The sequence below is a fragment of the Cynocephalus volans genome, chromosome X (assembly GCF_027409185.1).
Source record: "Cynocephalus volans isolate mCynVol1 chromosome X, mCynVol1.pri, whole genome shotgun sequence".
Taxonomy (NCBI): Eukaryota; Metazoa; Chordata; class Mammalia; order Dermoptera; family Cynocephalidae; genus Cynocephalus; species Cynocephalus volans.
This window is the reverse complement of record NC_084478.1, coordinates 77,589,869-77,661,957: the sequence shown is the minus strand read 5'-3', so window position 1 is coordinate 77,661,957 and position 72,089 is coordinate 77,589,869. Positions and strand designations below refer to the sequence as shown.

Genomic DNA, 72,089 nt, shown 5'->3' with positions numbered 1-72,089 from the left:
CCACACACTTACTGCCATCTGATCTTTGACAAAGACACCAAGCCTATTCACTGGGGAAGGGACTGCCTCTTCAGCAAGTGGTGCTGGGATAACTGGATATCGATATGCAGGAGAATGAAACTAGATCCATACCTCTCACCGTATACTAAAATCAACTCAAAATGGATTAAGGATTTAAATATACACCCAGAGACAATAAAACTTCTTAAAGAAAACATAGGAGAAACACTTCAGGAAATAGGACTGGGCACAGACTTCATGAATACGACCCCAAAAGCACGGGCAACCAAAGGAAAAATAAACAAATGGGATTATATCAAACTAAAAAGCTTCTGCACAGCAAAAGAAACAATTAAAAGAGTTAAAAGACAACCAACAGAGTGGGAGAAAATATTTGCAAAATATACATCTGACAAAGGATTAATATCCAGAATATATAAGGAACTCAAACAACTTTACAAGAAGAAAACAAGCAACCCAATTAAAAAATGGGCAAAAGAGCTAAGTAGGCATTTCTCTAAGGAAGATATACAAATGGCCAACAGACATATGAAAAAATGCTCAACATCACTCAGCATCCGGGAAATGCAAATCAAAACCACACTGAGATACCACCTAACCCCAGTTAGGATGGCTAAAATCCAAAAGACTATGAACGATAAATGCTGGCGAGGCTGCGGAGAAAAAGGAACTCTCATACATTGTTGGTGGGACTGCAAAATGGTGCAGCCTCTATGGAAAATGGTATGGAGGTTCCTTAAACAATTGCAAATAGATCTGGCTGGTTAATTTCAACTGGCATGTCTTTGAGTTCTGCTTGATCAAGTCTCCCATTGAACCCCTCCAGTGAATTTTTCAATTTAGTTATATTCTTCAGCTTCAAAACTTCTATTTTATTTTCTTTATATTTTCCATCTTTTGGTTGATATTCTCATTTTGTTCATGGATACTTTATCTGAGTTTTTTGAGCATCTTTATGACAGTTACTTTAAATTTTTTGTCAGGTTATTTATATATAACTCTCTTTAAGGTCAGTTTCTGAACATTTATTTTGTTCTTTTGATTGAGCCATATTTCCTGTTTTATGTGTGGTCTGTAACTTTGTGCTGTTATCTGTGCATTAGAAAAAACAGCTACCTCTCTCAGTCTTTAGAAACTGGCTTCATACAGGGAAACACCTTCACCAATCAGCCTGGCTAGAGATTCTGGGGGCTTGTCAATTCTTTCCTTTGGATACATCTTCTCTGAACTTCTGTGTGTAAATTCCCAATCAGAGGAAAATGCTAGTTTCTTTTTTAGGAACTCATAATCTCTTGGTCCCTCTGGTGTCTCTCTATGGTACTACAGGTTCTCTGGAACTTCCATAAGCTGTTCAATTCTCTTTTGTTCTCAGCAGTTCCCATGTTTCTAGAAATATGTATACTGGGTTAAGTCAGCACTCTGAGTTGGGTAAGACAGTAACCAGTCCCTCAGGCAGCCTCTCAAAAAGCTTGCACATTAAATGCATGTTTCATTCCATGCACTCTTTTATTTCCCCCTGAGGGAGAGGCCACCAAGTTGTTTGGCCTGTCTGCTGTGTCATGGGCCCTTTAGAGCAGCAACCAGATGCCCTGCTCTCTTTTATTTTCAGATGCCCCCAGGTATCTACTGTATGTTGAGTTCTGTCAGTGTTCCAAGACAGACAAGACAGAAACCAGTCCTTTGTGCAGCGCCTCACAAAGTAGAAATGTTTGACATGCATTTCAACTTTTTTCCTCTCCAGGGAGAAGCTGGAAGTTAAAGGTTTTCTCCCACTTGTTCAACTCTAAGCCTGGGGGAAAGAACATGGTGAGTGAGTGTATGTTATCTAAACCATTCCCTTTGTTCTCAGTGATACCCAACCCTGGCACCCTGTTCTGTCAGCACTTAGATTTAGGCAAAACAGAAACCAGTCTCCCAGGCAGTCCCCCTAAAAGTCTAAGTGTTGAATATACATTTGTCTTCTCTTTCTCTCCCCAGAAAGAAGCTGGGACTTGGGAGTTTTCTCCTGGTTGTGCCATACTGAGCCAGAGGGAGGGACTATGGTGAGTGTTCCTGGTTTTCTAACTGTCTTCAATGCAGCTGGTGTCATGCTTGCCTTGGGTGCAGGAGTCTCTTTATACAAGAAGTTCTCAGGAGAAGCTTGTGTTCTCCACAGTGGAGATCCACAAGGACATAAGGTCCCTCAATACTAGAGGGTAGTGCCAGTGTTGGGAGCCAAGCCAACACTTGATTTGTGAGTATTCAGATAAGCAGCTAACAGAGTACAACTTGTCACAGCCTAAGCTGCACGTCCATCATTCACTCATTCACTCATTCATTCATTTATTCCTTCATTCAGTTGTTGCCTCACAGAACCCAGAGCACAGAATTCTGGAACCACAGGTTTCTCCTCTGGGGTTGCTCTCCAACTCCTGGGACATTCTCAGATCGTGGGAAGACAATTACAGTCAAGGTGATGGGCACTGGAAGGTGTTTAGAAAAAGAGCCCTAAGGCTTCCAGGAGGAGGTGACTTTCAGGGTAGAACTCTAGGTCAAAAAGCAGCAGCAAGAGACCTTGTGGGGAAGGCTAGACCTAGGGGCAGTCTGATGAGGCTGGAGTTACAAAGGTAACTGGGGACCTCATGGGTCCCAGCATCTAGTATCTTCATGCAAGTCTCCAGAGCAGAGGGTACTGGCATCTAAGTGTATGTCCTTCTCATTGCAGATTTAAAAGAGAAAGTTCATGTAGTGTCAGGTATGTGTTCATCCACCTCTGTCTGAATGCTGAATGCAGGCAGCCTTAAACTATGGGCATTGATTCTCCCTGGCAGGTCAGAACTCTGCTACCCTGGCCACTCCTCCTGGACCTGGCCAGCCTCCCCAAGGGCCTTGGTGGGTTCTGCAGGAGCATGCCTGTTGACTTGGTATCCTTGAGTTAAAGTGCTAGTATACTGTACAGGCTTTGCTGGATTTAGTGACTTTAGTGGAGGTCACCTGGTGTCTTAGTCTGTTTTCTACTGCTATAACAGAATACTGCAGATTGGATATTTATAAAAAATACAAGTTTATTTGGCTCACAGTTCTGGAAGCTAGGTAGTCCAAAAGCACGGTGCCCGCATCTGGCAAGGGTCATCCCATGGTGGAAGGCTGGAAGGTGGAAACGAGTGCTTTACCAGAGATCTTTATTTCTTCATACAGCTTGGAATTCCTGTCTAGTGTCCTTTCTTTTCAGCCTGAATAACTCCCTTCATCCAAGGTAAAGTTGACCCAAAACATTTTGACTGGAACTGTGGTAGCTGTGAAAGTCATTTGTAAAGGTCAGAAGAGCTCCTTCAGCCTTCAGAGACTATTCTGTAAAGTTAATATCATGAAGGTCATGAATCACCCCAATATCACCAACCTTTTTCAAGTGTTCCACACCTCAGAAACACTGTACTTAATGATGAAGTACACCAACAGAGGAGAGCTCTTAGACTACACCTTAGAGCATGGCCACATGAAGGAGGAAGAGACCCAAGGCAAGTTCTAGCAAATAGAACCCATTCAGTACTTCCACCAGGAGGGAATAGTCCACAGGGACCTGAAATCCAAGAACATCCTTCTGAATGTTGCCCTCAACATAAAAATAGCCGACTTTGGCAGCTAGTTCACTGCCGACCAGAAGCTGGGCACCTTCTGTGGCAAGTCCCTTTTATGTGGCACTGGAACTCTTCCAAGGGCCAAAGTTACAAAGCTCCACAGTGGACATGTGGAGCCTGGGAGTCATTCTCTACACCGTAGTAACAGGGGCCTTGCCATTTTTTGGAAAAACTTTTGTGAAGCTGCAGGAAAGGATACTATGCAGAACATATAAGATGCCAGTCTTCATTTCCTTCAAACCAGAAAGCCTCCTGAGCCAATTTCTCTCCCTCGACCCCAGGCAGAGGTCCATACTAGAACACATCATGGGGCACCCATGGATCAACATGGGCCAGAAGGAGACACTAAGAAGACACTCCCTGATCACCAGAGCTCATGATATGCATGGGATATCAGCCAGATGATATTCAGGGATCTTTGTTGGGCAAGAAATTTGATAATGCTGATGCCATGTACCTGATCCCAGGCTACAAAAAACCAAGGTGGAGGGCTCTCACATCATTGTGAAGCCCCTGCCTTCAGCAGATCCCACCAATATCTGCTGTTCTTTTTCATCCCCCAAAGTTCAATCTATGGTCTCTGTCTACCCAAAGAGGAAAAGTTTTAGTGAGACTGCCTTTCTTACCCTTATCTTGTTTCCCTCTGCAAGTCAGCAGCCTGAGGAGAACCAGGAGTCAGTTCAAAAAGACCAGCAGAACAGCCAAGTGCCTGCAAGTCCCCTATCTGGCCTGCAGACAAGGACCTCTAATCCTAGCACAGACCCCATCAGGGCCCTATGGCCTCCTCCTCCACACCCAGCACCAACAGCAGTGGTGAAAACCCAAACGGAGACACCTGCACCCCAGGGTACATCCTCAGAAAGAGACTCCCTCCACGCTTGGCAGCCCCATGGTGTGACCTCAGCCTCTCCCCGTGGCAAGAGCTGGGGCAGCAGGGGGCCACTAGAAGTTTTTCAACTTTTTTCGAAGAACGCTTTGCTTCCTGCTGGCCTGAAAGACTCACTATGAAGCTATAAATAAGCTGGTGGACAGCTGAGGCAGAGACACAAATTAAGTATGTACGGTGGTATATTAGTCCATTTCTGTTACTTAGAATACCTGAAAATGGGTAATTTATTTAAAAATGAGATTTCTTTCTTAGTCTGGAGGCTGGGAAATCCAAGGTCCTGGGAACACATCTGGCAAGGACTTTTTTTGGTGCAGAGTCCCATAGGGATGAGAGGTATCACATGACAAGAATGGGCTAAGCAAGAGAAACTAACCCTGCCACTTGATCTCCATTTAAAGCCATCAGAACCACTCCCATTACTCCATGAATAGATTAATCCATTCAAAAGTATACACTCCTCACAATCTGATCAGCTCTTAAAGGCCCAACCTTTAAAACACCATAATTGGATTTCCCACCCTCTTAACACTGTTAAAATGAAGATCAAGTTTCCAATACATGAATTTTGGGGGACACATTTGGCTCATAGTATGCAGTCAAGCCACACTCTTATTTTGTTTTTATTTTATTTATGTCATTGTGGTAAAATATATATAACATAAATATATATGACATTGCTGCTTTAACCATTTTTAAACATTTAATTCCATTGAATTAATAACATTCACAATGCAGTGTGAACATCACTTCTATTTTCAAAACTTTTCATCATCCTAAACATAAACTCTGTACCCATTAAGCAATAACTTCCCATTATTACTTCCCCCCAGTTTCTGATAACCTCTAATCTATTTCTGTCTTTGAAATTGAAGCCACACTCTTAAATGGAGAGCAAGAAGACCCTGATCTCTATGAATTTTGACAACATAGTGTGGGAGATCTCAACAGTTGCGGGTGGGAGCCATGCAAGAAGTCCATGCTGCTGTGTACCCAGCACTCCCAGTGGACAATGGAATTGTGCAAACTGCTATGGGGTTCTCTGCATGGGATTCAAGCCAGGAGGGTATTTGGCACTGCCATGCCTTCAAACACATCATTTCTAGAGGGTGAAAAGTCCAAGGTCAAGGGGCTGGCCTCTGGTGAAGGCATTCTTGCTGTGTCATCCATGGTAGAAGATGGAAGAGCAGGAGAGTGCAAGCTTTCTTTGAATGTCTTGTGATTTTTACTTGACATTGGAAATTTTGATTATTATGTGGCAACTCTGAAAATCAAATTCTTTCCTCCTGTCAGGATTTGTTGCTGATCATTGAAGCACTGTTCTTATTTAGTGACTTTTATGAGTGAATTCTGTAAAGTACATATTCCTTATTCTGTGTGACCTCTGAATTTGTGTGTCATCAGCTTAGTATTCAGCTTGTGATTAGACTGAGATTTACTTAAACTCCTGAAACCAAAAATATTACCATCTTTGCTGAGAAATCTGTGCATGTGTCAGTGCACATCTTTAACACTTAACCAGGCAGTTTACAACTCTGCCTTAGCCTTCACTTCCTGCTATGCAGACACTCAAGGTCAGCCAGAGGTGAGGTCTTAAGGCCTTCTCAGGTCTTTCTTAAGCATGCACATAAACTTGAGCATGCACATGGCCTTCTAGTTTCCCAGAAGTATATTGGAGTTTCTCAAAGCTTTTATGGACATGTCATTGCCCAGTCTTTCTTCCCAATCTTCTTGGTTAATTTATTGTTCATCCCAACTGTTATCTATTGCCTCAGGCAGCAGCAAGTGAAATATTTAGCCTGTAAATATTTTCACCAAATGCTTTCCAAGAAGCAGCTTTAATACTGGACCAGTTCCAGGTTAGGTAAAAACTTTTCTGTGTTGGTCTTTCAGGGAGCCACCAGAGAGATCAGAATTCTTTGTGAATGAGATCCATTCTGTTCCTTCTGGCACCAGTTACCCCAGTCCAGAAATGTGACTGTTATTTTAATGGCTACCACTGAGGATAAGACTGGGGTAAGCTAAAATACTACAAAGTTCACTATTCTTAACAAAGATATTAGCTGGGTTTTTTTCTTTAATTTTAAATAAGAATTTCCTTAGTTACTGTTGTTTTTATTTCCAGGGATTCAAAAACATTGTTTATGAACACTTTTGACATTTTTTTCTTTGCTTTTATGGAGGGGTGAAATTTAGGGTTTCTTACTCTACCATTTTCACTGATGTCGCTCTTATTGTGGTTTTAATTTGCATTTTCCTGAAGAATCATGATTCTGAGCACTTTTTCACATGCATAATGGCCATTCTATGTCTTCTTTTACGAAGTGCTTATTTTGCCCATTTTTCTTTGATTTTTATACTTTTTTTACTGGGCTATAACAGTATTTTAAAATAATCCTCAATACCAGTCTTCCATCATAAATATGTTTTATAAATATATTTTTCAGTCTGGCTTGTCTATTCACTTTTGTAATAATACTTTTTGATGAGCAGATTTTTTTTTAAGTTTTTAGTTTATTTTTTTATTAGCATATTCATTGTTACAAATCATACTTATTCTTTATGCCCCTTATCCAATCTCTCCCCTTCCTTCTCTCCCTGCCTTCCCCCTCCCTCCTCATCCCCCCTCTAGTAAACATAGATTTGTTCTCTCCATCTGATAGATTAACTGTGCCTCTGTTGGTTTGTTGCCTAGATGATCTGTCCAGTACTGAGACAGGTGTGATCAAGTCCTCCCCTACTATCGTAAAGCAGATGCTTCTATTATTCTGGAGTGTGCTTCTTTGTGGAGAGAGAGGACCTCTTCCTTTTTTCTTTTTTTTGGTCTCCACGGGTGCCTCTCCTTGTGTTGATGCAGTAATGCAGTTGAAAGTCTGGTGTGCCATCTGCATGGTGGCTGTGACTGCTGCTATAGAGACTAACCACTTTTGTGGCATCCATGGCAACTGCGGTGGCTATGGTGGACTACCTGCATGGAAATGGTGTTTCTGGTGTGCTCTTTACCTGGTTGTGGCTGGGTTTGGCTTCCCCCAGCTCTATGACTCAGGCCCCTGGCAAGGACCTGGGGCAGTGGCAACACCTTGCCTAGTTGTGGCTGGGTTCAGCTTCCCCTGGCTCCATGCCTTATTCTAAGATATTGCTATAGAGCAATTGGGGTGGGGGGAGAGTAGAAGGAGGAGGGAAATAGGATGGGAGGAAGAAGAAGGAGGGGGCATGGTCAAGGTCTGTGGCACCCCCCTCATTCTGGCAGGGGATCAAGGGGGCTTCCAGCCACAGCTCGGTTGCTGGACTGCTTGCAGATGTTGGGGGACCTGGCTGAGGCCCTCGGCCCCACACTGCCCCAGCTCAGGAGCCCAGGGCACTACCAGAGGTGGCTCAGTGGTCCTCACTGGGCTGGCCGCAGATGTCAGGGGGTATGGCTGAGGCTGTCAGCCCCCCACTGCCCTGGGTCAGGAGCCCAGGGTGCTTTCTGTGGCAGCTTGGTGGTTGCCACCAGGCTGGTTGCAGATGTTGGGGGGGAATGGCTGAGGCCCTCAGTCCCCCTTCATCCTGGCTCGGGAGCCCTGGACATTTCCTGCAGTGGCTCAGCAGTCATTGCTGGGCCAGTTGCAGATGTCAGGGGGCGTAGCTAAGGCCCTCTGCCCTCCTCCCTCCCTGGCTTAGGAGCCCAGGGGGCTTCCAGTCCTTCTAAGTTTTATATGTGTTCTTTGGTGGTGTTAGACCTTTACTAGTTAATATCAAACTTTATCTCTGGTCTGTGGGTATTTTGTTTTCTCTTTCAATTTTGTGTTGGATTATTTGCTGTTCCCACCACTTAAATTCTGCACTGCAACTAATTTGTTGTCCTTTGCCTACTTCTAAAATGGAGGAACTTCCAGTGGGAACCAGCACTTGAGCCCTGCAGTTGAGCTAAATTGCTTCATTGCTGCTGATTCCCTGGGGAAAGCTTTTTGTGCAGCTCAGGTTTTAATTGTTGACCTTCTATGTACTTCCAGGTCTTGTGAGGTCTGGTGCACCTGGGTTGTGTGGAAACTCTGGTCTGGGCCTGAGTCTTTTCAGCAAACTGCCCCCACTCCAGTTCTATATTTCTAACCAGTCTCCACTGAGTGGTCCTGTGCTGATTGGAGGGCAGATCTGCTGTCCATGCTGTGCCCCAGTATTCCCCTGGTGGCCCATCTCTCCCCACTGCCCACACTCCAAACACTTCCCATGGGATGGGCCATGCACCATTCCCTTGCAATGACTCATTGGCCTCTGACTGGCTCTTTTTTTCTGTTGTCTGTGGCTCCTCACTCCAATGTGAGTCCACAAGAACCCTGTTAGTGGTCTTGCTGGCCTGGGGGCCACCAAGGCCCTCTTCTCCCCTGCCACTTCCAAGCAACTTCATATGAAGGGCACAGCTGCAGCTTTTGCCAGCTCTTGCTCTGTGTGCTCACTAGCTCCAGCCTTGAAGTGTCCACGACTTGCAATGGTGGGAGTGATCCTTGCTCTCACCGTGGCTTCTCCTGCCTTCGTGAACTCCATGGGTCTCTCCTCCTCTTCCTCTGAGCTCCACCAGACCCAGCTTGGATGTCATTGATTTTTAAAAGTTGTAAATTGGTTGATTTGTGGGAGAGAGTGATGCTGGGGACCATCTATTCCACCATCTTAACCAGAAGCATAGGGTCTTGACGGGTAGATGTTTGTAACTGTCATAAAGTCTATTTAATCATTCTTAAATGATTATTACTTTCTGTAACCTGTCTAAGAAACTTTTGCCAAACCCCTTGTCACAAAGATATTTTCTTAAGTCTTCTAAATGTTTTATAGTTTTAGCTTTCATGTCTATGTATTATAACTTTGATTGAAATCGGTATTTATGGAGGGGTTGAAGTACATTTTTTCCTCATGGATAATCATTTGTTCCAGAAAAAATTGTTAAAAATACCATTTCTGAGCTCTCAGTTTCATTTCATTAATCTATTTGTCTATCCTTATGCCAGAGCTACCCTTTCTTAAGTACTGTAGCTTTTTAGTAAGTCTTGATGCCAGGTTGTTTACATCCTCCAACTTCGTTCTTTTTCCATTGCCTTGGATACTCTAGGGCTTTTGAATTTACATATGATTTGTAGAACCTTTCTGTCATTTTCTACTCCCCCTCAACAAAAGCCTGCTTGGGTTATATTAGGTATTGAGTTGAATCTATAGATCAGTTTGAGGATAACCAACATCTTAACAATGCTGAGTCTTCTAGTCCTTGAACATGGTATATATCTCCATTTATTTAGGTCTTCTTTAAGTTTCTCAGCCATGTTTTGTAGTTTTTAATATAGAGGTCTTAAATGTCTCTTGTTAATTTTATTCCTTAGGATTTCATGGGGTTTTCCTATGCTATTGTAAATAAAATGGTTTTGTATTTAATTTTCAGAGTTTATGCTATTAGTATACAAAAATATATTTGACATTTGTACATTAATTTCACGTCCTCCAATTTTGCAAAAATCACTTAACAGTTCTAGTAGTTCTTTTGTAGATTTTGTAGGTTTTCCTATGAAAACAATCTTATAATCTGCAATTAGAGACAGTTTAACTTCTTTCTTTCTAATCTTTATTCCCTTTATTTTTTCCTGCACTGTCTGGGATCTCTAATGAAATGTTTAAAGGTATGGTAGAGTGAGCTTCATTGCTTTTTTCTCAATAATAGGAGGAAAGTACTCAATATTTCACTATTAAGTATCATGTTCACTGTAGATTTTTCACAGATGCCTTTTATCAGCTTGAAGAAGTTCACTGCTATTAATAGCTTGCTAGATATTTTTATTGCATATGGATGATGAATTCTATAAAATGCTTTAACTGAATTTACTGAAGTGATCATATACTTTTTCTCCTTTATTCTGTTAATATGTTAAATTAAAATGGTTGATTTTCTAATGTTCAGCCAACATTATATTCCGTGGTAAATACTACCTGGTCACAATGTAAATACTTTTAACATATTGTTGAATTTAACTTGGTAGTACTTTAAGAATTTTTGCATCTATGATCATAAGTGGGGACTGGCATCTAATTTTCTTGCAATATTTTTGCCTGATTTTGGTATCAGAGTTATGCTGGCCCTGTAAAACAAGTTGAGAAGTGCTCCTTCCTCTATTTGTTGAAAGAGTTTATGTAGAATTGGTGTTATTTCTTTATTAAATATTTTATAGAATTCAAAATCATATGGGCCTGGAGTTTTCTTTTGGGTAGAATTGTTGCTCTTTTTTTCATTCAAATTATTCTGAATTTTTCAAGTTCTTTTAATTTAAGTATTTATGTCTTACTTCACTTCTGAGAAATTATCTTCCTTTAAAAAGTTATTGCCTCACCTCCACTTTATCTGTCTTCACTTTTAGGAATCACTATTAAACCAAAGTTGGACCTACTGGACTGATTTGCCATGTCTCAACTTTTCTTGTTTTTTAGCGTTTTGTGTTTTTGTTCCATGTTCCTTGACTTCATATTACAAATTTATAAGATAAAACAATAAATATTTGTTTATGTAATTATTTTTTAATTTCCAAGAAGTATTTTTATTCATGATTACTCTTTTGTTGTGGCAGCCTGTTCTTGCTTTGTTAATTTAATACATTCCTAAATCTCTGAATATATGAATTAGAAGGTCATAAAAGTTATGCTCTTTGAATTTGCATTCTCTCTCTCCCTCTCTCTCGCCCTCCCTCTTTCACCCTCCCCCCGTCAATCTCTCTTTCCATTTGTTCTGTTTTCTCATTTGGGATCTTCTATTTTGTTCTGTTTGTTCACTACTCGTCCTAGTCACTCAGAGACCCAGCCTGAGGAAGCAACGATTACCTCAAATAATGCTAGTTACCATACAAGAAAGAAAGTTTTGTAGATTCTCAGACCTTTGGCTTGAAAGTAATACATGTCACATCCATTTTCAAATCTCTGGCTAGAAATAGTCATATGGTCCAACCCAATCCTACCAGGGCTGCTCATTCAAGCACCAAGGTCATATAGGATTAAGGAAATTCATTCCACTTTCCTCAATCCATAATTGCCTCTAAGTGCTAACCAAGACAACTCAAGATGTTAGGGAGAGCTCCCACTCCCCAAAGTAAGTTGCTATAGCTCTTTCTTTTAATTTTGTATTATAGAAAGTTTTAAACATATATAAACATAGAATAGTGTAATGAAACATCCATGTGACCATTGCCCAGCTTTAACAATGATCAATTCATGCTCATTTTTGTTTATTCTATGCCCCCATTCTCCACTCTGGATTATTTTGAAGCAAATCCAAAACATAATAGAATTTCACCCATACTTATTAAGATTTTAAAATCACAATACCTTTTTCACAACTTAAAACTTAGCAATAATGTTAATATCATCAAATACCTTGCCCGTCTTCAAAATTTTTGAAATTCTCAAAATATTATACACACACTCAAGTGTGTGTGAATATATATATATATTCAGTTTGTTTGAAACTGGATCAAAATAAATGCCATACATTGCAATTTACTTACATATCTCTTAAGTCTCTTTCAATCTACAGATTTCCCCCTGCATCTCTCTCTTCCCTTTCTTTGAAGTTTATTTACTGAAGAAATTCAGTCAGTTGTCTGGTACAGTTTCCTGCATCCTGGATTTTGCTTATTACCTCCTTGTGGTGTCATTTAAAATATTTATCTGACTCTGTATTTCTTGTAAATTGGTAGCTGATCTAAAAGCTTGATTATATTCCAGCTGCTTTTTTTTTTTTTTTTTTTTGGTCAAGAATACTTCATTGATAGTGTTGGGTTCTTCAGCAAGAGACACATAATGTCTAGTGCCTTGTTTTTGATGTTATCAAGTAGTGACGTTCAATGCCTAAATCCATTAATTTATTAGGGTTTACATTAGAATGGTTATACTCTAATTCTATCATTACCCTTTTATCTCATAGTTAAAATAAGAAGGAAGTTCCCCCACATTTATTATTTGGTCAGCTTTTCTATATTAAGAAAAGCAGGACAGATGCCTGAATCTTTCCCTTTAGTTTACAGTTTTCAAAATGATAATTTGGTTTCACTAGCATTCTCTAATGGTGACTAACTATTGTCATTATATGATCTCATGTATTTAAATGTATTTTCATGCCCTATTCTTTTAAGTCCCTCCTTTGCTTATGCTGCTTGTGCCACATCTGTGTCTATTCTCCTCTCCTCCAGGTGACCTGCCAGCTGGTTTCCGCATTTTACTTGGTCTGGCCTGTTCCTCTTGAGGTTAACTAGCCCAGCCAGTAGGTGATCTCTTCTTATTTCTTCTCTTTCTTTCTCCTTTTGCCTCTCACTCTTGCCTTCTCTCTCTCTTTTTTGAACATGACTCACAAGCCATCAGCACCTAAAAAGCATGACAGTGCAAGATTGAGGAAAGAAGCTTCTGCTTTTCTTCAATCGGAAAGGACAAAAACTTCTATGAGTTACTGTCATCAACCTATGTCCCTGTTGTTTATTGTCAAAGAACATGGTAATATCAGAGCTTCTTTTGGGTTTGCGAATTGTGCGTAAGCTTCAAGCACCCATGGAAAGAGGCTGAAACAGAGGAGTTGAAAACATGGCTGAAGTCAACTAGAAGAGAAAGGAGACAGTTTATTGAGCTACTGTTTTCTGGGTTATGTCACTACTTTGTGTGCATTATCTAACTTACTCCTTACAGAAACTCTCAGAAGTGGAGATTACAATTCACATTTTACAAATGAAGAAACTGAAATTTAGAGTTCCCCATAGCTATGTAAGAGTAAACACCCAAATTGGAGAGCAGTCATCGTTGAAACAAAAAAACCCAAGAGAGGTAAAATGAGAGACTCATCGGGTTTGATACTATTCTCCCAACCAGTGGAGTGTTGCCAGCAAGCACTGTGAAGTAAAAGAACTCTGGCTGGGCAATCCCACTACTGGATATATATCCAAAGGAATAGAGATCATCATGTCGAAGGTATACTTGCACTCCCATATTTGTCACAGCTCTATTTACAATAGCAAGGCTATGGAACCAACCTAAATATCCATCAATGGATTACTAGATAAGGAAAATGTCATATATATACACACAATGGAATGCTATTCAGCCATAAGAAAAAATGAAATTCTGCCATTCGCAGCCTTGAAAAAATTGTGTTAAGTGAAATAAGCCAGGCACAGAAAGAGAAATACCACATGTCCTCACTTATAAGTGGGAGCTGAATTCATAAATAAATGAGAGAGACAGAGAAACAACAATCACAATAATACATTGAACTTTTAGAAGGAGAGAACAGAACTGGGGTTACTAGAGGTGGAAAGGGGGAGAGAAGGGGGAGAGGAAGGGGGGCTAATGAGAAAAGGGTTAATGAACACAAAGAATGATTATGTATTGTAACGATGAATAAGCTAACTATCCAGATTTGACCATCACACATTGTCCACAACTATTGATAGTCAACTTTGTACCCCACAAATATATATAATAAATTATCTTTCAATTAAAAGAAAAAGAACTCTGGCTGGTATCTTCACAGCCTGACACCTCAAATTCATAATCTAGAAGTTGGACCTACTGCCATCCCTTGCTCCTATCCAAGTCTATTTTTGAAGTTATCAATGAACACCCAAATGTCTGTGAACTGTTTCACTTTTCTCCTGCAGCCAGTAAGAGGGGAGTGACTCCATACACCAAGACTCTTCCCCACATATCCATGGACTTGAAAAGGGTGGAGTTTTCTTCCATGTCTGAGAGCAGAGGGGCCTCAGACTTCCTCAAGGCTATAGGTTGACCATCTGTTTCCTGATCATGGGGTCAGAGTGAGTGCAGTGGAGGCATTTTCCAAAGTGGCCAGAGGCAATGCAGCTAAAGCAGATAACCACAAACAGTCTAGAAGAGTCAATGTCATTTCTGGGAAAAACAAGTCTGAAGTATGACATGAAGAGAAAATGAAGGGATTGGAAAGCCTGAAAAGTCAGTCAGAAATGGGATGATATCAAGTTTAAGCAAGCTGAGGAGAGTGGTCCAGAGCTAACACTGTTAATGGTTAGTATGTGCTAATATTCTTTTATATGGTGCATAGGACATGTTGTAAAAATAGGTATGAGAGTTTAAATGAGCCACCCAGCTCAAATACCTTCTAGAATAAGATGGAGTCTAGAAAATAAGGAGAAGCCACTTAAATACACTCATTTCTCCACCTTCAAGCTTTTGCTAGGCAGACAGGTTGGAGCTAGTTTGCAAGGCATTGTGAGAGGTACTGAAGGGGAGACTCGGGCTCTTATGAGCATACCTCTGGCCCATACATCTCCTGCAAGAGTCTATTTGATGGGCCTGGGAGTCCAGAGCCCCCTGTAACCATATAATTTGGCTCTCAGTTCCTGAGGGTGTGGAGTGTGCAGGGGTCTAAGTGGACTGGGCCTAGTAAGGAGTGGTGAAAGACTAGATGGTTTTGCACAGATTGAGAGATGAAGGCAGAAAATGATGGGGTTTATTCAGCCATTCAACAAATATTGAGTACCTTCTGTGTGCCCTGTTCCAGGTGTTAGGGATATAGTAGTTAACAAGACAGATGATGTCTCTGCACTCAGGAGCTTAAGTTTTATTGGGAAAGAGGTAAAATAAACAGACAAATAGACAAATATATAAAGTCTAGTCCTGACCCCCTCCACCAAGCTCCAGACTTGTATACCTTGGTGGAAGGGGTCAGGGCTAAAAATATAACTTTGGAGTCATCAGTGTGTAGATATTATTTAAAGCCATGGGATTGGGTGCAATCATCCAGGGAGTGAATGTAGAGAGAAGAAGTCTGAGGACTGAATCTTGAGTCACTGTAACATTCTGAGATCAAGAAGAGGAGCTGAGCAATCAAAGAAGATAGAGAAAGGGGAAAGGGTAGGCAGTGAGAAGGGAGGGAAAACAGAAGAATGTGGTTTACTGGAAGCCAAGCAAAGAAAGTGTTTCGGGGGGGCAGAGTCAAGTGAACTGTGTCAAATGTTTCTAAATCAATTGGATTTAGCAAGAAGGTGGTCTTGGGGACCTTAACAAAATCCTGAGAGGAAAGAATTGAAGAAAGAATAGGGATGAGAAAGTTGGGCCAGAGGGTACAGGCAACTGTTTGTAGAGCTTCACCATAGATAATATTTGGGGAGTAGTTGGCAGTGGACATGAGGTATAGAGAAGCATATTGGTAAGGTGATAGAACTGATACAACAGTAAAATACTGATGATTGTGTTTTACTGTTGTATCAGTAAAAGAAAGAGAGAGAGGGTTTGTTCACAGGAGCAAAGTCCTTGAATCATCAAGAGAGTGTGAAGTCCAGTACACAAGTGGAGAGATGGGCCCATTTCAGGGGCATAGTCAGTTCATCCTTTGTGTCAAGAGGAAAGGTGGAGCAGATGAGGATAGATGCTGGTAGATTGACAGATTTGGTTACTGAAAGATGAGCTACTTCTCTCCTGATTGCTTCTCTCTGGCCAAAAAAAACAAGAAGTGAGCTTATCGCTAAGAGTGGGGAGAGGGAAGATGGATTAGGAAATGTATAGAGCCAAGCAAAGTCCAGGCGATAATGGGAGGCTTGAACTTCCTTCTTATGGTAACCCAGATAAACGGGAATGTAAGGCATGAGGGCTAAGTAGCTCTGATGGTCTTTTAAAGAGAAAGTGACCCTGGCAACTCAGGCCTTCTTTGTGTTCCTCAAACATATCATGCATATTTATATCTCAGACTGTTTGGATCTTGTCCCCTCTCTCAGAACACTCTTCCCCCATGGCTTACTACCTCACTGCATTCAGGACTTCATTCAAATGTCAGCATCTCAGAGAAGCTGTCCTTGGCCACTCTGTCCAAAACAGCAAACTCTCTTCTGGTCATTCTCCATCTCCTTACTCTGCTTTATTTTTTTAAAAAACAGCTTTATTTAGGCATAATTGATATGCAAAGAACTGCACATATTTAATGTTTGCAATTTGATGAGTTTGCACTTATGCAAACACGCATGATACCATTACCACAGCCAAGGTAACAGACATATCCAACACCGCTCAAAGTTTCTTTGTGTCTTTTTGGGTTTTCTTTTGTTTTAATTGTGAATGTGATAATGAGATTTACCCTCTTAACAATTTTTGAAGTGCACAATATCATATTAACTATAGGTAGTATGCTGTACAGCAGATCTCTAGAACTTATTCATCTGGTATAACTGAAACTTAATACCCATTGAACAACAATTTCCCATTTCCCCCATCCCCTAACCCCTGGCAACCACCATTCTATTCTCTGTTTCTATGCATTTTACTATTATAGATAGCTTATATAAGTAGAATCATGCAGTATTTGTGCTTCTATGAGTGGTTTATTTCACTTAGGATAACGTCCTCACTTGTGCCCATTGGACATATCTTTATTTAGTTATATGTTTATTGTATCTATTACATCACCAGAGTGTCAGCTACATGAGGGAGGGACTTTGTTTTGTTGACTGTTGTATCCCTAGTGCCTAGCATAACATCTGCCACATATTTGGTGCTCAATAAACATTTGTTGAATAAATAAGTGAATGATTGGTTCTTATTATAGCTTCCCTCTTTGGATTGGTCTTTTGGCAGTTTTTAGTGATGAGGTAGATGGTATTGTGACAGCAGATAGCCAGGTGCCTACCAGGAGCTAGGGAAACCCTAACATCCTGCCGTGGTGGGGTTGAGGCAGCACTGAGGGTGGTTAATGATCTTAGAGATCTGGAATGGGGCCAAAAACAGGTCCTCTAGTTCGCAACAAAGTTGCTTTGAGGAAGGTGAAATAGAACATGAGGCAGGAGGAAAGCCAGATCAGGTTCTCACACATATAGCAACCTGTCCTCCTCCCCTATTCTCGAAGGTATTGACCTATAAGTATTGGGTTCTAGGTAAAGGTGTAAAAGATTTCAAACTTGGCTATCAAGAAGGTCAGAGGGTTCAAGAGTTCTATCTGTGGCAGGCAGAATGCCAGGGCTGCTATTTGAGGGTCTGGTTCAACACACTTCATCTGACCATTTATGTGAAGGAACTAAGCAGTGGAAAGGTAGAATGGTAGCTGGAGATCCTGGAAAAAACACAAGATAGGTGGGTTCTTGATTTAACAGAGTATGGCCATGCAAGTCAAGGAATTGGAGCATCTCCTGTAGGTAAGCATCAGACAGTGGGGCAGCAGATAATGAAACTGGTCACAGAGCAGGAAGTGCCCCACAACAAATGTGACATTGTAGCCCTGGGAGTGGAGGGATAAAAATATGAGACAAAGACTCAGGTTACCATCCTCCAGAGATTTGCCCAGTCTATCCTTGGTCCTACATGTTTTTTGTGTTCCTGAGAACTCTAGCCCAGATGAAGCCCTATCAAAAGCCTCAACAAGCAGATTGATTGTCAGGCTGTCTTCTAGAGTGGTAGTGAGGCCTAAGCAGAAGACCTGGGTTCATACTTCCCTTGCTGGGGATCCCCTGAAGGCTGTACTGATGCAAGTACGCTCCATGAAATGTGCCAAGGCAGGGTGATGGTGATTCTGAAGCTCTGCCAGAACTGATCACCTGGGTGTTGTACCTGTTGCTGCCTCCTGACAGTTCCTGTCAACTCAATATGGGGCAGAGGGCTTAAAATATCACCAAATGAACAATTTCCTAAGGTGGAAAGACAGTATTTGATTTCCCTTAGTTTTTGATTGGTTCCAGGATTACTCAGACCGGGGCTCATTGAAAGCCAGGTTCTAAGTGAAACAATATCTTAGAGACAGAGACACACAACACTCTTTGGTCCAGAAGGTAACAGACAATACCAGCAACAAGGCCTTAGAATTTACTTGGAGTATTGCACAGGCCAGATAACATGTATTAATCAGAGTAACACTAGCTGCTATTAAAAAAAAAAAAAGAAACTCCTGCAAGACACTGGTTTAGCATAATAGAAGTTTCTTTTTTCTCAAGTTGGTCTGTTGGAGAGTCTGTGACCTTCCTGCAAGTGGTGACTCAAGGACCCAGCTGTTTCCTCGAGTCTGTTTCCTTGAGATCTGTGGCTCTGCCATCTTGTGGCTTCAAGGATACCTTAGTGTTTCCACAGCAGATGGAGACATGAGACTGTGGAGAATCACATGCCCATTATTCAACCACCTTGACCTGAAATGACACACATCATGTCCACTGATTTTACTGGCAAGACCTAGTCAAATGACCCTGCCTAGAAGTGGGTGGGACTGGGAAATGGCTGGGAAGCCTCATCACAACAACAACTCTATCCTATGAAAGGGCAGCCTGAACTTTTGGCCATCAATTGGTGCTCTCTGCAGCAGGACAGCCCCCGTTATATATACTATCCCAGTCCAATTTGAAATGATGTCTTTCACTAATCTTTCTCTTGCATACAAAGATAAATAGCCTACTGAATTCATATTTTATGAATTCCTGGATATGTTGGAACTATGCAGTAGGATGCAATTGAGCAGGAGTAGGTAGTGATCCCATCCTGCCACTGAATCAAAGTCCCATTTGTCTTCTTTTTCATAAGTAATGGAATGCCAATAGGATAATCTGAATGCTGGATGACCCCACACACAAGTTCTAGTTGAGGCACCCCCTGAATCTTAAGATTCTGCCTTTGAAATGGTACCTCCTTTTGCAAGGGCCTAGGACCCTAGGGTGAGATTAACGATGTAGTTGTGGTTACTATATGGAGCACTACTCCCCATCCTTCTCAAACAATTCTTTTCTAGGATGTCTATTTGGTTGGTGAGGCAGTCTGGACAGTCACTGATATGACCCAAAAGTTGCCCTAAAGGAATGACACATCAGGGTTGCTCTGAGTCATGAATGCATGAGTGACTGACAGCACCCATGGCTCTGAATGGTTCCTATCCTGACCTGCAAGGGTAGGCAGGATTTCATGGCCTCCTTTCAGCAGGAGATGATGTTAATCTCATCCATTCAGATTTGCTGTAGTTTCAAGAAGTTTGCCTAGCTGAGTCTCTTGAAACAAGATTCAGCTTAAAAAGTTATAACATGTCATGGAGTCTACCTTTGTCTGAGTCTGCAGCCAGTGGTTTGCTGGTAAATGCATAACAACCAGCTCTCCTGAAAAAAAAAAAAGCCTTGATCTGTAGCATTTTCTGATTTCCACTATGGCTGATTTCAAGATACCAATGTTATGTTACTGAATGCAGACTTGAGGAGAGATGTACAACAACACACCGTTATATATGCTCAATATTTCCACCATATAGATAGAATGGACGTAAATAACTTCAAGAATGTAGGTAAGAGTAAAATAAGTAGAAGGTGATTAGAGCACTTACTACCTATGTTTTAATACAATGTATTTAATAGTAAATTTAAATAATTTAATCTTTAATAATGGCTGTGATTAATAACTAGCAAGTAAAATTTATGAAAATTTAGCAATCAGCTCTTGTAAGCTGATACAAGCTGCCTTAGCACACCACTGGTCTCAACCCTCTCACACCAGTACCATGGTTAGCCAATCAGGGTAGAGAGAGGAGAGAAAGCATGAGCCTGGAAATAGACAGTTTTCTCTTCCCAGTGGACTGAGATATTATTCAGCAGTGTTAACAGGGTACCCAAGACAAAGCACACAACCTGTCCCTAGGAGAGGCACAATTGTACATGCTGGTGACATGTGTGCCTAAAAGCAAACTTTAGGGAGACACAGTCTTTCTAGCCTTGTGAGCTCATTATCAGCCTTGGGAATGACTCATGCACAGCCTGAGTCATGAGATATACTGTGTAGCTCCCCGGCACACACTGAATAGTCACCAGTTTAATCAGGTTTCCACGCTAATGGTGGAGGGGCTTGGAAACTCCTCCTAGAATTTTCCTTGCTTGGTGTCATCATTGTAAGACAGAACCTGTGCTAGTTAACCCACCCTCCCCCTGGAAAAGGTAGAAAGTAGATTTGTTGGTGCCCTCTGTCCAGGGAGGCAAAAGTTTGGCCAGCTCCTCCCGGCTCCTCTCTCCCCTCACACGCATAGAGCTGCCAGAAACCACATGGAATCTTTTCAGAAAAGGGTGGCCAGACTGCCTAGAGAGACGGCCAATCTATCAAATCTGCCACTTGGAGGGGTCAAGATGGTGGAGTAGGCGGTTCCTGGTGTCACTCTCTCCCACAGAGCGACCAATTTGCAGCCTTTGAGGAGCAGCGACAGAAGATCTGAAATCTGTGCTGGAACAGACAGGAGCCCCCTGCCACGGGACCCCAGTTCAGGTTGCTCCCCATTCCGTAGAGAGTTTTTAGAGCTTTTGGGCTCACACACCCTGAGCCTGCCGGCCAGAGAAGGCAGGCAGGCGGGGCCCGGGTGGGACTTCCGGCGCAGGCTGTCCTGTCTCCGTGAGTGATCTGAGAGGCACGGGTTCCCAAGCCCCAAGCCAGACGAGCCGGTGAAGGCTGATGGGGTGGGAATTTCGGCCTAGGCTGTCCCATCTCCGTGAGCAGCCTGAGAGGCTCCGGGATCCTAAGCCCCAAGCCAGACAAGCTGGTGAACACAGGCGGGTGGGACTTCCGGCCCAGGCCATCTGTCTCCATGAGCGACTTGAGAGGCTCTGGACTCCCATGCCACCCGACCAGCCGGTGAAGGCAGGTGGGGCAGGACTTCCAGTCCAGGCTAGTTTCTGCTGTCCAGAAGCAGCAGACCCTTCAGAATCCAAGCCAGACATCAGGGTGTAATGAGTGAACTGTGATACCCCCCAGCCACAATGACAAAACACCAAAGGAAAGAAACCAGAAATATGAAAAATCAAGAAAGTATATCACCATCAAAGGGAATTAATAACTTAATCCTATAGTGCTAGATCCTATAGAACAGGAAGTCTTTGAAATGACAGACAAGGAATTTAGAGTAAGTATTCTAAGGAAACTAAATGAGATAAAAGAAAACTCAGTGAAACAACACAATGAAATGAGAAAAAACATATAGGATCTGAAAGAAGAAATGTACAAAGAAATCAATACCTTGAAAAAGTATGTAGCTGAGCTTGTGGAGCTGAAGGATTCATTCAATGAAATAAAAAATACAACAGAGAGTTTAACTAGCAGACTTGAACAAGCAGAAGAGAATTTCTGACCTCAAAGACAGGCTGTTTGAATTATCACAGGAAGACCAGAAAAAAGAAAAAAGAATCAAAAAAATTGAAGAAAATTTAAGAGAGACAATAGACAACCTCAAGCACTCAAATATCTGAATCATGGGTATTCCAGAAGGGGAGAAAAAAGGAAATGGCATTGAAAACATAGTCAACGAGATAATAGCAGAAAACTTCCCAGGAAGCCCAAAGATCACCAAACACATTCAACCCGAAAAGGTCCTCTCCAAGACATGTGATGATCAAACTGACAAAAATCAAAGACAAAGAGAGAATCTTAAAAGCTGCAAGAGAGAAGTGGCAAGTCACTTGTAAGGGAGCCACAATCAGAATAACATCAGACTTTTCATCAGAAACTCTAAAGCCCAGAAAAGAATGGGATGATATATTCAGAACACTAAAGGACAAAAATTGGCAGCCAAGAATACTTTACCCAGCAAGGCTATCCTTCTGAAATGAAGGACAAATAGTATATTTCTCAGACAAACAAAAACTGCAGGAGTTCACTACCACATGACTAGCCCTACAAGAAATTCTCAAGAAAGTACTGGGTTTGATACCACAAAAACAACCATCACTACCATGAATACACAAGAAAGAACAATACCTACCAGCAAAACAAAAATGCTAACAAAAGAGAGAAAAAATAGTTTATCTATCACCCCAAGAAACCAACAAACACAGAAGACAAACAGAAAATTTTAAAGAAAGGAACAAAAGATACTTAAGACACCTAAACAAAAATCAGTATAATGCTAGGAGTAAATCAACACCTTTCAATAATAACTCTGAATGTAAAGAGACTAAATTCCCCATTCAAAAGACACAGACTGACTGGCTGGATTAAAAAGATGGACCCAACAATATGCTGTCTCCAAGAGACTCACTTGACCTGTAAACATACACACATAGACTAAGAGTGAAAGGATGGAAAAAGATATATCATGCAAGTAGAAATGAAAAACGAGCTGAAGTAGCTATTCTTATATCAGATAAAATAGACTTTAAAGCAAAAACCATTAAAAGAGATAAAGATGGGCTATATATAATGATAAAAGGATCTACCCATCAAGAAGACATAACAATCATAAATATGTACGCACCTAATGTTGGAACAGCCAGATTTACAAAGCAAACACTATTAGATCTAAAAAAGAAATAGACACTAACACCATAATAGTGGGGGACCTGAACACCCCACTCTCATCATTGGAGAGATCATCTAGGCAAAAAATTAACAGAGAAACAATACTTTAGACCAACTAGATTTGGCAGATATCTACAGAACATTCCAGCCAACAATCTCAGAATATTCATTCTTCTCATCAGCACATGGAACATTCTCCAGGAGAGACCACATGTTAGGTCACAAAGCAAGTCTTAACAAATTCAAAAAAATTGGAATTATTCCATGTATTTTTTCGGATCACAATGGATTAAAATTAGAAGTCAATAATAAATGAAACTCTGAAAACTATACAAACTCATGGAAATTAAACAACATTCTACTTAATGACATGTGGGTCCAAGAAGAAATTAAACAGGAAATCAAAAAATTTATTGAAAATAATGACACATCATACCAAAACCTGTGAGATACTGCAAAAGCAATTTTCAGGGGGAAATTTATTGCATTAAATGCTTACTTCAGAAGAATGGAAAGATGGCAAATAAATAACCTGACACTTCATCTTAAAGATCTAGAAAAACAAGAACAATCCAAACTTAAAGTTTGTAGATGGAAAGAAATAATTAAGATCAGAACAGAACTAAACGAAATAGACACACAAAAAGCAATGCAAAAGATCAATGAAACAAAAAGTTGGTTCTTTGAAAAGATTAATAAAATTGACAAACCTTTAGCATGACTAACTAAGAAAAGAAGAGAGAAGACCCAAATAACAAAAATTAGAAATGAAAAAGGTGATATTACAACTGATACCTCAGAAATACAAGGAATCATTAGAGACTACTATAAACATCTATATGCCAACAAATTTGAAAATCTGGAGGAAATGGATAAATTTCTGGATGCATACAAATTACCAAAACTGAGCCAAGACGATATAGAAAATCTGAACAGACCAATAACAATAAGAGAGATTGAAGCTATTATCAGAAGGCTCCCAACAAAGAAAAGCCCAGGACTGGACAGGTTGACTGCAGAGTTCTACCAAATCTTCAAAGAGAAACTGATACCAGTTCTCTACAAACTGTTCCAAAAGATTGAAACAGAGGCCATTCTCCCAAACTCATTCTATGAGGCAAATATCACCCTGATACCAAAACCAGACAAAGATGCATCAAAAATAGAAAACTACAGGCCAATACCCTTGATGAATATAGATGCAAAAATCCTCAATAAAATACTAGCTAACAGAATACAGCAACACATACAGAAAATTATACACCATGATCAAGTGGGATTCATCCCAGGGATGCAAGGTTGGTTCAACATACACTAATCAATAAATGTGGTACACCACGTTAATAAAAGCAAAGACAAAAACCACATTATCATGTCTATTGGCACGGATAAAGCATTTGACAAAATTCAACATCCTTTCCTGATAAAGACTCTCTACAAGTTAGGCATAGATGGAAAGTATCTCAACATAATTAAAGCCATATACAATAAGCCCATTGCCAATATCATCCTAAATGGGGAAAAGCTAAAAGCTTTTCCCTTAAAAACAGGAACTAGACAAAGATGCCCACTCTCACCACTCCTATTCTACAGTGTTGGAAGTACTAGCCAGAGCAATCAGAGAAGAGAAGGATATAAAGGGCATCCAGATTGGAAAGGATGAAGTCAAGCTGTCCCCTTTTGCAGATGATATGATCCTAAATATTGAACAGCCTAAAGCTTCTATTAAAAAAAACTCCTAGAGTTGATAAATGATTTCAGCAAATTTGCAGGGTACAAAATCAACACACAAAAATCAGTAGTATTTCTATACTCCAACAGTGAACATGCAGAAAAAGAAATCAAGAAAGCTAGCCCATTTACAATAGCCACCAAAAAAATAAAATATTTTGGAATAAAGCTGACCAAGGATAGAAAAATCTCTACAAAGAGAACTACAAACAACTGTTGAGAGAAATTAAAGAGGACACAAGAAGATTGAAAGATATCCTATGCTCTTGGTTTGGAAGAATTAACATTGTGAAAATGTCCATATTATCATCCAAAGTGATCTACAAATTCAATGTAATCTCCATCAAACTTCCAACAACATTTTTCTCTGAGATGGGAAAAGCTATCCAGACATTTACATGGAACAACAAAAGACCACGCATAGCCAAAGCAGTCCTGAGCAAAAATATAAAGCTGGTGGCATAACACTACCTGACTTTAAACTATGTTACAAAGCTATAATAACCAAAACAGCATGGTACTGGCATAAAAACAAACACATGGATCAATGGAACAGAACAGAGAACCCGGAAATTAACCCATATGCCTACAGCCATCTGATCTTTGAAAAAGGCAGCAAGTCTACATACTGGGGAAGAGACTGCCTTTTCAACAAATGGTGCTTGGAAAACTGGATAATCATATGTAGGAGAATGAGACTAGACCTGTATCTTTCACTATATACCAAAATCAACTCAAAATGGATTAAAGAATTAAATTACACCCTGAAACAATAAAACTCCTTAAAGTAAACATAGGGGAAACACTCCAGGAAATAGGAGTGGGCACAGAATTCATGAATAGGACCCAAAAAGCACAGGCAACTAAAGGTAAAATAAGCAAATGGGATTATTTCAAACTAAAAAGCTTCTGCACAGCACAAGAAACAATCAACAGAGTAAAAAAACAACCAATAGAGTGGGAGAAAATATTTTCTAAATATATATCTGACAAAGGATTAATATTCAGAATATACAAGGAACTCAAACAACTTTGCAAGAAAAAAACAAATAACCCAATTAAAAAATGGGCCAAGGAGCTGAACAGACATTTCTCAAAGGAAGATATAAGAATGGCCAACAGACACATAAAAAAGTGCTCAATATCACTCAGCATCCAGGAAATGCAAATCAAAACTACACTGAGATACCATCTCACTCCAGTTAGGATGGCTAACATCCAAAAGACTGAGAACAATAAGTGCTGGAGAGGTTGCAGAGAAAAAGGAACTCTTATCCACTATTGGTGGGGCTACAAAATGGTGCAGCCTTTATGGAAAATGATATGGAGGTTCCTCAAACAATTGCAGATAGATCTACCATATGACCCAGCAATCCTACTGCTGGGAATATACCCAGAAGAATGGTAATCATCATGCCAAAGGAATACTTGTACTCTAATGTTTATTGCAGCTCTATATACAATAGCCAAGAGCTGGAACCAGCCAAAATGTCCATCATCTGATGAGTGTATAAGGAAACTGTGGCACATCTACACAATGGAATACTACTCTGCTATAAAAAAGAATGAAATACTACCATTCACAACGACATGGATGGACCTAGAGAAAATTATATTAAGTGAAACAAGTTAGTCACAGAAGGAGAAATACCACATGTTCTCACTTATTTGTGGGAGCTGAAAATTAATAAATAAATAAACATACAAACAAAGAAAGGGTAGGGGGAAGAAGACAGAATAACCACAAAAATTCCTTGAACTACTTAAGCCAAGTGCACAGATACGATGTGGGGGTGTGGGGGAGAGGAACTGGTAAAGGGGCCTGAAAATCAAATACAATGTATTTTGAGAAGTAAAATTAAATTAAATCAAATTAAAAAACAAAAAACAAATCTGCCACTTGTTCATTCTCTCAGAGAACTATGAGGCCTGGGTATCCATGAAGCTTTTCAAATGCATGAGGAAGTCTGCTTCACCTAAAGCCATTTGGGTAGAAGCAGTAAGGGTACTACAGTACTTGGAGGAGGAGCCTTGGGGGGTCCTGCCAGAGGAGGCACAGCAGGGTATAAGAGCTCACCAATACTGCAAGTTACTCAGTGGTTGTATAGAAGGTACCCCTGGGATCAAGAGCTCATGACTTAGCATTTACTTCCTGCTTCCGGACATTCTTGATAGTCTCCCACTATCTCCCACTACCTCAACTCACTAAATTATCCCCCTCAACATAGTGCCTTAAAACAACAAATGTATATTATCTCATAGTTTCTGTGGGTCAGAAATCTAGGAGCAGCTTAGCTGGGAGATTCTGACTCAGGCCTCTAATATGGTTGCAGTCAGGATATTGGCAGGGACTGCAGTCATCTGAAGCCTTTCATGAGGCTGAAGGATCTGCTTCCATGATGCCTCAGTCACGTGGCTGTTGGCAGGAAACCTCAGTTCCTCATGATGTTGGCCTCTCCGTAGGCTACTGAGTGCCATCATGACATGGCAACTAACTTATCCCGGCGTGAACGATTCAATACAGAGGGAGCATACAGGAAGTTGCACTGACTTTTTAATGACCTAGTCTCTGAAATCACAGTCACTTCTGCTTTATTCTATTCATTAGAAACAAGACATCACAAGCAGCTCACCGTCAAGGGAAGGGGAATTAGGTTCTGCCTTAGAAATGGAGGAATGGCAAACAATTTGTGAACATATTTCAAAACTACTATAGTTCTCCCTCTGTTTACAAATTATTGATATTCCACCCACATGCAAAACACACTCACCTCTCCCAAGGCTTGCAAAAGTCTCGTCCCATTAAAGTATCATTTTGAAGTCCAGTTTCTCAACATCTAAATCAGGTCCAGGTGTACATGAGGCCCCTCAGATGTAATTCTTTAAGTACAGTTTATTGAGTACAGTTCCTTTCAACCTGAGAGCCTATGAACCAGAGAAAAGTTATTTGTCACCCACCCACCCAACATACAGTAGTGGGAAAGTGTAGGATAACCACTACAGATGCTACTATACAAAAAAGGGGGAAATGTGAGGCACAAAAGAGTCACTATTTCATAAACAGTTCTGAAATCTACCTGGGAAAATGCTGAGAGTTCCTTGATGAGGATTCAGTCCTATTCCTGCCTGGGAATAACTCTCCATGGCTCTTGGCTCTCCCGCCCTGGACTCTTCGTTCCACCCTGTGGGTCATCTTTCAATTACCATGAATGATAGATAGTCTGTGTTTGCAGCTGCATGGTTTTCTCAGCTTTCTTCCTGCCAGTAGCATTTTGGGGGTCCAAAATCTCTTCTCATTTTGTACTCTTTCTGTTCCTTACAGTCCACGCTGGAAGGGTTTCTGCAAGTATAACTCTCTTCAAAAGCTTGTGAATCTTATTAAGCTTTACTCCATTACACCGAAGCCCCATTTAAAAATACCTTTGAGATGAGCCTTTCCTAATATCAGGCTTCTGCTGAGACTACTAAAGGACAGTGCACTCAAGCTTCTTAAAAGCCCTGTTACTTGACGAACAACTCTCTGAGGCATGACCTTGGATCTTTCTGAAGCCTTAACAAAGGATTTTACAGTCATACCTTCAGCTTTATTTTTAGACCATGCTTTCTTGACAGTGCCCTGGATTTGATCTTTGTTCCAAAGCCATTTCTTAATTTTAGCATTGTTTACCATTTAAAGGATCTAGAAATCTTCAAAACTAGCAAATCCAGATTCCTTTCTGTTTAACAGTCTTTAGCTTATCTCTTTCCTTTCACTTTTTACTAGAAGCAGCAAGAAGAAACCAAGCACCACTTTCCAAACTTTAGCTGGAAGTTACTTTAGCTAGATCATCCAGTTCACTGGGTATATTTTCTACTTTCCAAATAATTTCAAGTGACATTATAGTTAAACTTTCTGCCACTATGTTAAAAGCATCTCCTTTTTTTCATTTCCCAATAACATATTCCTTACTTCTATTTAAACCTTCACTGGCAGCCTCAGCAGAGCTCAGACTCCTACTAATAGTTTGTTCAAGAAATTATACCTTTTCATGAGTCCTTTTCCAAAGTCCTTCCAGCTTTTGCAAAACTGATTAATTTCCAACCTACCCCAACATTTTTAGATGTCTGTTGTGATAGCACCCAACTTCTGGGTACCAAAATCTGCATTAGTTTTCTATTACTGCATAATAAATTACTCTAAAATGCAATGGCTTAAAACAATAAGCATTTGCTATCTCATAGTTTCTGCCAGTCAGGAATTTAGAAGTGGCTTATCTGGGAGGGGGCAGAGCAAGATGGCTGACTAGAAGGATACATCATTCATCTCTCCCACAAAGGCAGAGAATCCATCGAATACACAACTACAGTTGGAAGAAAAAAACAAAAGGAGAGAGTTGGAACACATCAAAGAAGCAATGGATACGCTGGTTAGTGCAGAAACTCCGGATAGAGAACAGAAGAAAATTCCTAGCCACCATCACTCCATCCCCCAACCAGGAGCATCAAGGATCCAGGAGGAGTCTCTGACTGCAGGAAAGAGGTGAATCGGTACAGCTCCGTGGGCCAGCAGCCCAATCCACAGGGGAATTTGTGCCACTCCTGTGGCCATGCACCTGATGGTGGGAACTACTCATGGATCCCACGCAACTACACTGACCTGGGGAGGGATATACGTGAAGCCACTCCCACCCCCCAGGCCCTAGGCTGCTACAGCAATAGCAGTTTGGAATGAGTCCCAACACCAAAGGCATTTTGATTCAGCCCCAGAGGTGGTTCCACACCACTAAGGCCACATCACTGCACCGGGTTGCCTACTCCATGCAGTGTCCTGCACCTTGGGAGCAGGCAGTCCAGTGCAGAGAGTGTGCTACCCCCATGACAGAGGGGTTAGTGTGCACACTTTACAGAGCCACTGCTGGTGATCCCGCATTCTTTGGTGAAGTGCCCTTGCAATTCTTACAGCTACAAGGAGGTGGTGGAAGACTCGTATGCCATCTCAGGCACAGACCCACGCCTGCAGCACCAGTGAGCCCACTCAGGACTGCTTGACCCAGCAAGGGGGTTTCAGAGGCACCCAGCATCTCTTACCTCTCTTTGGGGCATAGCAGCTCACCCACAGCCCCAATGATCTCAGCTGGGCTAAGGAGCTCCAGAGTATCCCAGTACCTCTGAGAATCACAGGGGCCTACCAACAACTGCAAAGGCCTCACCCAAAGTGGCCACTCCAGCTGAACAGCTAACAAAGGACCCCAGCATTACTCTCAGGGGTGAAAGGTCCCAACCAAAATTCCGGATACCTTTCCCAGAGTAGCCCACTTCAACTGTAGTGCTGCAGAGCAACCCAGTACTCCTCCTACATACAGGGCCCCTCACACAAATCCAGTGACCTCATTCACAGTTGCCCACTTCAACAGTGAAGCTACAGACTACCCCAACACTTCCTCTGGGGTACAGAGCTCTTCCCAGAGCCCCAGTGACACCCCTTTGAGTCACTCAGTCTAGCTGAGGTGTTGCTGAGGACCTTATTGTCTCCCTGAAAGCCTAAGGTACTAATCCCGACCCCCTAAAACCCCACCCTGGGTCATCCATTCAAGCTGAGGTGCACCAGGCCACCCCAGTGCACCTATCAGGGGAAAAGGACACCATCCAGGGTGCCAGCAAGTCCAGACATGGCCATTTACCTCAGCCAAGTAGCAACAGGGCACCCAGCTGCTTCTCCCAAGAGCTTGAAATCTCACTCACAATCTCAATGATCCAACACAGTGTCATTCACTTCAGCAAGGAACTACTGAGTGCTCCAGTGCCTAGGCCACAGAGGCATTCACAGACAACTCCAATACTGAGCACAGTCAAGGTAACCACATGGAGACTACACTACTGCATCTATCTGGAACCAAAACTAAAACACCCTACCCAACAGTCAATATAAGACACACCTACAGGAGGGAGTCTCTCCCCTCAAATGCCACTCCAGAGTACTAGCAGAAACACTGCCCAAAATAATAATATGACATCCCAAAAGGAATATAATAATTCTCTAGTACCAGACTCCAAATAACAAGAAACTTTTGAAATGACTGAAAAGGAAATCCAAGTGACAATCTCAAGAAAATTCAATGAGATACAGGAAAACTCAGACAGAAGACACATGAATTGAGAAAAACAATCCAGGATCTGAAGGAGGAATTTTAAAAAGAGATAGATCCCTTTAAAAAGAACATAGCAGAATTCTTGGAACTGAAGGGTTCATTCAATGAAATAAAAAATGCAACCAAGAGCTTAAGCAACAGGCTAGAGAAAGCAAAAGAAAGAATTTCTGATTTTGAAAACGGGCTTTTTGAAATAACTCAGGCAGACAAAAAAAGAAAAAAGATTTTTAAAAGTGAAGAAAACCTACGAGAGCAATCATACAACCTTAAGTATACAAACACCCAAATTATGGATGTTACAGAGGGGGAGGAGAAAGGAAAAGGCTTTGGAAACCTATTCAATGAAATAATAGCAGAAAATTTCCCAGGAATTGAGAGAGAGATGGACTTCCAAATCTAAGAGGCTCAAAGATACACAAACAGATTCAATCCAAAAAGGTCTTCTCTGAGACATATTATAGTTAAACTGTTGAAAATCAAAGACAAAGAGAGAATCCCAAAACAATGAAGAAAAAAGATGACATGATCCTATATAGAGAAAAATCTAAAGATTCCATCAAAAAAACTCCTAGAGCTGATAAGCAATTCAGTAAAGCTGCAGGACATAAAATGAATATACAAAAATCAGTAGTGTTTGTATACATCAACAAGAAACTAAAAATTTTACTGTTCTTTATTGAAGATGCTACATAAGCTGGAATTCAAAGCCATGTCTTTGAAAACTAATACTTGGGTGTCTCCTATGTATATATGAAATGTACACATTCATATTACCCAAAACAATCTACAGATTCAATGCAATCCCCATCAAAATACCAATGACATTCTTCACAGATAGAAAAACAATCCTAACATTCATATGGAACAACAAAATACCCCAAATAGCCAAACCAATCCTGAGCAAAAATAAATAAATAAAGCCAGAGGCATTACACTAACTGACTCCAAATTACACTACAAATCTATAGTAACCAAAACAGCATGGTACTGGCATAAAAGCACACACAAAGATCAATGGAACAGAACAGAGAACCCAGAAATCAATACACATACTTACAGCCAACTGATCATCAACAAAGGCACCAAGAACATACACTGGGGAAAGGACAGCCTCTTTAGTAAATGTTCCTGGGAATAATGGATATCTACATAAAGGAGAATGAAACTAGAACCTTACTTCTCGCCATATATCAAAACCAACTCAAAATGGATTAAAGACTTAGATATAAGTCTTAAACTATAAAACTCCTGAAAGAAAATATAGGGGAAACACTTTAGGATGTGGGACTGGGCAAAGACTTTATGAATAAGACCTCAAAAGCACAGGCAACAAAAGAAAAAAATAAATAAATGGGATTATGTCAAACTAAAAAGCTTCTGCACAGCAAAGGAAACAATCAACAGAGTGAAAAGACAACCTGAAGTATGGGAGAAAATATTTTCAAACTACACATCCAACAAGGGATTAATACCCAGAATATACAAGGAACTCAAACAACTTAATAGTAAAAAAACAAATAATCTGATTTAAAAATGGGCAAAGAAGCTGAATAGACAATTCTCAAAAAGAAACATACAAAATGGCCAACAAGTATATGAAAAAATGCTCAACATCAGTAATCATCAGGGAAATGCAAATCAAAACCACATTAGATATCATCGCACCCCATTTAGACTGGCTGTTACCAAAAAGACAGAAAATAACAAATGACAGTGAGGATGAGGAGAAAGGGGAACCCTTCTACACTGTTGGTGGGACTGTAAATTAGTACAGCCTCTATGGAAAAGAGTATGGAAGTTTCTCAAACAACTACAGTAGAACTGCCATAAGATCCAGCAATCCTGCTGCTGGATATATACCCAGAGTAATGGAAATCATCAGGTCAAAGCAATACCTACACTCCCATGTTTACCACAGCTCTATTTCCTTTTTTTTTTTTTTTTAAAAGATGACCGGTAAGGGGATCTTAACCCTTGACTTGGTGTGGTCAGCACCACGCTCACCCAGTGAGCGAACCGGCCATCCGTATATGGGATCCGAACCCGGGGCCTTGGTGTTATTAGCACCGCACTCTCCCGAGTGAGCCACGGGCCGGCCCCACACAGCTCTATTTCCAATAGCCAAGAAATGGAACCAACCTAAATGTTACTGATGGACAACTGGATAAGGAAAATGTGGTATATATACATAATGGAATACTACTCAGCCATTAAAAAGAATGAAATTCTGCCATTCACAGCAGCATGGATGAGCTTAGAGAAAATGATGTTAAGTGAAATAAGCCAGGCACAGAAAGAGTAACACCACATGACCTCACTCATAAGTGAGAGCTAATAAATAAATAGAAAAAAAGAAACAAACAAATAACAATCATAATAATATTTTGAACTTTCAGAAGGAGAGAACAGAACTGTGGTTACTAGAGGTGGGAAAGGGGGAGGGGGTAGGAGGATAGCAAGGAATGGGTCAGTAGACACAAAACAGCTTGTTGTGAAAAATAAGTTCTGTTGATGTGCAGTCAAGCTAGGTATCTATAATTAACATTAATTTACAGCATATTATCAAATGACTAGGAGAAAGGAAGTTGAATGCCCTCAACACAAAGAAATGATTACGTTTTATAATGATGAATATACTAATTATCTTAACTTGATCATCAAACATTGTACATAGGTATTGATATTCAACTCTATACCCCACAAATATATATGATCAGTTACATTTCAATAAAAAAAGAAGTGGCTTATGTGGAAATTTTGGCTTAGGGTTTGTCACATGGTTGCTTATAGGATATAATCAACTCTGCTATCATCTGAAGGCTTGAATGGCGATGGAGGATCTGCTTCCAGAATGGCTCACTCACATAGCTGTTAGCAGGAGGCCTCTGTTCCTCACTACACAGGCCTCTTCTTAGGCTGCTGGAATGTTCTCAGGATGTGGCAACTAACTTCCTTCAGAGTGACTGATTCATAAAAGAAAGTTCAGAAGAAGCCACAATGTCTTTTATGACCTAGTCTCTGAAATTGCACACTGTCATTTCTGCTTTGTGCTATTCAATAGGAGCAAGTCCTAAAGGGAAGGAGATTTAGGTTCCACTTTTTGAAGGAAAGAATGTCAAAGAGTTTGTGGACATATTTTTAAATCATCATATTCCTTTTTCTTCTCCCAGTGTGTCATGGCTGGGGCAGGCAGGAAGAGTTCTCCAACCTAAGCAGGACAAAAGGCAGGCTCAGAGGAATTAGGTGACTTGACTGATACTCCACAATAGTTTTCATGGATCAGCAGGGCTTTCAACCCAGGTGCTGTGGTTTGAATATCCCTCCAAGCTCATGTTGGAACTTAACCCCCAATATGGTGGTGGAAGGTGGGGTCTTTAAGAGGTAATTGGACCTCGAGGACTGTGCCCTCATGAATGGATTGATCCATTCATGAAGTAATGGATTGATGGTTTAATGGGTTATCATGGATATGGTTCTAATGGCTTTATAAGGAGAGCAAGTGAGAAGGTTAGCTCTCTTGCTCTTGCCATCCTCGCCATGTGATTGCCTGCATTGCCATGGGACCCTGTAGAGAGTTTCCACCCAGAAGAAGGCCCTCACCAGATGTGCCCCCTGGTCCATGGACTTCCCAGCCTCCAAAATTGTATGAAATAAATTTTGTTTCTTTATAAATTTTCCAGTTTCAGATGTTCTGTTATAAGCAACAGAAAACGGACTAATACATCAGGTATGGCTAGAGATAACTAGAATAGAGATAGGGTCACAGGAGGCAGACAAACTGCCATCTTCTGAGAATGATGCTGTACAACATCATCTGTTTTCTCACCCAGAAAGTAACTCAACTTTACTATATGCCAATTTTTACTATACATCGGTCACCATGCTAATTGTTTTACATGCATTAGCTTAGTTAAGATTCACACATCTTTTGAAGTAAATGCTTTTATTATATCCAGTTTGCAGGTATGATTCAGAAGAAGGAAGAAGAAAGTAATATGGTCACAGATCTACTGGAAGGAAAACAGGGATTCAAACCCAGGTTTGTCTAACATTAGACTGCTTTAAACAACACAGGATGAAAGTTTCCATCGTGAAGATCCAAGAGAAGTTTGAGTGAAGACGTAGAATATCTGTGATTAGTCTGACTAGCAGTAGTATTATCAATGTATCTTAAGAAAATATGGCTTTAAAAGAGCAAAAACTACCATTTATTGAGCACCTGCTATTTTCTAGATGCTTAACTCACGAAAGCTCATTTGACCTTCATAGCAGATGTGTGTTGTAAGTATAATTAGACCATTTCACAGATGAGGAAACCCATTTTACAGATGAGGAAGCACGAGAGGTGAAGTGACTTGCTCAAAATGGCACAATATAGTCATATATGTTTCCTAAGCCTGGGTCCATGCCAGTGACTTTTTGATGAACTCCATATAGCCCTAGGGCCTATTGAGGCACTGGAAGGAGCTCAACCTCACTTTAGAGCTGGTCCTCCTCTTTTGATTTAGTTGATACAGTGAGCTTCTATACAATATTTTGTGTGAATCAAGGATATCTTGGCTTAAAGAGAGGAAAAAAACACAAAGCTATTGTCAAATACACCATAAGTCTTTCTTTGAGTCCTCAGGCATATGGGAAACTTGCATTTATAGCTCATCCACTCTGTTCGCTTCTAACATCATCTTCAGGTAGAACCGTCACAAAGATTCCAAGGGAAAGTAAACATGAGTCTAAGAAAATCTGGGTTTTCAGGCAGTAATCCAGATGGCACTTTGTCAGTAATTTAAGAATTTTTAGTCTGTGCTTATGACACTGGGATAACTATTATTGTGTTTATTTCTGAAATAATATTAATAACTTTAAGTATTAATCCTTTTTAAAAATAATAGTAATTATTATTTCTATTATTTTGGTTCTGGGTAAGCACATTTTCCACTCTCTCCCACTGAATGCAGCTATAAAGCCTGGTCGAATTGAGAACTCTGAAAAGTAAACAGTAGCAGTAGGATTGGGAAAGAAGACTGGAGCTCAAAGTATGACTACCACTGACAGTGAGTTTACTATTTTCTTCCCTCCAGTATCCCCCAACCTGAATTCAATATGGCCCAAACGCAGAAGTGGGCCATTAGTACAGACAGAGTTCCAGGAGAAGCCCTCTAAGTTTTGGTGCAAGGAGCTGAAAAGGGGTCTCTTAATGCTCAGAGACAGTGCAAAAATTGTTCATTTTTCTTTTTTTCCTTTTGTTCTTTCTTCTCCTTTCCCTTGTACCCCAGCCCCCAAGCAATCCTGTGCAGTAGTGGAAGTTGTGGCAACTACAGCCCATAGAAACACTGAGGAAGGGAAATATTCTTCTCCAGTTAGAGCTGTGGTGGTTCCAAGTGGGTGAGGTGAACCCCTTTACATTTTTCCTCTCTCTGTCTGCCTGCCAGTAGGCCCAAATGAGGGCACAGTTACAGGAAGTACACGGCAGAGCAGAGTTCCTAAAGTCCCAACTTTCTGGCTAGAAAAGCAGAAGATATCAGGAATATCATGGAGAGGGAGGAATTCAGAAAAGTGATCTTTAAAGCTGTTTATGAACTCCTGGGCCTATACCTCTATTAAAGTGCCTTCCACATTGTAGTTAGATTATCTCTTTACCTATCTCTCTTCTCCTGTCCCCAGACATTAGACATAGCCCTACTCCTGTTTCCCTTCTACCTAGTCTTTTGGAATGACATTTCTGGGTCTAATCCATTCAACAAATACTGAGTGCCTACTAAGTACCAAGTTCCAGGCTAGGTTTTAAGGACAAAGAGGTAAATAGACATGGTTCCTGTCCTTTTATATCTCATGGTTTAGTAAGTGACATGAACAAGTAAATAGGTAAGTATAATTCAACTTAATCAGTGTAGTTCAGTGCAATGACGGATGTGTACTTAACCACAAGACAAGAAAATGTCAGCTCCATAAAGGCAGAGACTCTGTCTTGTTCACTACTAATAGGCATTCGATAAATAGCTGTTTACTAAATGGATGAACGAATGAATGAATGGTATTACTGTAGCACAGAAGAGAATATCTAAACCAGGTGGAATAGGGCAGGAGGGTGGATGGGGGAAGGGCAGTTGGCTTCTTGGATGAGGTGAGGCCTGGCTGACTTTTTAAAGGAAAAGGAGGGTATGGAGGGCAATGAAGAGGAGACAGCATGAGCAATGGCACAAAGATGAGGAGCAGCACAGCATGTGTTTGGGAACAAGCAGTTCATTGTTGCTAGACTACAGAATTCAAGGCCAGGAGTGGGAGATGAAGCACAGCAGAAAAGCTAGGGCCAGATTACAGAAGGCCTTGTAATCCACTTTATAAGAAGCTTCAGAGAGGGGAAGGAGGATTAGCAAGATAGTAGTAAAGGGCCATAAAAAATGACTACATTGTGTAATGTTGACTATACCAATTATCCTGATTTGAGCATCACATATTGCACACAGGTATCGATATCCAAGTCTGTACCCCACAGATATGTACAATCAATTATGTTTCAATTTAAAAAAATGAAGCAACGAGCTTTGTCCTAAAGGAGACAAGGCAGTAGAGAGATTTAAGTTAAGAGATTTAAGGAACATAGAAGGAGGAGCAAGATTTGGGGGAATCTCCGACTCCAGTTGAGACATGATGAGTTCAAAAAGCATATGGGATATTCAAGTACTTATTTCTGTATCATTCTAGCCCTTATTTCTGTATCATTCTAGAAATTATATATCAGAGTTCTGGACTGGATATTTCAGAGTTATCAGAATTCCTCAAACTGATTTATTGGCTCATCCATTCAGGGAGAAGCTTGCTGCCTTCAGGTACAGCTAGATTCAGGGCTCAAACCTCATGAATTTCCCTCAGTGTCAGCTTCACTTTCTGTGATACACTGATTCTCTTCTGCTATCTCCTTCTGGGTGATGGAAAAGTTGGCCACTGACCACTCCAGGCCTGCATCTTTACAACTCATGACCCAAAAGGAAGACAGTCCTGCTTGTTAGCTCTAGCAGAAAAGGCGTAGGGAAGCCTGATTGGCCCAACTTGGCTCAAGTATTCATTGCTTAATCAATCACTGTGTTCAAGGAAGGGAGATAAAATAATTGGCTCAGTGTAGGTCAGTCTAGTAAGGGAGGATTCTCCAGAGGAACCAGAAAGAGGATGAAAATGCATGCTGGGCAGACTAAAACAATAGTTGGAATAGCTTGAATGGTAGTTGAAATATGACGGTGGATTTCATCATCTAGGAAGAATTTGTAGATTAAGAAAACAAGAGGCAGAGAAAGCAACCACTTTCTAGGAGCAGGTGGAGGAAGAGGAATCCAGTTAGAAAAAGCAGACTATTATGAGAACTAGGAGAGTTTGACGTCATGGAAGACCAGAGTGGAAAAAGTTTCCAGAAGGAATAGGAGTGATCAATAGTGTCAGTGCAGCAGAGTAGGATAAGGACTTAGCAATTAGGAGATCACTAGTGTTCTTAGTAAGAGCAGTGTCACTGAAGTTTGGGCACAGAATCCAGACTGCAGTTGGTTAAGGAGTGAACATGAGTATATACAAGCTTTTTCTGAGAAGTTTAGATGAGAGCAGAGTAGCATCTGGATGACAGCTAGAGGAGAACACACTCCCACCCTTGGTTCCGAAGCTATGTCACCATTCCACTACCCTGCAAGTTTCTTCCTGGACTCTGGATACCTGCCTGGACTAGATTAGCTGAGTTCTTGATTTCAATTTTCAGTCGCCCTTCCACCCCTTCCTACTCCAACCACTCAACATATTACCCATGCCCATGGCTACCACTGCTGCCTGTTAGCTTCCCATTATTTCCTTGGCTTGACTGCCCTTCATTCTCAGCATGCCACATGGTTGGAACTATAAAAGCTGTATTTATGGGGAGATAGTACAGACAGCAGAGACCAGTGTCTTAGCCATTTTTGAATCCTCAATATCCAGCATAGTGGAATGTTCAACTAGCTGGCTGAATTTGTGAACACTTCATCATCCATGTATCTAGACACCCATTCTCCCCTTCCACCTCACAAGGTTTCTCTCCTTTCTCTAAAGCTAAATCTACCAACTGAATTCTGAATTCCAGTCCTTTTCACCTCCATTAGGGTGTTGCTCCCTCAATAAACCCTTTTCCTTGGAGCGCATCACTCTTCTCATAAGCTCCTTCCTTTTTCACTGTTAAATATGCTCATATCTATTGACTAAAAAAAAAACGTGGTTTGGTTTTGTTTTGTTGGGTTTTGGTATTAGATTATTGTCCTTTTACCTACTCTGCTCTCCTGTGGTAAAAAGAGCAGTGGACCAGAAATGAAGAAAACTAAGTTTTAGTCTGGTTCCTTCCAACAACATTGGGTAAGTGACTTTCCCTCCCCAAGCCTCAGTTTTTCATTGGCAAAATGAGCAAACTGAATCAATTATCCCTAAAATTCCTTTAATCTCTAATGTTCTGTGGCTGATATGACTCTACAAATAAGGAACCAATATTCAGTGCCTCCATCTCCTATCTATCAATACTTTTGCAACCTTGCCTCCTCAAAAATAAGTTTTTAAAAGGCATTAGTATCCAGTTATCTATTGCCACTGCATATCAGAGCACTTAAAATTCAGTATCTTAAAACAACAAGCATTGATTTAATTCTTGAATCTGTGGGTCAGCAATTTAGGCTAGGTACAGCTGAAAAGTTCTTCTGGTCAAGGAAGGCCCACTCAGATGTCTGGCAGTCCTTCAGTTATGGGCTGATCTAGGATGGCTATGGCTGGGGTGACTGGGCTCTCTGTTCCATATGTCTAACAGGCTAACTTAGGCATGCTCCCACAGATCTGGCAGAGAAACAAGAGAGACAAATGGAAACACACAAAGCCTCCAGTCTCAGGGTCACAACTGGCACAACCAGCACACTTCTGCCACTTTAGGCAAAAGCAAGCCATTAAGAGCCAGCTAGATGCAAGGGGTGGAGGAATAGGTTCTGCCTTTTACTGAGAGGAACTGCAAAGTCACAGGGCAAAGGGCATGGATTCAGAGAGCGGTAAAATATTGGGACCACAATTGCAGTCAATTTACCACAGCCTTCTAACCAAATACATTTTCTCAATTCTCATTTTTTATCACATCCCCCAATGAGCTTGTAATAGCTATTACTACCCACTTTTTTTTTAACTAATTCAACATATTTCCTGAACACCTACTTTGCAAGGCAAAAAACTTTCTGAAAGAGTAAGACAGCTTAGCAGAAAGTGCAAAGGCTTTGGAGTCAAGACAGACCTATGTTCATATTCCATCTCTGCCACTTACTGTGGGCAATAAATTGAATCCAAACTTTTTCCTCCTCTGAAGAAATGACGGTAACAACCTCATAGGGTTAGTGTTAGACGAAGCTACCAGGTGAAAATCCATGGCAGATAGGTAAGTTTTACCTTCTTCACTTCCTTCTACTCATCTTTCTGGTTCCTTTTCAGTCTTGCCCTGTAGAAACTATGGTTGTCATCAAGATTGTCTGGGACACCATGTCCTCTCAACATTCATTGCATATGTAAGCTCAAATTTACATTTCTAGGTATGACTTCTACTACCCTCCACACATACTTCCAGTTGTCTGTAGGATATCAACACTTTGATAGCCAGAGTCAGCACCTCCACAAGTGTTCTCAGAAGCACACCATTCTTCCAGGCTTCAGGCTTACAGATTAAAAATATATTGGCACCCCCTTCCTACCTTCACTTTCTTCCCAATCCAATTTCCCACCATGTCCTCATTTATTCCTTTGAAGTCACTTTCATCAAGATATTCCCCTGAAGGCACCCTATTTCCCACCACAGTAAGACTTATCTTCACAATTCCCTGGTTTTCAATACCCACCCTCAATAATTTGCTCTCATCTTAGACAACTCACTTTAATTTCCCAATTCAGTTGAATTCATTTCAATATCTGAGTTCTCATTAGAAAAGGCAGGATTATACTCATATGAAGAACAACTTTCCAATTGCATTTTTGAGACTGGCTTTGTAACCCAGGGCATATTACTTCACTACTTCACTTCTCTGAGCCTATTTCCTTAGCTATAAAACATGCTCATCAGCTCTACCTACTTCTCAAAGTGAAATAAAATATATAAAGGTAGCTGGAAAATGAAGTGTCACAAAGCATTGTGATTATGTGCAGGACAATGTGCCACAGTCTCACACATGTGCATGGACAGCTTTACAGACCTGCTTGCTCACTCTTACCTTTGCCCATAAATACTCTCTACCATTTGGAGCGTCCTGCCTCATCTCCTCTTGGATGACACAAATTCTCTCACTACTTCAAAGACTTCCTCCTGTTTTCACTGATCACTCTGATATTTTACGTAGTACCAAATATAAAAACCATGACATTTTTCAACTATTATGTATGTAGGGTGGCAGGAAATTTGGTTTCTCCGAGTATAATAAACTAAGAGCGGGAACAGGTATAGTCCCCAGCAGAAGGCTGAAAGCTCATTTCCTCACCAAGCTCCTACCTTGCCTGACTGACCTGGCTTAGTTTCATTTAAATGGGCAGGTATGGTTTTAATTTGGCAAGGAACTGTTGTAGGAAAAAGAGGCTTTGGAATCATAAAACCCAAGTTTGAATTCTGGTTGTACCATTCATTATGTGACTCTGGGCAATTTATCTAACCTCTCTAAGCCCCAGATTTTTCAAATTTAAGATAAGGATAATGCCACTGATCTGAAAAGGCTACCGTGTGATTAAAGGAGATACTGTTTAAAAAGCAGCTAGTAAAATGCCTGGCATATACGAGGGTACTTCAGAAAGTTCACGGAAGGATTCATATTATATTTTAATTCTACTTTTCCACAAAGGTTTTTAAGTAACCTCTTAGTATTTGCTCAATAAATGTGAATTCCCTTTTTAACATGCTCCCTGTGCAATCCTACACAGCATTCAATATTATCTGATGACAATGTACTGTATCTGAAATCGGTATGCAGCAAATATCTCTGTGCCTTCAGCACAAGGATAGGCACACACAAATTCTCCTTTTCCAGTGTTTTTTATTTTTACATTTAACATTCACAAATCATTTTACAGACTTCTTTTCACGGGTTTATAATTTATAGGAAAGATCAGGATTAAAATGGAGCGCTGAAGAGGACCAAGAAATTACCAGCAGTGACAGCACAGAGTACAAAGGCTCTGAAAGGAGAAAAAAGTGAACAAAAGCAGCATGTGGTCACTTCCTACCAGGCAGGAACACTGACTTCATTAAGGCAAAGCCTACTCTGTTATTTCTTCCTGCCACCTAGTTTAACCCAAACAGAAAGGTGCTCTATTCTTGCACTACTGTTGAGGTCTTAGGAATATAACTGGTACTATAAGCTACCAGATACAACCCTTGACTATAAAACCTGAAAAGACAAGTTAAATTTGGATGTATTAACCATCCCTCTGGGAGAATTAGAAAGAAAGAGGCAAAGTTTGTTTTATTCTTAAGACTTAGAGAAAAAGGGATATATGTGTGTGGTGGAAGGGGAAAGGAGAGAAAAGGGGCTCAAGGAGGGTTAAGGGCAGCAAACCTCTCTTCCCAATGTACGACTGCTCTTGTGTTCTCAGATTCTGCTGATAGAGTGTCCCATTACTCAGGTAAAAGAACACGAGTTATCTACCTCCAGTCAATTTTAGGGTACAAAGGCTAATAACAGAAAATATACACTGGGGAAGGAGTATATTCATTTCATGTAGATAACAATGTAATTCAAAATTGTGTCTTACTATGCTCTCATCTAATGTGGTATTCCTATTGTAAATCAATTCACTGTGGGACCTTGGGCAATTTACTTAACCCTTCCGTGCCTAAATTTCCTACTTATAAAATGAGAACTGCAGCACTCTATGTCAAGGATTAGGGGAGATGCATGAAAAGCACTGAAAAATAGTACCTGGCCAAATCAGTAGAGACAGAAAGCAGATTGTGGTTGTCAGGGGCTGAGGTTAAGGGGGAATGTGAGTGACTGCTAATGTATACCCCGTTTCTTTGTGGAGTGATGAAAATGTTCTAAAATTAGATAGTGGTAATAATGATTGTGCAACTTTGTGAATATACTAAAAACCACTGAATTGTACACTTTAAAAGAGTGAATTTCATGGTAAAGCATATCTCAATAAAGCTGTTATAAAAAATTATTAAAAATATAGAATAGTGTCTGGCACACAATAAGTGCCCAATAAATGTTAGCTATTATTATTTGTAATATCATTGTCATTATTACTATTTGGCCATCCTATGGCCTAAGTAAATACCTAGAAATTCTCTGCTTTTAATAAAAGATGACAGAATCTAGAAAATTGTTTCTAATTTACATACATGGATTAACATTCATACATTTATTTCCATCCAAATGTCTCAGAAACTAGTCTAAGAATCACAATTTCAATGTTTTACACTGGACTAAAACAGCTGCATGCAATGGATGTCTTATCAAATCACTATAAGCTTTAGATAAATTCTAGTGACTTGATGTTACCCAAGAATTTGAACTGACAGGAGATTTTCATTTTCATCTCCAGGAATAAACAGACAGTCCAAATACAGTAAGTAATTAGATTATATAAAGTACACAATTAAATCTCCAAATAAATGCTTGCTAGCCCTCTAATCACATTTTGAGTGATACTGCTCATAAAAAGACAAATACAGTAAACAGTAAAATGCTTAACAGTCCCATGCACCTCACCTCGTCAAACAACAGAAAAACCTCACCACAATGAAAAGATCAAATTCAATTCCCGTAATACACCTCTTAAGAGGTAAAGGACTAATGGTTGACGTTTAAGACCATACTGCACATTCAAATATGTTGGTATCAACTGAGTTTTTATAATCTGAACAGCAATTAAATCCAGTCTTCACCCTTCCTATTGCTAAAGAATATGACAATGGAGTCTCAGCCTTAGAAGTAGGAGCAGTAAGTGATCATTCATGACAGCAGTGATACACCACATTCTAAAGTGATGCTCACATGCTTGAATTTCATCTGAAGCATGAAACTTCCCAATTCCTGCAACAGGGTTTCCTTTGTTGGAGTCCCCTACCCTTCTAGTCCTCGTTTCTATAATCAGCCATGCGCCTTTGCAGCAAATCAGAAAAAGCTGTGTTGAGGATTACAACTTTCAGACATTCAAATCTTCTGGCACAGAAAGCAATGCACTCTTTTTTCATATATTAAGAAAATATTTATTTATATCTTCAAACTGACCACGTACTTTCATAAATAGATAATTAAACCTCCATTTTATTCACCTTCATTTAAATCACATAAAACCATTCCCTAAATCACCCAAGGGCAACAGATTAATACATAGAACAAGCTGCCTTAATACCCAATATGTATACCCCACCTTCCATTGCACACACAAAGAAAACCCCCAAACTGGTCACCTTAGGCATCTCTAACCAAATGTTTAGCTTGAGTAAAATTAAGTAAAGACTTAATTTCCTTTGAGCAGCATGGTTACTTCTCTAATTGTGCATTATAATCACTGGGACAGATTATAAAACAACATTGGGAAAGAGATATTTTTAGTGGGAAGTCAGAAAATGGAAGTTCAGACAATGGAAATGGATGATAACTTAAGACCAATTTCAAAATTAGGATCAGTTTCAAAATATTTTCTTTACCAATTCAAGACTGAAACATGGGCTTTGTCTTACAATTTAAAAGGTAAATTGCAATAAATGCAAATATATAACCAAAAAATCTGGACAAAGCAGGAACAGAGGGGACCAACTTTGTCATGCTTTGTAATTGAGTATCATTCCAAGAACCCTTTGGCTTAGTACTGTTCACTTGGTTAATCTGCGGATGGAGAAAATTAATTTTTAGAATCGTATGTCTATGTGTAGGTAGTCTTTCAATACAAAATGAATATTTAAATTCTATGATAAAGAAAAAAATGTGGACTAAGAAATTCCTATCTTTATAAGTAACTGTATATTTGCAATGACTGTTTTCTGCCTGATTTTGAATCTCTGTCTAATTATTAGAGTTCTTCAATGTGCAATTTATAGACGGCAACAGCTCATATTACCTTAAAGGAGCCCTTTTTAGCTAAGAATCAGCCTGTCCCAGACACTCTGCTCCCTGAAAAACCTTCACACTTGTGTGCATAAATACCTGTGAGTACAAGTAGGTGCACATGTGTAAAATGTACTTGTCTAAAGGGCTAAATTAGCTTTATGAAAAAAGTCTAAAACCAAAAAAATAAATTATTTCCCAACCCCCAAAACAGGTCTAATGAAAAAACTCCTAAGCCCACTACGAAAAGGCAGCAGCTGTAAATGCAACTCATCCTACATCATTCTCTAAGCATCTAGCTGTTCTGTTAATCAGTCATCAGAACACTAAATCCCTCCATGTTCACATAGTTGAATGCAGGCATCTGATTTACCTTTACTTTCTAGTTAGAGGCCAGACTACACAGAATAATAAAGAATTCCTTATAGCTATGCTGTATACAAACTGTCTCATTCCACCCTTAAGAGAAGCTGCCCACATGACAACATGCATTAGAGACCTACCAATCTAAATTTCTGAGGTCTTCTATTTGGATTAGCTCCAACATTAGACCACTGAAAATTTCAGTCAAAGGAAAATTACATGTTGACTGCTAACATTTTAGGTTGCATATTCAGAGCTAGGGAGCAAGATTAAAAACTGGAGTGCCAACTGAAGTGCTGTTAAGCAGGGCAGAAAGGTGACTATACAAAAAGACCAAAGAGACTGATTCTTTAAATGTCCTTTGCTTTTTTTTTTTTTTTTTTTAAAGCAACAAGTGTAGAATTTCCTCTGATCAAAATCTGAATATTGGTTAATGCACATTTTATCCTCTCACATCTATGAGCCTCCCCTCTTAACCTGTCATTGCCTTTTTGAGCTTAAGAGAAGTAAAAGAAAATAGATGGACTATCCATTCTTATTTATGAAAGTGAGGCATATTCTAATAGTCATAAGGCAATGTGTTTAAGAGCTGCACCTGAATTGGTATTCTCAAAACTGAAAATAGTTACCAATTCCATTCAACTTGGAGGATGTATCCATGTGCTTTCTCAGTCACTGGTTGTCACCCAAATAGACCACAGTGACTCCATCATGCCTTAAGGAGGCATTATACTGTGTGTAGTATGCACATGTATTTAAAAAAATAATAATAACATTAAGCGGAAAAGGACAGCCTTTCAAATATCAGCTCCTTACATAAGTGGCAACAGTGCTGTACGGCTCCCTTTTATTCTCCTCATCTACCCAGTTACCAAATACCTCCATAATTAGACAAAAGAGGACCAGAGACAAAGCTCCATGGTGAATTGCATCTTTCAGATGAGTTTTCAATTCACTGGTTTTTAATTTCCATTTCTTCATTTACTGAGGAGTAAATGTGAGAATCATCCAACTGATGACAAAATAGAACAGGAAAACAGGATAAACGGCAAGGGCCTTACGGTTTGGAGGCTGGCTATCAGCAAGAAAAGCTGTAGAGGCTGAACAAAACAAGACAAAACAAAAAGGAATATTTAATACAGTAATATTGTCACAACTACTAACATTTATTAAACTTTAATGTGATTGGCATAATCATATTTATAATCCTCAGAGAAAAAGGCATTCTGCAGCATAGTTTTCCAGACAGCTAAGGACTTCTTGTTTCAAGTACTAAATAAGTACCATTTTGGATGGAAACCTTTCTAAATGGGGTTTCTTACCCTTTTCTGAAAAGTTATTGCACTGTGATGAACAGGCTTATAAAGATGTATAAGGATATTTGCTCCTATGGTAAATGTCTTCATTTTTCAGTTAATTGTTCTTCTTATCAGCTCTTTTAAAATGCCATCCCTCTTATCCACCCAAGAAAAACCTACTCATCTTTTTACTCAAAGATCACCTCTTCAGGAAATCTCTCATGAACAATCATCTGGTATCCTGTCACCCCAGAAAGAACTGCCCACTTCCCTCTTCTGTGTCTCCACTATACCCTGCACAGACTTCCGTCTTCCACTGGAACACTATTGCCCTTAAATGTTTTCATGTCTGGATGCTCTACTACATGTAAACTCCAAGGACAGAGACCATGCCTAGCACAGTGCCTGACACATAGTTTGTGATTAATAAACATTTGCTGAATTAAAGCCTCTCTCTCTCAAGAGTTTACTTTCTGATCTGGTCTGGGCCTGGACACTGGATAACTAAGCTAGTGAGAACTACATGTATGGTAATTATCAGACTCTAAGTGAGGGAATGAGGGTCTCTCCCATGGGTAAAGCACTCAAGCTTAACATACAGTCTTTGGAACATCAATTCTGGCTCTCTCAGACCTTTTTTGATTATTTCTTAGCTTTCAACCATGTTCCAGAGCAATGAGATGTCACTGCACTTAAAAATATCAGGCAGTGTCTCTATCCCATTAAATCAGAAGCTAGTGAACATTTCTAGTTTAAGCTGGAACTTTAAGAGAATTTTAGAAATGTAAAAACAATGAACACATAGCATTCATTGCTACTGCTATAGACCCTTCCTAATCTTTAGCAAAATTTTCTATCGAAGAAGAAAAGTATAATGATACTTACAACGTACACTGGAAAGTGGTATAGTATGGTCCTTAAGGGTGCATGATCCCCCTGGGTTTGAAATTTGACCCCCCTACTCACTAGTTATGTGTCCTAGGGCAAGGTGCTTATCCTCTCTGTGACTGTTTCTCATCTATAAAATAGGACTAATAATATTATTTATCTATTAGGGTTGCCATGAGGGTTAAATGAGATTATATATATATATATAAAGCATTTACAACAGTGCCTGGCCCATAATAAACAATTCCTAAATGCTACCTATTATTTTTATTATGATTAGTTTGTCAGGAAAAGGCCCAAGTCATTTCACAAGTCACCTATGCCTCGTATATACCAGGACTGAGCTGAATCTAGTGTAATCTACTTTCCCAATCCTGTCCATTATTTAAGGGAAAAAAAAAAAAAGATATAACTCTCCACATCTCATAAGTCCAGAAACCTAACTTATATAAGATGGACACCAACCCATCCCCATCAATGCCCTACTTAGAGCAGAGGGTTCTATGGATGATACTGGGAGAAATATCACCCACATCTGACTTTGGAGTTACACTGCCTCTCATCTGGTCTTCATCTTTAACTTCTGTTCTTCTACTGTAGAGATAAGTACATACTTACCAGCTATAGACCAGGCAAACATCACGATCACCACAAAAAGCCGAACCATGAAGTTTATGGGTCCTGGCTCAGCCAAAAGTACCAGCCGGCAAACCAGCATTGCCACTGTCAAGGGAAGTATACAGTAACCCAGCACACAGAGGCTCTGAAAAAAAGATCTAAAAACAACATACATCCACAAGGATCATAAATACAGCTTATGGATATCAGGACACAGCTTATTACACAGATTTGTGGATCATGGATTGTTGCCTCCCTCCTGATACATAAAACCTACACCCTAACATTAATTTTATGAGAACAGTCCTCTGTATTAAGCACATGCTTTTTTTTTTTTTTTTAAGCAGCTGACCGGTATGGGGATCTGAACCCTTGACCTTAGTGCTACAACACCGCACTCTAACCAAATGAGCTAACCAGCCAGCCTCAATTTTCTCTCCCCACATGCTTCTTCCTTTGCTCTTAAACCCCTTAAGAGTCAATCATCTAATACCAGATGACCTACTCTAATTCCTAGAGACCTCCTCTTCTCTCTGAACTTCTAAAATGGTGGTTCTTAATCCTTTCTAGTTTACATACCTATTTGAGAATTTGTTGAAAGCAATGGGCCATCTGTCCCCTGAAATGTACATAATCTTCTAGTACAAAAAATTCTGCCTGTGATTTCAGGGACTGGAGAAAGTATCTGAAGCTTATCAAAAATTCCCAGATAATTTAAGATAATTTAATTCACCTAGGCTACCTCTGTCCAGTGATTTTAAGAGAACTTTCTCTTTGGCCCTCAGTTATTTTGATTTTTCTTTTAAAAAAAATATCTAACTTGCCTGGTTTCCTTAAAATCGAAGATATGCCACCTGGCAAGAGAAAAAAGGGTACATTTTAATGATACTCACATATTTCCTCCAAGAAGTTTTGAGTTGAGGGTGATAGTAACTGCACCAAACCAGACAATGACAAACACTTCTGCAAACTGGGGCCCTCCATCTTTTTCACTATCTGCAGAGCCTCTTTGCAGCATTCTGAGACATGGAAACAGCAGGAGAATTGCCTAATATTTTCCTTACAGCAACAAAGTTCATGCCTAATTCTCAAAACTTTAATCAGATTGCTGCCCTATACCTCACCTGAAGATTTGTAATATGTAGGTTGTGCTGAAAGCAAAATGTCAGAAGCATTTGGCAAGGCTCCCTTACCTCAAATTCCAAATGCCTCAGGACTACAAGGTGTGCTCCATTTGATCTTGTTGGAATGTTTAAATGGATTACCGAGCACATTTTTTTGGTTAAGCAGAGGTTATAAACTGAAGGGCCAAATGTGGCTCACAGATATGAGGTTTCTGGTTCATATCACATTTAAAATGGTTTTAAATTTAAGTTGACCTTATTTTAAAATCGGGAAGTTTCACATAAGAATATGTATTTCTAGATTTTCTTGAAAAACCAGATTTCTAGATTTTCTTTCTAACACTGGGCCTGCATTCCAACATGGCAACGATCAGGTGAAACAAATAGCAGCAAAGGGCTTACAGTTACCAAGTCACTACTGCATGTATTTACTTTACTTCTATAGCATTTAGACACATCTGAATTTGTAATTCTTGGGTTATGGTTTTAGTTCAGATATTTAAAAATGGAAACAGTCTATAAACCCATTTGGTTGTTGATTTTTTTTTTTTTAATTAAAGCACACAGATTATTACTAAAAGACTTTGCTTTGAAATTGAGTAGTTGAACAGTCACTTAAAAATCCTCTCTTTGTCTAAGAATTTTACAGATGTACACTGTTTTGGATTTTGGACTTAGAATACTTGCACTTGGTGTTATTTTTTCCAGAAAAACAGTAAGTAACAATAAGCTCACAACCTCTTCTTATTATATAGTATAGAGAAGTTACATAGTAAGTCTTGCCCCACTACGCTGCTTGCCAGCATGTGCAGGCTTTTGTATTCTACAGCTGTGCAAGAAGTCCTGACAATCAGATGCAAAGAATGTGCCAGCACTCATCACTTGTTCGGAATTCCCATTGTTTCAGCACAGTATGTATGATGGAAAGAATATTAACTAGCCTGGAAGGCAAGAGACAGATACTGATCCTACTTCTGTCACTAGATATTTCACTTAATGCCTTGGAATTTCAGTCTTCTCTGCAAATAACTGGGGTTAAACTACATAATCTCTAAGGTAAATCTTTTAAAAGTTAAAAAAAAATACATGCTCAGAGCTTCTAATATAAACTCTTCCATCAAGGCATTGGATTGCCTCCTTTGATTATGGTTATGGTTATTAAAGGCAGAAGAAATAACACTCTACATTAATACCTAAATTAGCATATGCTCAATTTAAGTTAAAAAATTAGTAGAGAAGCCAATAAACTTTTTGAATTTAGAAACATGAAGGGTTAGGCCTGGAAAGGATCCTTAACCATCTCCTTTTATAGATATGAAAGAGGAGACCTACAGTGCTTAGGTGGGAAGAGATGTGTGATAATCATGGAGGTAGAGAATAGGCCATCAGAAAACCTGAGGTTGAATCCCAAGTCCTCAGCATCTTTGAACCTGAGCTTGTTTGTCAAAAAAGGAAAACAATATTGAATTGTTGTTATGAAGATAAAATAAGAGAAGGTATTTAAAAGTTTTCTGTAAAAACTTTTACAGAAAAATCATTATACAAACTTTGGTTATTAGTAGCCCAAAGTCATATAGCTAGCTGATAGCAGAGTCAGGTTAAGAATCCAGAACTGAATCCCAGTGCAGTATTTTTCCACTCTGTCAATGGTATAATTGCTCTCTCCAATGGAACCTTCCTCTCCTTCTTCTATCCTCCCCCTTTACATACAATGTATATGGGAAAGCATAACACTTTGAAACAGTGTGATCTTGCTTTTAACTGTACCACTTGCTTTATTTATTCTCATTTATGTCCATATTTTTAGTTATGTTTTAAAGAGAATTATGTTGTAAGCAAACGGTCCTTAAACCTATAGATATTTGATTTATTTTAATGATGGGGAGGTGCATGACAGTAAATAAATGTTTATTGAATAGACATGGCTAAAACGGACTAAGAAGTCATTAGTAAACAAAGGTGGGCATAATTTTCACATCTTTAATTCCACTATTTTTTAATTGATCTGGAATGCTACTTGCCTTTCCAGGCTTAGACACATAAGGAGTACCATATATTTAGTCATAAAAGTCCTAAATAAAATATTCTGCCAAAATTCCCCTTAATTTTGAAACTCCACAGAAAAGTCTAGTCTAGCTCAAACAATGAAGAAAAAATATATAAGTACTTACAATGCAAGTGTCACACAAAGGATCAAAGGGCCCCACAAATCCCCTACAAAACAAGAAAAGAAAAAAGATTGCTAAGAAACAAACATGCAGTATTTTATATCTTTATTCCAATATCTACCTCTCCCACACTTGGATTTCAGACATTGAGGCTCTCTCTGTCTGCCTAAGACTTCCACCTCTCCTATCCCTCTACTTGCCCTCCCTGCTCATCAATTCTGAATGTACTCCACATATACTCTAAGTTTGGTTCACTTCATAACTCACAAATCACCCCTCTCCCCATCTACTAAGCCACATTCCCGTATGCTATAATTAAAGACCAACGGACAAGCACTCAGAAGACTTAGGTGCTCCACCCTGCACCCTCAGAAAGAATACTACAGTCAAGTCACTCCACCAATCTGAGGCTGTAATTAGGCAAAACAAGTACTGATCATGACCATTTTACAAAAATGAAAAATGAAGTTGAGAAGGAAGTGACTTGCCCAAGTTTATATGTGGGAGGTGGGACCAGAACCAAGGTCTTCTGATTCTTAGGCCAAAGTTCTTGCCACTCTGCCACACTGCTTCCCTTCTCCGAAAAATATAAAAGACTCTGCCAACATCAGAGCTAACAAACAGTAATCTGTAATCGATAGCTACTGAATTAGTTTGCCAACAGTTCAAAAACACATAGCTTTAGAGCACAATTACCTTCCTCAACTAACCCAAAAAAGTACATATCCCTCATCTAACTTTAACCTAGTATGCACATAACTTTACCCACGAGAGATATGGAGCTGGCAAGTCAGCCCAGTTGGTTACAGTACAGTATTGTAACACCAAAGTCAAGGGTTCAGATCCCCTTACCAGCCAGCCACCAAAAAAAAATTTTTTAAAGTAGTGCTGGGCCACAGTCACACCCCTTCCCCACCACTGTGCAGCTCCCACCACCACTGCTGCCACAGCTAACCACACAACTTCATTGAAAAAGGGAGGGTCACGGGTAGAGCCGCCAGAAAGAGGTGAGCAAGCACAACCACATGACCCAGTGGCTCAACCCACAGACGGAATTAGGCTGCCCCCACAGTCCCACACACCAGGGTGGGAACTACTTGCACAGCCCACACGACTGCCTTGACCCAGGGAAAGACACGTGTGGAGCTGTCGGTGACTGCAGAAACCCAGGACAGCCAAATAGACTATGGAAGAAAATTCACAGCCACCACCTCATCCCCCAATAGAAGAAACAAGAACCCAGAAAGAGCCTCTGAATGCAGGAAAGAGAAATCCCACCCAGGATCACCCATTCAAGCTGAGGAGCTTCAGTATACCCCAGTGCACCTATCAGGGTCAATGACACTAGCCAGGGTGCCAAAAAGTTCATCCAGGTCAACCACTTGGCCAGGGAGTGACAGGGCACCCGGGCACTTTTTCCAAGAACTTGAGATCTCGCCATGTCCTCTACAACTTAACAGTGTCATTCACTTCAGCAAGGGTCCACTACGTGCCCCAGTGCCTAGGCCATGAAGGTACTCACATGCAACTCCAACACTGAATACAGTAAAGATACCCACTCAGAGACTACACTACTGCATCTTCCAAGAACCAATACTAAAACACCCTACCCAATGGTCAATATAAAACATATCTACAGGAGGAAATCACTCTCCTGAAGGCCAACTCCAGAGTAATAGAAAAAGCAACTGCCATATCAGATGGTCAGACATCAACAAAGAGATACTAGAAATACAAAAAAACAGGAAAATATGACACCACCAAAGGAACACTATAATTCTCATGTCCCAGACCAGAAACAGCAGGAAATCTTTGAAATGACTGAAAAGGAATTCTGAGAAACAATCTTAAGTAAACTCAATGAGATACATGAAGACTTAAGATGACACAACAACAACAACAACATAAAAAAAACAACAAAAAACAGGATACAAAGGAGGAATTTTACAAAGACATAGATACCTTAAAAAAGAAAGGAACTCCTGTAACTGAAGAATTTATTCAATGCAATAAAAAATACAGCTGAGAGCTTAAGCACGAGGCTAGAGCAAGCAGAAGAATTTCTGATCTTGAAGACAGTCTTTTTGAAATAACTCAAGCAGACAAAAAAAAAGAAGAAAAAAGTTTTAAAAACTAAAGAAAATTTATGACAGGTATCAAACAACCTTAAGCACACAAATTCATGATTCATGGGTGTTCCAGATAGGGAAGAAAAAAGAAAAAGCTTCAAAAACCTATTCAATGAAATTATAGCAGAAAGCTTCCCAGGTACTGGGAGAGATACAGACTTTCAGATCCAAGAGGCTTAAAGATACCCAAATAGATTCAATCCAAAAAGGTCTGCTCCAAGACACATTATACTCAAATTGGCAAAAAATCAAAGACAAAGAGAGAATCCTGAAAACAGCAAGACAAAAGTGTCAACTTACCTATAAGGGAGTCCCCATCAACTAACAGCAAACTTCTCAGTAGAAATTCTACTGGCCAGAAGAGAATGAAATGATATATTCAAAGTACTAAAAGAAAAAACTAGGGGCCGAGCCTGTGGCGCACTTGGGAGAGTGCAGCGCTGGGAGCGCGGCGACGCTCCCGCCGCGGGTTCGGATCCTATATAGGACTGGCCAGTGCACTCACTGGCTGAGTACCAGTCACGAAAAAGACAAAAAAAAATAAATTAATTAAAAAAAAAAAAAGAAAAGAAAAAACTACCAGCCAAGAATACTATAACTAGGAAGTCTATCCTTCAGAAATAAAGGAGAAATAGTATATTTCCTAGACAAATGAAACCTGCAAGAGTTCACCACCACACAACCAGCACTAGAAGAAATCCTCAAAGGAGTCCTGCATCTGGAATCCAAAAAGAGATAATCACTACCATGAATACACGAGGAAAAACAAATCCCACTGGTAGAGCAGATATGCAAATGAGAAAGAAAAAGAAACTATCTTACCACCTCAAAAAACCAACAAACATCAAAGACAAACAATAAAAGGGAAAGAAAGGAACAAAAGATATTTGAAACAACCAAATGAATATCAATGAAATGCCAGGAGTAAGACAATATCTTTCTATAACAACCCTAAACATAAATGGATTGAATTCCCCACTCAAAAAACAGAGACTACATGATTGGATTAAAAAACTAGAACCAACTATACGCTGTCTTCAAGAAACTCACCTCACCTGTAAATACTCGCACAGACTAATAATGATAAAATGGAAAAAGATATACCATGCAAATGGAAACCAAAAAACGAGCAGGAGAAGCTATTCTTATGTCAGATGAAATAGACTTTAAACAAGAAAACCACATAGAGAGACAAAGAAGGTCATTATATAATAATATAGGGATCTATCCAGCAAGAAGACATGACAATCATAAATACATACACACCCAACATTGGAGCACCTGGATATGTAAAGAAAACACTGTTAGACCTAAAGAGAGAGATAGATTCCAACACTCCAATAATAGCTAGGGACCTCACACCCCTCTCTCAACATTAGGCAGACCATATAGGCAACAAATTAACAGAGAAACAAAGAAGTTAAACTATACTTTAGATCAACTGAATATGGCAGACATCGACAGAACATTTCATCCAACAACTACAGAATATACTTTTTTCTCATCAGCACATGGAACATTATCCAGGACAGACCATGTTAGGTCACACATCAAGTTGAAACAAATTTTACATTTCAAATATCCTTTCGGACCACAATAGATTAAAATTAAAATTAGAAAAAAATAACAAGCAAAACTTTGGAAACTATACAAACACATGGAAACTAAAAAAATGTGCTCATGAACAACCTATGGGTCAAAGAAGAAATTAAACAGGTAATCAAAAAGCATCTTGAAACTAATGAAAACAAAGACACATCATACCAAAACCTGTGGGATACTGCAAAAGCAGTACTAAGAAGGAAGTTTAAGGCAATAAATGCTTACATCAAAAGAACAGAAGGACAAATAAACAACCTAACGTTTCACCTCAAAGAACTACAAACACAAGAACAATCCAATCCCAAAATTAGTAGACGGAAAGAAAGAATTAAGATCAGAGCAAAACTAAAGGAAATAGAGACCCAAAAAACGATACAAAAGATGAAACAAAAAGTTGTTTTTTAAGAAGATAAACAAAATGGACAAACCATTAGGTAGACTAACTAAAAAAAGAGAAAAGACCAAAATTTTTAAAAATGAGAAATGAAAAAGAGACATTACGACTGATACCACAGAAATACAAAAGAACCATTAGAGACTATTATAAACAACTATATATCAACAAATTTGAAAACCTGGAGGAAATGAATACACTCCTGGAGTGATACAAACTACCGAGACTGAACCAAAAAGAAATAGAAAAATGTGAACAGACCAATAACAAGCAAAGAGACTGAAGCAGTAATCACCAATCTCCCAACAAAGAGAGGCCATTCTCCCAAACTCATTCTATGAGGCAAGCATCACCCTGATATCAAAATCAGACAAAGATACAACAACGAAAAAGAAAACTGTAGGCCAATATCCCTGATGACCACAGATGCAAAAATACTCAACAAAATACTAGCAAACAGAATACAACAGCCCATCAAAAAGATGTCCCACACTGTTAGTGGGACAGTAAATTAGTACAGCCATTATGGAGAACAGTATGGGTGTTTCTCAAACAACTACAGATAGAACTGCCATACATTCCAGCAATCCAACTGCTGGGTGTATAGCCAGAGGAATGGAGATCATCATATCAAAGGGATACCTACCTGCTCTCCCATGTTTACTGCAGCTCTATTTACAATAGCCGAGAGGAAACCAACCTAAATGTCCACTGATAGATCACTGGATAAGGAAAATGTGGTATATATACACAATGGAATACTATTCAGCCATAAAAAAGAATGAAATTCTGCCATTCGCAGCAACATGGATGAGCCTGGAGAACCTTATGTTAAGTGAAATAAGTCAGGCACAGAAAGAGAAATACCACATATTCTCACTCATAAGTGGGAACTGCAAAATAAAAGAATAAAAAAGAAAGAAAAAGAAACAAACAAACAAATGAACAATTACAATAATTCATTGAACTTTCAAAAGGAGTGAAGAGAACTGTATTACTAGAAGTGGGAAAGGGAGAGGGGAAAGGGGAGTTAGCAAGAAATTTAAGGGTCACAAAGAATGATTACGTTTTATAATGATGAATATACTAATTATCCTGATTTGATCATCACATATTCTACACAGGTACTGATATGTACACAAATATGTACAATCAAATTTGTTTCAATTAAAAAAAAGAGAGGCATGCATATGCACATATATTGTTTTTCTAATTATATCAGTAATTTTGACATCACTGGGGAAAGTTTGGAAAAGATGTAAAAAATAATAATCCTACCAAACTCATAAAACTATAATTGATCTTATTAAAATTTGTTTAACTGATAAACTGAATTCAAGTGCAATGACATTAATTTGCTGCTTTTTTAATGCAGTGAAGATTTTTTTAATTCGTAAAAAGTCCACAATAGTATTTAGGTTACCATTTTAACCATTTCTAAGTATACAATTCAGTGCATTAAGTACATTCACATTTTCGTGCAACCATCACTACCATCCATCTCTAGAACTTTTTCATCTTTTCAAACTGAAACTCATTACCCATTAAACAATAACTCCCCATGCCCACCACCACAAGTCCCTGGCCACTACCATCCTACTTTCTGTCTCTATGAATTTGACTACTCTAGGTACCCAATATAAATAGAATCATATATGTCTTTTTGTGTCTGGCTTATTTCACTTAGCATAATGTTTTCAAGGTTCATGCATGTGTCATAGCATATGTCAGAATTTCATTCCTTTTTAAGACTGAATAATATTCCATTTATATATGGTATATACTATGGCATATACCACATTTTGTTTATCCATCCATCAATGGACATTTGGGTTGTTTCTACCTTTCAGCTACTGTGAATAATGCTGCTACAAACATGGGTACACAAATATCTTTTCCAGTCCCTGTTTTCAATTCGTTTGGGTATACAGTTAGCCCTCAGTGTAAGCAGGTTCTGCCTCCTTAGATTCACCTAACTGCTGATGGGAAATATTTAGGAACAATAACAATAAAAAATAACAATAAAACAATAAAAAATAACACACATAAAAAAGCAATAAAGTATAACAACTATTTATATAACATTTACATTGTATTAGGTATTATAAGTAATCTAGAGATGACTTAAAGTATATAAGAGGATGTGCTGTGTAGGCTATATGCAAATACTACGCCATTTTATATAAAGGACTTAAGCATCCTTGGATTTGAAAACTGTGTGGGTCCTGAAACCAATCCCCCACACATGCTGAGGGACGAAGTGGAATTACTAGATCATATGGTAATTCTGTTTAATATTTTGAAGAACTGCCATGATGTTTTCCACAGTGGCTGCACCATTTTACATTCTCATCAATGCATGAGGATTCCAATTTCTCCACATTTTTGTCAACACTTGTTATTTTGTTTTTTTCATAATAGCCATCTTAATGGGTGTGAAGTGGTACTTTTAAGTCATGAATATTTTCCTTGTCACTTTGCCAAGGACTTTGATAACAGGATACAGCAGAAATGCAAATTTCTGGTACCCTTTATGCCAGCCTATCCGTCTATCCCCACAAGGTTAGGGAACAGACCTAACATATGACATATCTAATATTCATCGTTAATCAGCAAACTAATACATTGGTTCTGCATTGTGACTGAAGCAACAATGCTTTGAACTGAGCCACAGCAGCAGTTGAAAAGATATTTTCACATCTGGGACAGCAGTGGTAAAGCAGAAAGGTCACTGAACTTGAAAACTGGGTTCTAATCCTTCCTGTGTGATCTTGACAAGACACTTCACTTCTCTGAGACTCATTTCCTCATCTGTATAACAGGAATAATAACTCCTACTTCACAAGATTGTTGTAAGGATTAAATAAGATAACGTGTATGTGGTGGGGGAGAGGAGCAGGCAGTAGAATAATAGCTAACATTTATGGAGTGCCTACTTAATACCAGATGCTGTGCTAGGTGATATTTATGCACTGTCTTCTCTAATCCTCATCAGCAAAGGTGCATGTTCTATCTTCACTTTAATGGATGAAGAAACTTGTGCCCCAGAAAAATTAAGTGTCTTATCCAAGATCACACACCTAGTGATGGAACCACTAGTTTAAAGCCGGATTTCTCTATGCTCTTTCCACTATGCCAGTGGTAGCAAATCAGTTTCAAATCATGTGTCAGCTCCAACTCACAGTGCTGTATTGAGAAAGATTCTGACACTGCATGCAGTCTCCACACAGTAATGGCACACTTATCACATATTTGACATGCCTATATCACAGCTGAAATGCTGCCAAAATAGAAGTTATACCTATGTACCACATCATTGCTACAATTCTCAAACAACTGATTTGATTTTTCTGATAAAGAGCAATAAAGCCAAGACTGCTTGCAAAGAAAAATAAAAAGCCCGACAATTTTAAGAAAAATTCTAACAGCATAATTTACTGCACTGTTGTAATAGAACTCTAACAAAGAAAGTCGTCAGACTAAATGATAGTTCTGAAAATAGACATGTCTATAAAAGTACTATTAATTTGTTAATCATTAATGGGTATTTGCTATTATTCTAATTTAACATTTAAACATTTGCCTTTCCCTTGGAGATTGCTAGTTCCTTGACTGAAAAAAGTCACTATGTGTTAGCAGCTTCCAGAGGTATTTTTTGCAGTGTCTACTATAGCATTTTTCAGGTGAGGATATATAGTCTGTATTTATTGATGAGGACAATATAATAAGCAAATTCTTTTAATCTCTAAAATTCTATGCTAAATTTTTAATTTCTTCCAAAAATGTCATTCAGATATTCATTTACATATTTCTTCACCCTGCAAAATGATGTCAGTTTTATTACCACAGAGCCTTTGTATTATGAAGTACTTATGATAAAGTACAGGGAGATAAAGCAAATCCTCAAAAAAACTCATATACTTACAATCTCTCAAAAGAGTATTACTTTTCCTTGGGTACAAAACATGCACGAATTTTTTCCCAACAGCTTTTAGATCACGCATCTGAAAGACATAAACAACTTGTTGTATTGTGATAACCATGGTTGCCAGGTAGCCCCCTCACTTAATTTGCTAAAATTTCTTTCATTTCAATCTCCTGGGAGCTCTCCATTGAATTTTGGAGCTAATTCCAAATCAACTCCTCCACTGTACAAACAAACCAGAGAGGCAGTGTATGCTTTTTCTGTTAACTCCGTAAGCTAACATCTAACATGCTTCCACATCCCCCAGTTCTGTTCTGATTTTGAAAGCTCTGTGAAAGAGGAACATTGCCCTCCCAATATGCTACTTAAAGAAACTAAAATAATAGCACTATGAAAAGCTGTTCTGCAAAAATAGTTTGACATTTAGTTCATACATGATGAGGTCCCAAAGGCCAATTAGTCTGCTCCCTAGCTGCCACATTCTTTGCAATATATAAAATAAATTTCTGGCATTCACAATTTAACTGGTAGATGAATTCCAGAAGCCAGACACAAAAAATAAGGACATTTGAGGGAGGGTTTAGTAATGCAAATCTAACCTCTCAAAATACAGTTGAGATAATTCTGTCCTAGTTTTGTCACACAGATATTTCTCCATGTCATTAGAAACTCTTTGTAAACATAACTTTTAATAGTTGTTTAGCATTCTACCACAAGGACATAATTTACTTAACCAATATCCCATCTGCTGTTCATTTGTTTCCAATTTTCCCCTACTAGAAAGAATGCTATAATGAACATCTTTATATTTTGATATTTTTCTATGTTTAAATTTTTCGTAATTTTTTCTTATTCTATATTTGAAGGAGAATTATTGGTTTAAAAATATTTGGACATTTTAAGACTCTTAATACCCATTATAGTCAAACTGCTTTCCAAAAAGGCTGTACCAAATTATTCTCCAGGAAAGAGTTTTAAACTTCAATAAATAAAATATACTAATAATCAGTGAACCACAAAAAATATTAGAGTGCTATTAGTTGTTTTCTTTGCTGGCCAGTACAGGGATTAAAGCCCAGACCTTAGAGTTATCAGCATCACGCTCTAACCAACTGAACTAAATGGCCAGCCCACTATTAGTTATTCAGTCCCATGATACTGAACAGAAGTTCTCTGAATTAGTCTAACTTACAATGGTATTCTGAACAGACTCATTTAATGTAGAGCTGTCAAATTCCCGAATGCGAGATCTCATAGGAATGGTGATTTCTCCTTCTACGGGGATGTCTTGTGAGATGGATATATCTGAAAGGCCTGCAAACTGAGAAGTTAGGAAAAAAGATTTTAAGCCTATAATAAATTGCAGCATCCCTCAAAGACATCATCATTTCCTAGAGAGTAGGGACCATGACTTTTTGTAGGGTTTTACACAGTAGTTAAAGTAGGTGTTAGCTCAACAGACATTAAGCAATGCAGTTAACTACAACTTTCAAATACTTATTTCTTTTAATTTAAAGGAGATGGTATGTAACTTAAAAAAATATTTAAGATAAATGCAATACTTTCTTGCCCTCAAATATCTGGTTCCTTTCAAGCATGAAATCTTCACTTGGCAGAAGCTAACAAAATTGAGATAATAACTGCACAGCTGAAAAAAAAAAGTGAACTTCTAGCAATCACAGCTTAGAAAGGCCACATTTCTGTTGCATTTCTGCTCCTTAGTAGGCTCTAGTGGCCTCTGCTGGCTAAAACAGAGCATTACATAAAACATAAAATGAACTGGGAAGAACAAGGAAATGGCAAATACAAGGGTACTTCAAAATTCAAAAGTTCATGGAAAGATTCATATTATCTTTCAATTCTACTTTTCCACAAACCTTTTGAAGTACCCTCATACAGTATACCTTGATCTACACTCTTTTTACCAGGTACCTGGCAACCATAGATCAAATAAAATTTTCAAAGTGAATAAAGAATGTGAAATTTAAAACTCTTATGTTCATCTGCCAAATTTGTTTACCACAACTGAAACTCTGGAATATATAAATTCCTAAGAAAACAGAGCAGTCCCTTCTCAGTTTTTGGCCCAGTGGGCACAATTTTTAGTGGGCAATAGTTGCAGGTAAATAAAACGTAAGACAGTATACTGAAATTTTAGGAAAAATTAGGTTGTTCAAAGAACTTATGAAAAACAATTTCTCTACCTCATTCATATTTTTTAGCTATACGAAATAAGCCATATGACTTTTTTAAAGTTTTCCTATAGAGCAAAGGAAGAAATGGGGGGAAGAGGGAGGGGTGAGGGAGGAATCAGTAAAGGGACATGAAAACCACCTACATTGTATATTGATAAAATTTTTTTTAAAAAAAAGAGCAAAGGAAGAAATAGGATGGAGCAGGGAGGGAGAGAAGCTAGGCTTCTTTGAGTATATGTTATTCTGTTATATGACTTGAAATCATACAAATAATTCACACAATTACGAAATAAGATTAAAATTTATAAGAAGCAATCCCTGAAGCTGAGAGAAAAATTAAACAAATAAACCTACTGTATACTGAATAAAATACAGAACTGCATACAGAGCAAATATTTCAAGTGACTATAACACTGTAATTTGACTTCTGATTAGAATGTAGAAAGCTGGAAACAGCATCCCCCCTACAAGAACCATGAGTTAAATCTAGATAAACTATAAAACCATAACTTTCCTAGAGCTAAGGTTGTAGGGCAACCAAGCAGCATGCACGAAATCTAAGGAAAGACAGGTACTTCCAAGAAGAGGCAGGACTTCAGCACTGGCTCAACTGTAGCAAAGCATGACAGCAAGATGGCACTGGGCACCACACAGTTGAGTAAGAAGAATTCAACTTAAATTCTAAATGAATTGCTAAAGGCCAAGTATGGACTAGCATGAGAGTACAGACCCCTGGAAGCAACAGACACAAGGGGAGTTCACACCACCATTTCCAAGCTCTTCTCAACAGTTTCACTAGGTGCTCACAAAAAAGACTGGAGAGAGGACAATTTTGCAGGTGTAGGGGAAGAGAGTAGCCGCCATTCTGAGAAAGCACAGAGCACCACTCAGTCATTCCTCCTCTACAGAAAAAGAGCCTTAAAGCTGGTTGGAGTTGGGAATATACCCAGAGGAATGGAAATCATCAAGTCGAAGGTATACCTGTTCCCCAATGTTCATCGCAGCACTCTTTACAATAGCCAAGAGTTGGAACCAGCCCAAATGCCCATCATCAGATGAGTGGATACGGAAAATGTGGTACATCTACACAATGGAATACTACTCAGCTATAAAAACGAATGAAATACTGCCATTTGCAACAACATGGATGGACCTCGAGAGAATTATATTAAGTGAAACAAGTCAGGCACAGAAAGAGAAATACCACATGTTCTCACTTATTGGTGGGAGCTAAAAATTAATATATAAATTCACACACACACATACACACATACACACACAAACGGGGGGGGGGGTAAGAAGATACAACAACCACAATTATTTGAAGTTGATACAACAAACAAACAGAAAGGACATGGTTGGGGGGAGGGGGGGAGGGAGAAGGGAGGGAGGTTTTGGTGATGGGGAGCATTAATCAGCTACAATGTATATCGACAAAATAAAATTAAAAAAAAAAATAAAAAAAAAAAATAAAAAAAATAAAAAAAATAAAAAAGCTGGTTGGAGAAGGATGACAAATTCTGGTGCCTCCAAAGCAAAGGTGAAGACCCACTGTGGCTGGGGAAAGGGAAAAAACTCTCTAGTCCTGGGGGAGAGAAAAGAAACCATCCCGGGCTTAGATCATTAGTTTCCTTCAGCTTGGGGAGAGACAGGATCACTTAGAAAGTACCCCCCAGGAAACCCAGGGACACATGGCCTGCCTAACATGAAGGCTGAACCACTGACAACAAAGAATCCCCCCACCCTGGCCCCCATGGCCAGGCTAGCAAGTATGGAGTAACATGCAACAGCAGTCTACTGCTGGAGGACAGGCTAGAGCGCAGAGAGACCCACTATAAGATGAAAGGACAAAGACAGAATGCTGAGCACAGAATAGAAACATGAAGAAAAATACTGGGGGGGTGGCGGGGGGGAACACTGGGATACCTAGAACCCACCCTAAGCACAAGTTTAACAGTAGAGGAATCTGAAACTGGTAATGGACTAAAGGTACCCATGGCAACAACAAAACCCAAACACAGTTCAACTCCTAAGACTGACTTAACCCCAACAGTGACAACTTAACAGAAGAGATGTGCCACTTCTGGCAGTCTCTACTGTTCTATACATGACATCCAGCATTCAATAAAAAATTATCCACCCCCCCCATACAAAAAACCAAATCACCATGATGAGACAAATCAATAAAACCAGACTCTGAGACGAACCAGTTGTTGGAATTATCAGAAAAAAAGAAATTAAGATGACTAGGATTAATATGCTAAAGACTCTAGTAGAAAAGGAACATGCATGAATGATGGTGAATTTCTGCAGAGATGGAAACTGTAAGAGTCAGATGGCAATACTAGAAATAAATGAACATAGTAACAGATGAAGAATGCCTTTGACAGCTTATAAAACTCAATACAGCCAAAGAAAGAAATCCAAACTAAAACAAAAAAGAGAAAAAGTGAAAAAAGAAAAGAAAATGGAATAAAGCATCTAAGATCTGTGGAACAACATTAATGTTCTAATTATGTAAATAAGTGGAATCCCAGAAGGAAAAGAGTGATAATGGATCTAAAGAAATATTTGAAAAGGTAATGGTAGAAAATTTTCCAAAAATAATGAAAGACATCAAATGACATACCTAAGCCCAAAGAACCCCAATCAAGATAAATACCAAAAGAGGGCCAGCCCGTGGCTCACTTGGGAGAGTGTGGTGCTGATAACACCAAGTCAAGGGTTAAGATCCCCTTACCGGTCATCTTTAAAAAAATAAAATGAAAAATAAATACCAAAGATAAAACAAAAAATCCATAAACCTAGACACATTCAAACTACTGAAAACAAAGATAAAGAGAAAATTTTGAAGGTAGCCAGAGAAAAAAACATTGCATTCATAGGAGCAAAGATAAGAATTATAACAGACATGTCACCAGAAACTATGCAAGCCAGAAGAAAATGGAGGGACACTTTTATTTTTATTTATTTATTTATTTATTTATTTTTAAAAGATGACCGGTAAGGGGATCTTAACCCTTGACTTGGTGTTGTCAGCACCACGCTCACCCAGTGAGCAACCGGCCATCCCTATATGGGATCCGAACCCGTGGCCTTGGTGTTATCAGCACCACACTCTCCCGAGTGAGCCACGGGCCGGCCCCGAGGGACACTTTTAGAGTACTGAAAGAATAAAACTGTCAATGCAGAATTCTAAACTCAGTAAAAATAACTATTACAAATGAAGGCAAAATAAAGACTTTTTTCAGACAAGCAAAAGCTGAGACATGCACTACAAGTAACATTAAAGGAAGTTCTTCAGAAAGAAGGAACATATCAGAAGAAAACTTGGATTTACACAAAGAAATGAAGATATCCAAAAGTGGTTAAAATGAAGGTAAGTATGACAATTTTTTCTTATTGTTAATTACTCTAAAAGGTAATTGCCTAAAGCAGGGGTCACAAAACTTTGTCTAAAGAGCCAAACAGTAAATATTTTAGGCTTTGGGAGCCATACAGTTTCTGTTGCAATTACCCAACTCCACCATTGCAGTAGAAAGCAGTCAACGACAATACATAGATTAGTAAGTGTAGCTGTGCTCCCATTAATTTTAACTTACAAAAACAGGCAGTGGGCCAGTTTTTAAATTATAAAAATATAACATTTAGGAAATAATTGGAAATTTGAAGACTGACAAGATATTTGATATTAAGGAATTATTAATCTTCTAGATGTGCTAATTTTATTGTGATTATGTTCTCATTAAAACAAAATCCCTATCTTTTAGAGATGCATACTAAATATTTATTAATGTAATGATACCTGGGATTTGCTCCAAAATAATATAGACAGGAAGTGGGTAGGGCTATAGAAGAAAGAAGATTGGCCATAAGTTGATAATTGTTGAAGGCAGATACATGGGGAACCACTCTACCATTCTACTTTGGTATACTTTGAAATGTTCCTTAATAAAAAGTTAAAAAACGTTCTTAATTTTAGGGGCTAAGTTCTTTTTTATTCTTGCTCCCTCCCCCCAAATTGAACCTGAATACAATCAAGTCTCTAGATCTTAAATTTTACAGGAAATATGTTGATAGAAGAACATATTAAAAATATTAAAAGGATACCTTCAACCAAACACAAAACAAATGATCCAATTTAAGCAGATAAATTACGTAAAAAAGAGAATAATAATACATTGAAAGAGACTTATTAACTAAATGCAATGTGTTGGCCTTGTATGGATTCTGATTTGAACAAACTGCAAAAAAGACTTTTTTTTTTTTTTTAGAAAATTGGGAGAAGATGAACAGACAGGAACTAGATGATATTAAGGAACTACTAGTTTTGTTATGTATGGTAACAAAGAAAAAGTCCTTACCTGTTAGAGAAACATACTGAAGTACGTATGACTAAAGTGATATTCTGGGATTTGCTTTAAAATAGTCAGAAAAGATCGAAAGACAAGGAAAGACTGAAGAACTGTTACAGATTAGAGGAAACTAAGGAAAAATAACAATTAAACACAATATGGGATCTTAAGTAAGATCCTGGAACAAAAAAGGACATTAGTGGAAAACCTGATAAAAGGTCTATTGTTTAGTTAATAGTGTTTTACCAATGTTAATTTTCTGGTGTTGATAACTGAACTATACTTATGTACAATGTGAACATTAGAGGAATCTGGGTGATAGGTATATAGGAACTCTCTGTACTATTTGCAACTTTTCTGTATGTCTAAAATTAGTTTAAAATAAAAGGTTAAAACAGTACTCCAGAAAAAAATATGGTGGTGAGATCGATGAAATAAAAATAGCAAAATGTTGATAGGCACATAGGGTTCATTATACTATTCTTCATTTTATTTATATATTTGAAAGCTTTTCCATATTAAAATTTTAAAATATATTACTTCGTTGTTTCTGCCATCCTGTTAAACTACTCTCTTTCCTCTCCTCTTTCCTGATAAACTTTTTACTCTTTCAGTCAATTTTTTGTAATCTGGCATTGGCCTTCTAACAGTGTCACAGTGTCAGCACTGATCTCTAACAGCGAACTCACATAATCAAGAAACACAAGGATCCTTCTCAGTTTTCATCCTTTGAATACTCTGCAGCATTTAATGTGTACACCACACCTTTTTGAAGCCGTATTCTCTCTTTAGTACTTACACTGCCCTTTCAAGTTTCAGGACTGCTTGTTTTGAGTTTCCTTGCTAGGGGAGACAGGGCAGTACAGTAGAAGGAACAGTCTTTAAAGCCAAACAGGGCTCTGTTCTTACACAGAAATAAAAAACACCGCTACTAAGAATTAAGTAACACCTGCATAGCACCTAGCACAGTCAATGCTCAACATATGGTATCTGGAGAATATTGGTTAAGAGTGCAGGCCACTGGAGCCAGACAGCCTGGGTTCAAATCCCAGCTCCATCATTTACTATCCATGGGACATTCAAGCAAGTTACTTAATCTCTCTGTGCTTCAGTTTCCTCACCAGTAAAATTGAGATAATCACAGGGTTGTTGTGAGAAAGAAATGTATTAATACAGGTAAAGCACTTAGTAACAGGCACAGAGCAGGGTCTGGATAAATGTTAGGTCAAGTTCAAGATTTCCAGAGAGTCAACTCCAGTTCTGTCACCTGTATAAAAGATTTGGCTGGTCTTTGTCCCTTGTTCCTGGGAGGTAGCTTCTAAATTTAGAATTTCCTGAATAATAGCATTGTTGTTATTCATGATGGGCTCTGATCTCTGATAGTTTATGCTAACAGGTGAATCATGGTAGGCCCCTAGATCGTTTACGCCAAGGAGATGACTCAGGATGGGGGCTAACCTCATCAGAAAAGACCAAACATATGGGCCGGCCTGTGGCTCACTTGGGAGAGCGTGGTGCTGACAACACCAAGTCAAGGGTTAAAATCCCCTTACCGGTCATCTTTAAAAAAAAAAGAAAAGAAAAGAAAGAGACCAAACATGATTAGAGGGTTGGGGCTTCAGGTCTCATGATATAAGTCCAAACTCTGGGGAGGGGCGGGAGGCTAGAGATTGAGTTCAATTATGTGGCCAAACAATCAATCATGCCTATATAATGAAACCCCAATAAAAACTCTAGACACATGAGTGAGTTTCCTCGGTTGGAAATACTCTACATACTATCACATACTGACATACCAGAAGGGCAGCACATCATGACTCCACAGGGACAAGACTAGGAATATTTGTGTTTAGGACCTTCCCAGACCTCACCCTGTGCATCTCTCCCTTTTGCTGGTTGGGATTTGTATTCGTTTGCTATAATAAATCTATAATTTTAAGTACAGCACTGTCCTGAGCTCTGTGAGTCATTCTAATGAGTCATGGAACCTGAGGGGATCATGGAAACCCCTAAATTTGTAGAGAGTTGGTCAAAAGTGAGGGTGGTTCTGGGAACCCCCAAGCTTGTAGCTGGTGTTTGAAGTAACAGTAGTCTTATAAAGGACTGTGATCTTAACCTGTGAAGTTTGGCCTACCTCCAGGTAGTTGTTCTCAGAAGTCACCAAAGTCACTAAAGTGCCATGTGATCCCCACCCTATCCTCTATTCCAACCCTTCCTCAGTATCTCCTCTCAAGAGAATTGGTGACATTGTTCCATGAGCGGTGCCAGGATCTATGGCCCTCCAGCCCCATATATAACAGACAGGACTTCCAGGCCCTCACTAATGAACCCTACTCTCTGAGTAGCCCTCAGTGGGGAAAAAAAAAAAGGTGACTTAGACTCCATGCCTCTCTTCTTTCCAAAGCACAGGCAGGCTCCTGCACATATATACACATGTGCACAGAAACACACATGCACACTTTGCTGCCTGGCTTGGGCCAGTGAGGGGAGCAGGTAGAGGCAGGGACGAAAACATACAATAAAAGCAGGAACTGCAGTTCCAAAAAAAACAGCTGGGAACAGACAGGTTATACTATTGACCGAAATCCTGGAGAGATAAGAGTCAACAGGGGGAAGCATCAAGCAGGAATCAACTCAGTCCAAGAGGCCTGGCTCCAAGGAGTGGGTGAAGGGGTGGCTAATGGCATGGTCTGCAGCCAGCCCCTTCACCTGGAACCAGCTTCCTCACAGACCCCAGGCTGCAGCCATTATAATAGCTTTTCTTTCTGCCCTCTAAATAAAGATGGACATTACCCAAGATTCTGTCTTTTTGACTCTGTGCAGATGACTCCTAAATCAGCGTCTCTAGTCCTAATCTCTTCTGAGCCCTGAAGTCCAGGTTTTAAAGTCTAAATGCTGGTTGAATATTTATTGAATGGTCTGCCAGTATCTCAAACTTAACTTGTCCAAAATGGAATTAATCAACTTTTAAGGCCCTCATCCAGTTAACCCTTCTCATATGTTATCTATTTTTGTTCAGGGCACCACTATTCTCTCAGTTGTCTATTGCCTTGTTTTTCAATATGTGGTACTGGGAGCAGGAGCAACAGGAGCCGGAGGAGGAGGAGGAGGAGGAGCAGCAGCATCACCATGGAGCTTGTTAGAAATGCAGAATCTCAGGCCCCATCCCAGACCCACTGAATCAGAACCTGCAATTAAACAAGATTCCCCAGATGATTGCTATGCACATTAAAGTTTGGAAAGCACTGATCTAAGACACATTCTCCCTAGCACTACAAACCCTCATAGATACTGTCTTGTCTTTCAAATCCTCACATCTCCTGCCACTGCTGTAGTCCAGTTCCCATCATTTATTCCCGGAACTATTGCAACAGCTTCACTGGTCTTCTAGATTCCAGACATTCCCCACTGTAACTCATCCTCTATTACGCTGTCAAATTCATTATTTTAAACCTTTCCCTCCTCAATAATTTCCACTGGCTCCTTGTAGCCTATTAAACCTCCCAGCTTAGTAGTCAATAATAACGCTTACTGTATGATCACTATGTGCCAGGCACTCTATTAAGTGTGTTAATTCATTAATGTGTTAATTCATTAATCCACCTAACAACTCTATGAACTATTACTGTATCTCCATTTTACAGATGGGGAAACTGAGGTATGGAAGGATTTGGTACTTTCCCCAGTATCCCAATTTCCCCAATATCCCACTAGTTAAGTTAAAGTGCTTAGAATCAAACCTAGGCAGTTTGACTTAAGCACACACTCCTAACCATGGTTCCATACTGCCTCCCTAATTCAGTACATATACCTTTTAAGGCTAATCATTCCCTGTGCTTTAATCAAAGTGATCTACCCATTGTTCTATCAACGCATTAGCACCTTCCAACCTCTGTGCCTTTGTCTATGTAGCATAAATGGAAATAGCCTGGGCCTCAGAGTTAGACCTAGGTTCAAATTTCAGGACTGGCCACTAACTGGATGTAGACCCTACAGAAATCATCAAACCCTTCTCTGTCTCATTTCCTCACCAGTAAGTAAAACGTAATTAAAAGTCACCTACCTAACTGAAATGGTTGCTGTGAAGTTTAGAAAATATGCAGAGTATGTCTATCACAATGCCTGGCACATAGCAGATGCTCAGTCACTGATAACTCTTGTGCTCACCTGGAATTTCAAATCTTACCCATCCTTTGAGGCCCTCTCAAATATAACTTCTACCATGTAGCTTGCTTGATCACCCCAACTGGACATGATAACATGCTCTTTTAAATCTCCCTAATATTTTATGTGTACCTTTCTCTTATATAATGCCTTATTTTAGTATTGTATATTTGCCTAATCTCTATAAATTAGACTGTAAGCACCACAGGGGCAGGCCCTTTGTATTCCCTAAAGCAACTAGCACAGTGCATTACATATTGTGGGAGTTCAATTAACATTTGTTGAATAGAAGTAGATTGGATACTGAGTAACGAGTGACCAGAACCACTGAAGTTAACTGGGGAAAGCTTCACAGAAGAGGGGTGGGACAATTTAGATGAAAGATAGGAACTAAAAACAGCTAAGCATCTGCAACGACATCATGCATGGTAAGCACTATGTGTATATTAGCTCACTTAGTCCTCTCACTAATCCTGTGATGAGTTTCTATCACCAATTTCCAAGTAAGAAAACTGGGGTTAAGAGTGATTTTACTTGAGGTCACAACTGCTCCATGAGAACTTGGCCCAACTCACTCTCCTTCATTACTATATCCCCCGTGCCTAAAAGAGTTTCTGGAACATAGCAGATGCTCTCATATTTGTTGAATGAATGAAGAGATGAACAAATAGAACTAGTAAGCAGCAGAGCCAGGACTAGAATCAAGTTCATTTGACTGCCAGTTCAGTTCTCCACTGTAAGTTGGCAATTTAAAACAGAGGAAAGGAACTTATTTATTGAGCAACTACTACATAACTAAAGACTGCTTGGAAGGAGGAACATTGGGGCAGAATGTTGAGTTAATTATACTCCTCAGTTCATGGCACTGATTGTATTAGACACTTTACATAAATTATGTCATTTAATCTTCCTTAAAACTCTTTGAGGCAGTATTTTTATCTCCATTTTACAGATGAAGAAACATCCTCCATGAAATGACTTGCCCAAATTCACACAAGCAGCAGAGTGGGTGGATTCCAGTCCCGGAAAGTTTAACTCCAAAGCCTGTGTTCTTAAACACTTGTCCGTGTTTTGGGCTTGTACTTGGCAATAGAAATTCTATCCCCTGTAGAGCCAGGAGCAAGAGAGTATGGTGAAGAGGACGGCAAGAAGCTGCCACAGGAGGGGCGCGTATTAAACCTAGCTTACTAGGGTAACTGAACAAGTCAAGACTCAAGTTATAAGCAATAAAACGTTAACGTCCCTTAGGAAGCGATTTTTCATTACTCCTAGCAGTAGACTGCTGCTACTCCAACAAGGTTGGTGACAGGTCTTCATAAAATGAGGGGGCAGCGGAAGAAAAGGTATTTATCACCTAAAGCTCGGTATTTAACACAATACTGGGGACAAGGACGAGTCGTGAGAATACGGGGTAGAAAAAAAGGATGGGAGTTTCACAAGAAGGCGTGGAAGGAACGAGGTGGGCTGGGGGGAAAGCGGTTAGCCCAAAGAACAGGCGCAGTGTTGGGACTGGTTCTGGCATCGGGTAAAGGAAGGGTCTCCCGGGCGGAAGGGGTTCAGGCTCTCTCAGGCCACAAGCCCGTCCCCCGACTTCCTTAGGGGGCACTCTGCCTCACCCTCGGTCCCTCTTCGCAGATCCCAAGCTCACCAGGGGCCTGGGCGATGCTCTCCCCCGGTCACCCGGAGACTCCGCCGCTTCCGCCATCTTGGCCCTCCTTCTCCCAGGTCGTTCCCACAGGCCTTTGCGGGACAGAGACGTGGAGCCGCGACCAGTCGGCGTGTCATCGCGTCACTGCGCCATCGCGCGACGGCCGGGTCACAGAAAGTCGCCTGGCAACGGCTGGTGGCCTGGCTTTTAACTGTTCCCTGTCCATGGAGTGTGGGGAAGAGCTTGGCGTCGCCTCGCTTCCTCAGGATCCCGCTGGACAAGCTCCCCTCCCCCTTTAAAACGCAAGCGCAATTCTCAGCTCGGTGGGTGGGTCTCCGGACTGCCGCTGCCTCTTCTACCCCACCGGCCCCGTTTCCTGTGTTCAGAAATAGGCTCCCAGTGCCCTTCCCCTGAGCACAGCACCCCTTGGAAAACACCTGCCCCTCCCTCCCCTGGTCGCCCAGCAATTTCAAGTTTCCATGCCCCAGAATGAAAGGATCAACGCCCCCCCTGACGGGCT

General features: G+C 39.6%; 1 protein-coding gene across 4 annotated transcripts; it reads right to left on the bottom strand.

Annotated features, from left to right (window-relative positions):
* Positions 1 to 45,421: 45,421 nt before the first annotated feature.
* YIPF6 (Yip1 domain family member 6) lies at positions 45,422 to 71,649 on the bottom strand. 4 transcript variants are annotated; one of them, XM_063084194.1, is made up of 7 exons: positions 71,570 to 71,649; positions 60,400 to 60,528; positions 59,208 to 59,286; positions 51,161 to 51,203; positions 48,759 to 48,884; positions 47,866 to 48,023; positions 45,422 to 46,161 (listed from the first exon to the last, which is right to left on the bottom strand). In XM_063084194.1, the coding sequence occupies exons 1-7, from the start codon at positions 71,624 to 71,626 to the stop codon at positions 46,043 to 46,045; spliced, it is 711 nt and encodes a 236-aa protein (XP_062940264.1). In that variant the 5' UTR covers positions 71,627 to 71,649; the 3' UTR covers positions 45,422 to 46,042. The 4 variants fall into 4 exon arrangements, with proteins under 4 accessions (XP_062940264.1, XP_062940265.1, XP_062940266.1 ...); XM_063084195.1 differs by having other exon boundaries at positions 71,538 to 71,628; XM_063084196.1 differs by lacking the exon at positions 48,759 to 48,884.
* Between the last annotated feature and the right edge of the window lie 440 nt (positions 71,650 to 72,089).

Coding starts and splice junctions, on each gene's coding strand:
- YIPF6 (XM_063084194.1), bottom strand. CDS start 71,626: ATGGCGGAAGCGGCGGAGTCTCCGGGTGACCGGGGGAGAGCATCGCCC. Junction 60,529..71,569: donor GAGCATCGCCCAGGCCCCTG/GTGAGCTTGGGA, acceptor CTAACTTCTCAG/TTTGCAGGCCTTTCAGATAT. Junction 59,287..60,399: donor AGTCTGTTCAGAATACCATT/GTAAGTTAGACT, acceptor TATGTCTTTCAG/ATGCGTGATCTAAAAGCTGT.